The sequence below is a fragment of the Genypterus blacodes genome, unplaced genomic scaffold (assembly GCF_046128005.1).
Source record: "Genypterus blacodes isolate CSIRO-AG114 ecotype Tasmania unplaced genomic scaffold, CSIRO-AGI_Gbla_v1 ptg000222l_1, whole genome shotgun sequence".
NCBI classification, from domain to species: Eukaryota; Metazoa; Chordata; class Actinopteri; order Ophidiiformes; family Ophidiidae; genus Genypterus; species Genypterus blacodes.
This window is the reverse complement of record NW_027467021.1, coordinates 97,871-166,052: the sequence shown is the minus strand read 5'-3', so window position 1 is coordinate 166,052 and position 68,182 is coordinate 97,871. Positions and strand designations below refer to the sequence as shown.

The window sequence follows — 68,182 nt, the reverse complement described above, 5'->3', positions numbered from 1 at the left end:
ATACCTTATCGTAGTGATCGATGTTGACATAACATCCTTAGTTAACTCCCGACATGCTCTGCTGTGTTTGTCTGTTACATGTTTATCTCTGCATCGGGGCCCTCAAGGAGTTAATATGGAGCCTTTAGCGGACAAACTTATAGAAGATGAAGCTGAAAGGGACAGGCTTCTTTCGAAACCCATTTGCTTAATTGTCGTGGGGAGACCGGTAACACACAAACACACACACACACACACACACAGTTTTGAACTTAACGCAATGCTAACTAACACTGCATTTTAAAGCAGGTCTTAACCGGGTTAACCTTGTGGTGGCAGGTTGTGCCTGTATACATTACAAATGTGCAGTGCTGTCAAGAGTATTATTGTTGATAACATTAAGAACTATTAGTATATAGCAGTATATTAATAGCTACAGAATGTAATACAATGACTCAGTCAATCCTTGATGGCAGGGTGTTGGCAAATCCACATTGGCCGCAGATATTGCCAAGGCTTGGAACTGTATCTTGGTTGATGGTGAGTCTCTATTAATGCATTTTACCCCCTTTTTACCCCCAATGCATTGCAGTTCACAACATTCTCATTAGCTTTGATTATGTTTCAGATACGGAGCTGCTTAACTCACACATCAATACTCACACGGATCATAGAATAGAGGTGAGTATGACAGAACCGGCCCAACACAGCCAAATGTTCCTGATACACATTTTGATCTCCTTTACCTGTCTTTGTCTCGTTATTCAAGCTGTTGAAAGTCTTATCTGAAGGACGCACCCTGCCACAAGACATGGTCCTCCAGCTCATTCTTGCAAGGCTTAATTCATCAGATGTAGAGCACTATGGTAACAAACATTCAGTATTATGTTTATAGAGTTAGAGTTGTTAATGATGCCTTTTTCCAGATTGATGTGATTGGACCACACTTTAAGTGCTTGTTGTAAATCCAAACAGCAGTGTGGGAGCTCTGAGTAGGCTTGTACTGTGTTGTGGTCCAGGTTACGTACTGAGCTGCCTGCCATTCATGTCAGAAGACATGCTGACGATACTTGAGCAGATTCATTTGATCAAAAACCTCAAGATGCCACCAGATTTCATCATCAATATCAAGGTTACCCATAGTTACTATTTTTTGTTGCATGAACTTTTATAATATCACAATTCTGAGGGTCCAGTTTGTCAAATTGTTGACTCTGCCAAAGTTTTCTAATTGTTTATTTGGTTTGGTTATGAACATAATGAATCCACCAGTGTGCAGACAATGATCTGATCGAAAGGCTGTCAGGTCTAAAGCAGCACCCAGTGACAGGCCAGCTTTACCTCAGGGAGCAGTGGACGCTTGATGAGGGGGACGACAGGAGGGGCCACAAAGATGGGGATGAAGGAGAGGATGAGGTACGTGTGTGAGAGCTACACAGACTGCTGTCCTTATACCCTGAATTCCATGTACATGCAAGCATAACTAATAATGCTTTTGGTGTTCCAGTATGAGATACCCAAATTTCAAAAGGACATGAGGGAGCAGATGGTGTGGACACCAGAGAACTCCGCCCAGAATGCTGCTCGCAGAATTGACATTTACAAAGATATCGTGCTCAGACCACTGGAGGTAACGTCCTCAGGGCTGCATGAATAAGGAAGGAGTCACACATTAATATAGAAGTGAATGATTATTCTATACTATACAGCCTGGGCTAAATATTTAAAATGATTTCTAAAAACAACAAAGAGTTTGGCCTCTTTATTGACATTTCCAGGACTACATAGCTGACCACGACCCCCTCCACCTGATTGAGCTTGATGGAAACAACACACCTGAGGACCTTGAACGGGTAAGGGGATTTAAATTTCAGACGAGTACACGTATGAACACACACACACAGGCTGACCGGCTATTTGTTTGTCCTTTGGTCTTTCCTCTAGTCTGTAATGTCCCGCCTTGGAGCCATGGCAGTAAGGCGTGTTTCTGTTCCTGTCCCTCTCTTCCATGAAGATGATGAAGAATTGCCAGATGAGATTGCTGTGGTCTGTCCTCAGAGCATGTAGACAGTATTTAGTTTAGTTTAGATGACTATTCTCACTCACTACTGACACCCTACCTACAGTATTTGGACTAGATATAGCTTAATCCCATGTCTGTCTCTCTTTCAGGAAGAGTTGATGAGAATAATGTGTTCCACCAGGACAGCGGTTCCTGGCTTTAGGTGGAGGAGGAGCCGTTGGGGCCGAACTTGTCCCGTGGCTCTGAAAGAGGGCAAGAACATTCCGGGCAAGCCTGAATATAGTGTGGGGTGAGTCAGGCTGTGGTCAAGCCAGCGCTCTGGCCAACATATTCACATGAAAAGGGTGAATCTGACCACCAACCTGTCTATTGCTTTACAGCTTCCAAGACAAACTCTACATCCTTTCATCAGACGCGGCCTGTCAGAAATTTATCGCAAACCCCAGACCGTACTTACTTCCTCCAATGCCCATACTGCCCTGCAGGGTTTCCATCATAGGGCCCCCTCAGTCAGGGAAGAGCACCCTGTGTAAGCTTCTGACCCAGTTCTTCGAAGCGCAGGTGCTCGACATGGAGGAGTTGATGCCGTCAGCCGTAGACAAGCTTCAGCAGGACAAACTTGACAAAATCAAGATAGACACAATCATGATCACCATAGAGAAACTCAAGATGGAGATGGAGGTGGAGGATGCACAGAATCAGAGTAAGTTGTAAGCCAAGGGATTTTAGCTTTGGAAACGTTTTGGATATAATTGTGTGGGATTTTGTTGCCTTTTTTGTATGAAAATCCCTCTGTTGTGCTCAGTAACAGAGGATCATCCCCAGGTGCAAGCTGCAGTGCAAGCTGCGCTGGAAGAAGCCAAATGCATAGCAGTACCTCCAGAAGACCAGCATCCTGTAGCACTGCAGAAATGTATACAAGAGGTAAGACAAACAAATCCCCAAATATGACAGCTGCTTCAAGGTACTCACACATTCCTCCTATTACCTGTAGTATAAAACATGACATGGTATTTAGATGTGTGTATACAGAATAAGTGCTGATGCTAACAAGGTGTGTGTTACAGATTGAGGAGATTCCAACAGCTGATGATGCCAGCACCGGTTGGATCCTCGACAATTTCCCCAAGAACTGTTCGCAGGCGACCATCTTAAAGGAAGCTGAGATCCAGCCAGACATACTTTTCTGTCTCAAGGACACTGATGGAGATCAAGGTAGGAGACCCGGCAACAGAACTCCCCAAAACAAGTCCATGGGATTTTTAAACCTTTCCGTCAGTGCTCACGTCACTGTTGCATTTGTTTGTTGAACAGTGTTGTGGAAAATGTACGAGAAGAATAGGAAGAGCATGGATGAAGCAGCGGAGAAGAGGAAACAGAAAGAAGAGTCGGGTCAGGAGGGAGAGCAGCCGAAGGATCCACAGGCCAAACAAGAGACAGTTCCTGAAGGAAGTGACGGTATTATGTCTTTGTATTGATCTATATCCAACATATCAGAGCAGAATCCTTTTTCATTTACTCCCCTTCCTCTCGCTTACATTTTTAAAGATCCAAATTCAGACAGTTCTATGACGAGAATGAATCACTGCTGTTTTACTGACTTATAATATGTGTGAAAACAGTGACAGTGACAGTTTGAGACTTTTCTCTGCTTGCTTCTGTGTCGCTCAAGCAACGAAGCAATCTGGAAGCTCTGAGCCGGATCATCCAGATTCAGAAATAGATAACAGAAAACAACTGGACGAGTATATGGCAGAATGGGAGCGCATGAAGGCGACTCTAACTATCAAACACTGTGTTCTGGAAATTGCTGGCAAGACTCCCCATGCCCTGCTTCAAGAGATACTCGCTGAAATGAGGAGTGAGTGTAGTTTAAGAGAATACATACATTTACAAAAAGTATGAAAGCCGTTTAAAAAAAAAAATGTATTACTGCTTTGACTTGCATTTCCTTCAGGTCCATTTAAGTTTGTGGCCTGGGAGATGACGGGGGGGGACCAGCAAGAGGAGGATGAGGATCGTGATGCCATAGAGGAAATGGAGAAAGCTGAAGAAGACAGCAATGGCAATGATGCAGCAGAGGAGGAGGAGGAGGAGAAGGAGGAGGAGGAGGAGGAGGAGGAAGTCAGTTTTGCCTTCATGGCTCAGTCATTGATTTTGAATTGTTGCTTTCATCAATTATGACCCTTGTTTATGCAGCCTCTTTCTCCAGCACTAAAACTACTGTTGACCATTTGTTTCCAGGAGAAAGAGGAGCTCACATTACCCCAGAGATTTCTTGGCGATACCCTTAATTTCTGCCCCGTGGCCTTAAGGGATCATGGAGTCATGTTTCCCTGTGCGGACGAAGTTGCAGCTAAGTACCGGGAGAAGGTCTACTACTTCATCAGCACAGAGGCTAGGCACTGCTTCATTCATCACCCGGAAAAGTTTGTCGCAACGACTGAACCTCTGCAGGTACAAAATCAAATAGGGAAGTGGAGAGTTTTAGTAAGATGAAGAAAATGCCTCACACATCCTTTCTCCTCTTCTATCCAAGCCCCCGGCCCTGCGAATCCTTCTGGTTGGGGTCCGTGGGTCAGGCAAGACCTCTTACGGTATGTGGCTCGCCGAGCAGCTTGGCCTCTTCCATATTCAGGCAAGCGAAGTGTTCCAGCACCTCCTCATGCCCAAGACGATGAGCCGCGTGATCCGTGCGGATGAGGTCGAACCCCCAGAGACCCCTATTGAGGGCCTGGCAGCCATGATAAGGGAGGCTAAGGGGGAGGAAGAGACGACAGAAGACACAAACGGCGACACTGCTGATACGGAGGTCAGCCTTGATGATGCTGATGCATCTCTGAAACTAGATTACCAGTCTTTTGTGAAAATGAATTGGGATGGATTTGTATTGAGTTCTTCCCTGTTTGCGCTGGTTCATTGTTTTGCAGGAAGTCACACTGACTAAAGAGGAAGCAGCCATCAAAGCCTTCCTCCAGGAAGGGGTGCCACTGCCTCAGCACATCCTTGATGCAGTTATTGTACCATTCTGGAAAGAGGAGCCATATAAGTATTAATACTCAAACACACACACCTACACACACTGACTCGCCCCTGTTGGTTAAAACCTCTCAAGCTCTCCCTCCTCTCTACTTTGTTTCCATCTCACACTGTACATTTGTAGGAGTACAGGTTTCATCTTGGAAGGCTTCCCGTCTGATGTTGATCAGGTCCAGTACATTACAGAACAGCATCACTACCCAGACATTGTTATAGTCATGGAGTCGGGTGTCAAGGATGTCCAGGAACGCCTCCTGCCACCACGACTTCAGAGCTGGCGAGAGCGACGTGTCCGTCACAAAGCCGAGCTGAAGTTCTTCAATGCCATGCGTCAACAGAAGAGGGTAAGCAGGTCACACTGGGCAGATTCATTTCTTTTCTATTTGAGAAATCAGCGTGAGGCTCCAGGTAAATAACAGGTTTATCCATCTCTGCTGCACAGACAGACAAGATGACGAAGAGAAGAGCTGACATCGTGGAAGGACTCGCCACAGTGACATCCAATCCAGATGATGACGAGGAAGACGACGAGGAAAAGCTGGAGGCCATGATGCTGGATGAGTTCCCTCCTGAGAAAGATGATAGTAACTCAGAGGAGGGGGAGACTGAGGACGCAGCGAGTCAGAGGCTGGAGGCAGAGATAGAAGAGCGCTTTGAGAAAGATGAGAACAACCTCATTAATGTGATGGTACAGAGACACGCAGCAACATGAAGGCAGTTAATACCCAGACAGGAATCCTATTTTCCCGTATTTACATTCAATTTTTACCAGTTGAACAGCTGCCTAACAATTGTTTAGTGTTTGTTATTGTGTTATACTTCCATGAGCTCTTCTTCTCTTACATTAGGAGCTCCTGAGCGAAAATAATGTCCCCAAGGTATCGATCACTGTATCCAAACACTCCCGGGTGGTGCAGTATCTCCTCCTCCAGGCGGTCCAGCCCCTGCTGACCAACAGGGAGTCAATCTTTCAACAATGCCAACCCATCTCATTCAAATTGGCATGGAAGCTCCTGGGCGCCTGTTACAAGTTTCACAGTGCCTTTGGCTGCTACGACCCCGTCCAGGTTAATACCACTCTGGGAGAATTGAATGCTGCCATTACATTGTCACATTGCCCTAATTCTTCTAATACTTCTCCCTTCTGTAGTACAAAGAGGGAGTGCTGACCCAGCCATTGCAAGGACCGACTACGACATTCCCTCTACTCTTACACCAGTATGTCTACTTCTTTGGATCTAAGGAGAGCCGCGACACGTTCAGCCTCCACCCCTTGAAGTTCCTGAGGCAGCCCAAGCCAATCCCGTCTCTCCCAATTAAACTGGCCATCACTGGACCTCCCAAATCTGGGAAAACCACTGGTGAGCCTCAGCTTCGTTTACACAAAGATATAAAGTGAACAGAGGACTTTCTGTGACATTCTCTCTCACTTTGCTCTCCAGTGGCAGAGATTTTTGCTGAGAAGTTTGGCTTGGAGCGTCTGTCCATCGGCAGTGTTATGCGTATGATACTTGAAACTCGGGAAAACACTGATCTGGCTACCCAGATGAGAAAACACCTCTCTGAGGGCCTGGTTGTACCTGATGAACTGGCCATCATGTGTCTGGAAGTGGCGATCCTGAGTTTGGTCTGTAGCACTAGAGGGTAAGACCGTGTGTGTTCCATTAGTCCTTCCTTATCTTTCCTTCTGTCCATTTCCTATCCTGTCACACTTTAAATGCTTCAACCGATTCATGCCTACTTCCTCCTTTATTTTATGACCCAGAAACATTTTAGTGCCTCCATCTTGCCAGTCCTCCCAGTATTGTTGGCACAGTGCCACAGTGCTTAGCATTGTGAATAATTTAACATTTTGCATTAAATAAATGAAGACTCTTTGGTAATGTGCCAGTGACAGTATTTGCTTGGTTCTTCAGGTACGTGTTGGATGGTTTCCCAGTGACACCTAAGCAGGCAGAGCTGATGAGTGCTCGGAGTATCATCCCCATGATTGTAGTTGAGCTGCAACTTGATACAGCAGAGGTGCTGAGGAGAGGCCTGATTGAAAAGATGAAGCCAAAAAAGTCAGAGAGCACACACACACACACACACACACACACACACACACACGTCTGCAATCACATCTGCAAGCTGTTTAATATCTCCTCTCTTCCTCCTCCCATCATAGGCCTCACCTGATGCACGACAGTTCCATGATATTTCACATTCGTAACTCCTGTTACAAGCAGGAGGTGGAGCATGTGAGGGAACACTTCCAGCAGCAATATCAGAACGACATCTTGCTTGATGGACTTAAGAGCAAATGGTGGCTGTGTAAACGCATCACAGATGAGATCCACGTCAGTTTAAAATATATCCAGATCTACATGGACAGGATCAAAAATGGTATGTTCTGCTAGATCTCAGACTCAGCACACCAAGGGCTTAGTGGGAAGAGATGCTGTAAAAAACCACAGATAAGACATACTCACCACTTTAATGCCTCTTATACATTAGTCTCTGACACCTCTTGGTTTTGGCAGGTAAAGCAGCCTGCATCTACAGGCTGTGCATCAGCCCCAAGGTGCTAGACAGTCGGCTCGGGGAGTTTGGCCACTATTGCCCTGTCTGCCTCGCTCTGCATAGCGAGCTGGTGGACTACTCAGCCTCTACATCATTGCTGCATGCAGCTGAGTACAGGGGACTCTATTACAGAATGTGCTGCAGAGAGCATTTGAAGGTCAGTGGCCAGGAACTTCCCTTAAAAAAACACTATGCAAATGTAAATACAGTTATATTGTGCAGAAATTCTTTGTCCATGCAAAATGAGGCAGTTAGGCACTGGTACAAATATACCAACACATCACAATAATAATAAAAAGATGCATATTATAATAATGCCCTCTGGAACCACAGGGCTTTCTGTCCACTCCAGATCAGTTTCTGTCCCCCGACTGCCCACGCGTTCTCCCAGAAGCCCACCTTCTGCCAAGGAAGCTGACTGAGATTCAGCTGAAGAGCAAGTTCCCTCAGCACGCTGAGATGAAGGGCTTCTGTCCCGTCACATACAAGGATGGAAAGCAGAGGTACATTGTTGGCTCTAATGCAGCATACATCTGCACCCAACCATAGTTCAACCATTAAATGGTTAAAAGCTCCCTCATGTCAAACCGGTATTTGAACAAACAAGGATATAATGTGTTTCTTATTGCATTACCATTAAAACAAGATTCTATTATTTCTAGGAAGTCGTTTATGGTAATATCCTCATCATTATTCAATAGTTGTCTGGTCACCGCAGCTTTTCTTTTTCTTAGGTTTGAAGCCCTGGTTCGAGGAAACATGGAATGTGCAGTGGAATATCGTGAAAGGATCTATGTCTTTGAGTCAAAGGAGAAACTGGACAAGTTTATGAGGTGATTATAACACACTGTTTGAAACCTGTGTCTTTCCCTGAAGATGTGTTGTTTGGCCTTGTAAAAAAATATCTGTGTACTTGTATTAATTCCAATATGGTTCTTCAAGACTTCCTGGAACCTACTGGGACCAGAAGCTGCCCACTAAAGTCCCTCCCATCTGTGAGCCTATACCTCTCACCTCCCTCCCAACTCTGGGTTATTTGGAACAGGTCAGACAAACACACACACACACACTCCAAACACATTAAGCATCATGAAACGATCCTGTCTGCAGAGATTTCACACCGTCAACGTTTGATAGCAGCTTTGGAAGTAGCATCTCTGAGGTGTCTGCCCTGCTTTGACTCGTGCATGTTGTTTTATCAGGGTGTGGCACAACCGATTATCAAGGCCATGACAGCCGTTGGGTGTCTCAAACCAAAGTATCCCTTCCTCAGTACACAAAGATCGGCTCTCCTGTATGTGGCATATTATCTAAAAGGTAAACCAAGTGAATTGGAATTTTGAAGATTCAGTTTAGCCACTGTGATGGTTTTTGCTTTGTCTGTCTCTAACATGGATCGCACCAAGTCATACTTTTGATCCTTAAGTTTGTTTTATTGTTAATACTTAACTACATGAACTTTTTGTTCATGAATTTTCTGTAGCTTTCAACCCAAAGACCACAGACTACATCCGTCAGAAGTACAAAAAGAAGCTGGCCTTGTTTGAGGAGAACTGCGCCCTCATTCCCTACCTGAGCTCCAGCATGGCAGGGAATTACAAACCTCCCAGTCAACGGCCCATTGAGTTTCAGTTCAAACTGCACAGATTCCTGACGCTGGCAGACTTGCCCGGAGCAGCTGATGCTCTGCTGTAGCTTTGGACTGTCTGTCTGCCTGTACTTCCAAACCAGCTGTACCTGCTTAACATGATGTTTCTAAGTTCTTTCTTGGTGAAAATATTCTGCTGAGGACTATACTCATTAATTTTGACAAATAAAATCGCATGCAATCGAGACACCTGTCGGTTTTTTAAATGATAGTTTTGCTGCTCTACTTAAGATGCCGTTCAAAACATGCTCATATTTTGCCCCCTTCACGTTTGTGTTTCTAATAAAGAGTTGTAAAATAAAGATATACATTGACCATTTCACTGTCTTGTGATTTGAAAATTAGTATAAGGCCACATGGAAGAAACAGTTAATGTGTGTGTGTGTCAAAATCAAATCAAATTAAAAACATTAAAATACACAGAAGAAGTCGACAAGGGCCGCGTTCCAATTTGTTGACTCGCTGACTCCACACTTCGGCGAACTGAGGGAGCAATTTTACCAGAAGTGTGCGCTTTACTGCACAAGCGCGGAGTGGAGACAGATTTCATCTCAATGAGACGCACCTAGTGGCGGTGAAAGTGGGCGTGTCTGGAGCCGGAATATGGGCCGAAAGATTTATAGTCACGTGCCAAGGAGCTGTCAAAAAAATAAACAGTCCGGCAGTCGTATGAGGTCATAGTTTGTCTCGTATAATCTCGCGAGAATCCGTGTGAATACTGGGCGCCAACTGGATGATGCAGTGTTGTGTGGCGTCAGGTCCACAGGCTTGTTTCAGGTAAACACACACTTCTTGTTACCTCTCTTTGCCTTTTATTAACTCTTTATTAACTCTTTATGACCGATCATCGATTGCAAAGTGGAAGGAATGCTGTTTTAAATCAAAATAACTACGCTAGTTTGCGTCAGTAGGAGCCGGTGGCGTTAGTTGACCTAGCTACATTAATCTAGTTTCATTGCTAATGCGACTAGCCTTACGTCAATGTTGATGTTAAAGCTGTTGTATCGTGTTTGTATTGACATTTTGACTGTAAAACATTAACGCGAAAAAAGATCCATTTACTAAAAAAAGATCGAAGTTATATTGCGTGTTTGTATCATCGAAGCTTTTGCACTTTCGTTTCCTGTCGAAGTTGGCGAAGATGTCGAAGAGGAAAAGCAACTCTGGTAGTGAGAAACCAAACAAACGCGTGAGAGCCGTGGAGGAGGAGGCTGAAGAAGAACAACAACAACAGGAAGAGCAAAACGTCGGGCCTCCAGAGGTGTTTATACTTAAATGATAACGCTACCTGTTTGCAGAATGCGTCGCATGGCGGTTACAATCATTGTGTGTGTCTTGGAGTGAAGTTGTATAACGCAATAATCTGTGCTCAGGCTCAACTCGCCTGCAGGAACGGGACTGATGTCGGGATTGTTCTAAGCATCTCCCTAAAGAACTTCATGTGCCACTCTCTCCTCGGCCCGTTCTCTTTTGGTCCGAATATCAACTTTGTTGTCGGCAACAACGGATGTGAGTATAATAGATGTGTGGCGCTGTTGTGTTGTGTCAGCCCGCCCGTCATTTCTTTAGTTTATTACACGGCGTTAACGTGTCACCATCTCTCTGTGACAGCTGGGAAAAGTGCCATCCTGACGGCTCTGATCGTGGCGTTAGGGGGGACAGCACAAGCCACCAACAGAGGATCGTCCCTCAGAGGCTTCGTGAAGGATGGAGAGAGGTGAAGTCTCTACTTGTACACAGGGTTCAGCTGTACACACTGACCTGTGACCTTTGTTAAAATGTAAAACAAGACGACTTTTGTTCGATTATTCTTCAAATTACCATCGACATTAACGGTAAATTGACAAACAGACATCACTTAACTCTCTGTATTGTGTTGTTAATGTGTTCTTATTTCTTTTCTCAGCTCGGCGGAGGTATCGATCACCCTCTATAACAAAGGAAGGGACGCATATAAGCCTGAGGTCTACGGTCCCACCATCACTATAGACCAGAAGATCTCACGAGAAGGGATTCGAACCTACAAAATGAGGAGCAAGTCAGGTAAAGAGATGGAAGAGCTTTGACTTGTACAAAGCGCACATTGTATCACCCGGTTACCGTGACTACTGTGGTTTCTCTTCTTCTTCTTCTAGGTCATATTGTGTCGACCAAAAAGGAAGAGCTCACTTGCATCCTGGACAATTTTAATATTCAGGTATGAACTTAATAAGCTTTGGATTTGGCACCGTATTTACTAGTTTGTTTAGAAATGGACCGTTGTGAGTTTCTGTGGTCATTTATTTTAAAGGTCAATAACCCTATGACGGTTCTCACACAAGAGATGAGCAAGTACTTCCTCCACACCAAAGGAGAGGAGGACAAGTATAAGGTTTGTTCAGTTTGATTCTACAGTATGTTCCTACGCCTCCTAAGGCTCCTACAGCATGTGTCCTAATGAGTCTCCTTGTCCAGTTCTTTATGAAAGCCACCCAGCTGGATCAGATGAGGGAGGACTTTGTTTACATCAAAACAACCAAGCATCTCACCGAAGCTAAAGTGGAGCAACACGGCGAAGTAAGAATGAGCCTGGTGTTTACTTTGTGTCTTATTACATCACTGCTGAAATCAAATCTAATAAAGTGTGTGTGTGTATGTGTGTCTGTGTGTTTACAGTGTTTGAAGGATTTGAAGAGGACGTTCCAGGAGAAAGATATGTGTTTCAAAAGCCTGGCGTCCATAGATGAAATGCAAACCAAACTGGGGGAGCTGCAGAAGCAGATGGCCTGGGCTCTGGTGAGATCATCGCCCACATGCAGACATCTCTACATCAAAGTGTCTGTTGTTTATGTGTTGCATCAAAACCCATTCTTCTGACCTCTTTGGTGCTGTGTGGCTAAGTGACTGAAAGCAGCTGAATGATGAAGGTGTTAATGAGTGAAGCCCTCCTTGTGTGGACACCATGACAGGTCACTGAGATGGAGAACGAGCTGCTGCCACTACAAGAGAAACTGCAGTCTGACAGATGTTCAACCGATAAATATGACGAGAAGGTGGAAGAATGGAAGGTATGGATCTTCTGTGGAAGCTATTCACCATGAAACACCACCATCATCTTCATCCCCATGAGCCTCTGAGCCCCTGACCTTTCTTCTTGTAATAATGCAGACCAAGGTTGAGGAGGCGGAGAAGAAGTACAAGCACATCCAGGAGCGTCTGGATGGCATCACCCAGCAGGTCCAGGAGCTCCAGCCCAAAAGTGCTCAGCTGAAGTCCGAGGCCCAGAGACGCAACGCCCTGCACAAGTCCAGCGAGGTCTCCTGTGATCCTGCCCTGTTTCTCAGATTCAATGTTTTCTTGGGGTTCAACCTGACCTGACTGTGACTCTGTGTTTATGTGTGCCATCCAGGTCAGTGTCCACAGGTGCAAGGCCAACCTGAGGGACCTGGACAAAGACAAGGCACAACTCTCCACAAGGATCAACGAGCTGAAGCTGAGGTAGCACTGCCGCTCACATGTAGTCTCTTCTTCTACGTATCCACGGTGTTCTCCTCCTCACTCTCAACGTTCGCTTGCATCGTCCCACAGCATTAAGCAGACCACAGGAGCAGAGAGTCAGGCCAGGACGGAGAGAATCGAGCAGATCCAAGCCGAGCTGGAGAATCTGACCCATCAGGTCTCGACTCAGGGCCAGCAGATAGACCAGTTCCAGCACGCCTCCAGCCGGGTCAAGGATGAGCTCAACAGGATGAGGTGGGCAGACTGGGACTGACTGGGGAGCAAAGGTTCTGACCTCCTGTTGACCTCAGCAGGATGTTTAGTGAGTCGCCTCTAAACAGACTGAACTACTTCTTTACTCACAGGGTAGAGCAAGAAAAGCTGCAGCGCTCCATCGAGTCCAAAAGAAGGAACCAGCAGATGATGGAGAGCAGTCGCTCAAACCGGCTGCGACGCTTCGGAGAACACATGCCTGCACTCCTCAACGCCATACAGGAAGCTCACAGGAAGGGCCAGTTCAGACACAGACCCCGGGGACCCCTGGGTAAGAAGGCTCAGTGCAAACACTCAGATTGTGTATTTGACAGAGGACTTCTAACTTGCGTTCCCCTCTCTCCTGCAGGTTTCTGTATCAGTCTGAAGGACCCAGAGCTCGCCCTCGCTATAGAAGTCTGCCTCAAAAACCACCTGCAGGCCTTCACTTGTGATAACTATGAGGACGAGAAGGTTCTGAAGAACCTCATGGCCAGAGTGTTCGCTAAAGGCCGCCGGCCCACCATCATCACCAGCCACTTCCTCCCAAAGATCCACGACACGGGCAGAAGGTGAGGGGAACATGTGTGGTGTAACAGGAACCTGTCATATTGTAATACAGTGTTGCAGTGTAGCAACACAGCCAGTACAGGGAGTGAGTGTGTAGTTGTGACCTTTGATCCCAGCCCTGCCGTGTGTCCTCCGGTCTGTCAGGGCAGTGAACGATCCTGACTACCCTTCAGTGCTGCAGGCCCTAGAGATCGAGGACCCGGTTGTGGCCAACTGCCTGATTGACCAAAGGGGTATTGAGAGCATTCTGCTTATCAAGGTAACCACGACTCTCCAAGTGCTACTGACATCAGATCTGTAGAACGATGAAGATCTGTGCTCCGCTCCATGTTGAGCTCATCTATCGTTTGCTGTCATTTGCCTTTTTAAATCTCTGCTTGCTCAGAACTTTACGGAGGCTCGGCGAGTGATGCAGGGCAAGAACCCTCCCAGGAACTGTGTGCAGGCCTTCTCTAAGGAGGGGGATCAGGTCTTCACTAACAGAAACTACTCCGCCGAACAGCACAGAGCCAACTTCCTCTCTGGAGACCTGGAGGAGGAGATCAGGTAGGTGTGTGTGTGTGTGTGTGTGTGTGTGTGTGTGTGTGTGTGTGTGTGTGTGTAAAGTTGTGGTAGTGCCACATTGAGAGAAGGGGGCGGAGTCTCTCTATGCTGTGCTCCTATTCTCTAACTTTATCTCCTTTCTTTGCTTCCTTCCCCTCCTCTGCTCTCTCCACTGATCAGACATTTGCAGAGGGAGATTGACAACCTAATGGCTCAGCACACTCATTTCCAGCAGCAGATGAAGAAGGTGGATGAAGACAAGAAGCTAAATGACAGCCTGCTGAGCCGAGCCTACACAGAGCAGAAGACTTCCAAAGTAAACTTGAGTCTCACAAACAAACGTTCACCAAACTAAAGCCCCCAAATGACTTTCTGACTGATGAGTGTGTCTTTGTTGAAGGATAAAGCCACCAAGCTCCAGCTGGAGCTCACAGACCTGCAGAACGTGGAGGAGCCTCAGTCTGAAGACCTTCAGCCTCTGGTCGGTACACAAACCCTCAACACAGCTTTGATCTCTGTGGATCCTAGATGGAACAAACATGCATCAAGAATGTGTTTAGTATGTCTGACACAAGCCTGCACAGATCCTTCTTCTGACTCTCTGCTGTTTCCTCTCCCCCACAGGAAGAGGATCTACAGGAGATCGTGTCTAAGATGGGTTCCAAACGTGCCGAGTACGAGGACGCACGGACTCAGATGGCCCAGCTCAAGCTCTCCTACGAGGAGGGAGAGCAGGAGTACAAGCAGCACAAGGAGCAGATCAGCAGCATCGCAGAGGAGGCAGACCTAATTAAGGTACCAAGCTGGTCACTGGATAGAGACTGGATTGATCTCCTCCATGTTGTTCTCATGTCTCACCCCTGCTGCTCGCTCGTTGTTTCCACCCAGGAGGAGCTGAGTAAAACTGAACAAGAGGTGACGAAATGTAAACACCACAGGAAACATTATGATGAGAAACGTAAGGCTCATCTCAGCAACATCCAGAGTCTGGAGTCCAGCCTGGAGACCAAGGAGCAGGACGTTCAGGTGAGAGTGGAGACCGGAGAGAGGATCTGTGTTCACTGGTGTCCTTGTAGGAGTTGCGTGACAATCCTTCTCCTTCTCCGGTCCAGACGTCTACAGCCAAGGCCGAAGAAATCTGTTCGGAGCGCATGGAAGTGCGACGGACGGCTCGGAGTCTGGACAGCGAGATCAGCCGCCTCAAGATCAAGATCTCCACGCAGAGGGACCAACATGTAGACCGGGAAGAAGTCGTGAGGTACGCAGCTTCAACTCCTGTAATACAGCACGGTGTTTAGTATTATAACCATGGAAAGGAAAGGAATGTGATCTCGTCCTGCTCTTCCCCCCTGTCTAGACAATACTACAAGGCCATGGAGAACTACAAGAACATGGCACAGCAAATGAAGAACCTCAACAACTTCATCAAGAGCCTGGACAGCGTTATGAGCCGCAGACTGAAGGCTTACGCTGAGCTCAGGAGGTAAAGAGCTCCCAACAAGCTGAACCACTGTCAAACTCAAATACTCACATTGACACAAACTACTCTACTTATCCCTCTGACCCGTCTTCTCTCTCTCCCTCTCCTTCTCTCTCTCTCTCTCTCTCTCCCTCAGGTTCCTCTCAGCCCGGTGTAAATACTACTTTGACTGCATGCTGGCTCAGAGAGGCTACACTGGCAGTATGAGCTTCGACCACAAGAAGGAGACACTTTCCATCGCTGTAAGAACATTTGATTCATCAGTCACTCACAACTTCACAGCAGAATTATTCAACCGAAAACTTGACGCCGATGCCTCGTCTGCAGGTGATGCCGGGCCAGGGGAAGAAGGGCGAGCTGGGGGACATGCGCTCCCTGTCAGGAGGCGAGCGCTCCTTCTCCACCATCTCCTTCGTCCTCTCGCTCTGGGCCATCACTGAGGCGCCGTTCCGAGCCCTGGACGAGTTTGATGTTTTCATGGTAATAAGGCAACACAACAATCCACTTTGCATGACCTGGGAGTGTGTTGAGACTCGTGTGTGTGAAGACACTGTGGTTGCTTTAGGACATGGTGAACAGGAGGATCTCTATGGACATGATGCTGAAGGTGGCAGCCAGCCAGATCAACAGACAGTTCATCTTCCTCACCCCACAGAGCATGAGGTAATGGTTTATAAAGGGTTAAAACATGAATGTCTCCCACCATCATTGTCCCCGTCTCTAGTCCACTTCATTAACCCTTTTCCCCCCCAGCTCTCTTCCTGAGAGCGACCTCATCAGTATCCTGCGCCTCGATGTTCCACAATCTGCTATAGAGGAAGAGGAGCAAACATCCGTCCAGTGAGGCGATGAAAACAACACAGCTCAGTCTCACAGCCTGGTCCAGAGTCAGAACATCACAGATCACCAAGACCTCTCATGGTGTCCAGTCCTGCAGTGGACCAGAACATGGAGGAGGAGGAGGAGGAGGAGGAGGAGGAGGGCACAGGGCTATTTCCTGTTTTGCTCTGTGGATTCTTAACCCATAAAGTGGCCTTAAGCTGTTCCTCCTGTCAGCGCTCTACATCATCGGTTTACATTCTGAGTTCAGTGTCATTGTCCGCATTCATCTTGACCATGACACTTCACACACACACACACAAACACACACACACACACACACACACACACACACACACACACACACACACACACACACACACACACACACACACACACACACACACACACACACACACACACACACACACACACACACACACCCCATTAGAGTCATTTAAAGGATCGTATACGGGTCTCATAGGGAGGAAGTCAGGGTTTAGTAGTAAGGTTGTTTTGTTTTTTTTAAGAGATTCATTTATATCAACTGTCAAATGTGTTTGGAAAAGTGACAAAATGTTAATTGATGTAATTGATGCTGCTGTCATTAAACAAACAAAGAAAGAAAGAACATGTAATTTCAGTCCAGTCTCCTTGTTTATTGGCGGCTGTGGGTGCTGTGATGCTTTTAAAGAGTCTGCATGAGAAAATAAGTCAAGCTGATGCAACCAAACAAAACGAGTTCAAGCTCAAACATTTACACACACACACACACACACACACACAGCTTAACTGCATACCTGCCTGAGAGGCCAGTACTCAGCCACAGAACAGTTTTTGAAGGTGAATTGGAAGTTTGCATTGCACTTATTACTTGGTGAAGAATTCCACATTCTAATTGAGAAATGACCAAACTTTGACAGTTAAGCCTTCATTATTGGTATTTGAGGAATTTTACTGATTTATAATATGACAACTAACCAAATTACTGGGGTAAGATGATGCAAGTGATGCTCTGGGATTTCATGATGTCAGACACAAACTGCTACTATCACTACTCATGGTAGTTAAAAAGCTTTACCTCATGGGTTCTCTGGCTTTTCCAGTTCTCAGAGGTTGTGGCTTTTTTTTGCTTGTGTTCCCTAACAAACACTATTTACCACGTTCACCCCAACAGTACAAGCAAAACAAAACGAATAAACCCAAAGGAGTAACGCTGTTCACACACTTACCTTCTATACGACTCTCGACCCGACCAAACTACAAACCACGAGGTCAAACAAACTTTTCCAAATGCGCTCACTCGCTTCAGGTGAGCTGAGACGAACAAAGGGAATCCCCTGACGTCACCACAGGGAAACCCCACCAAGAAGCGGACCACAACGACCGCCTCGTTACCCACAAACTAGCGTCCGCAAAGTGACCAATCACTGTTAAACTATATCAATACTAACCACAGAGACACTACAGCGCGTTTAGATAGTCCAACATGTAACTCTGTTTATGCTGCCATCTTGTGGTCGTAAACGAAAATTACATTCTCAGGCCACAGAAAATCAATCTGTCACGGGGTTGTGTTGACTTTAAAATGGCAATAGATACAGAATGAAATAGAATAAAATAAAATCCAGCACTGACAGGTGAAGATGGAAAGTGTTTGTTCATTTTATTAACATCATATTACATTCTACTTTACAAATATTTTTGGAACCATTGATCAAGCTCTCTAAGGTAAACACAGAAAAAACAGCGTATGTACATTTCTCAGTGTTTCTGTCTATCACTGAGTATTTCTGTCGATCGGAAACATATCTATTCACGCTCTCAGCCTTTACCATCTACTCTTTTCACCTGTACTCACTTCCTTGTCACATCTTTCCCCGCCTGTCTCTTTGCTTTTCCCTACCATTTCCCTTCAGGTTCCTCCTGTCCTGCTATAGTCATCACTTTCTCATCACAATTATACAAACACCAGCTGGATTTCTTTAAGAAAGGCACTGCGTCAGGGAAGCAAAGAGGGAGAGGAAAGGAACGTAGCAGAGATAAAAGAGGAAAAGAATGTGGGAGAGAAAGCAGGACTGAAGAAGGGAGGAAGGAAAGGAGGAAAGTAGGACAGAAGCAAAGATATTAGTGGAATACGAGTCTCAGAAATACAGATGGTTACAATTACAAGTACCTCAAGGCTGAACTAAAGCGCTGTACTTGTGTAAATGCTCAAAGTGACTTTCCACCTCCGGTTCTTCAACATTCCAGAACTGTGTATCCTTCTTCAACAGATAGGATACAGTGTAGATTCCATTTTCAAATCAACCCTTTCACATGAAATTTGATCTGTTATCTGAATACATTTGACACAAACATGATTAACATTGTTGCTCAATCTCTGTTCCTGCTCGGGTGAAAGTCAGGGACAAATGTAGCAGCCATTGCGATGGGAGTTGTGTAGCTCATGGAGAAATTGTACAGACCAAGCATCAGATACTTCCAGCTGGAGCGCAGTGCCTTGCCAACATTCTGCAACACAAACAAACCAGATCAGGGTCAGATCAATCATTTATTCTGTTATTATTCTGTTAAGTTAAACATTGACAGGACACAGTGGAATTTTCCACATTCTGATGGTTTCCTCATCTAATAATCAAAATGGAAAGATGTGGGTCAAGGTCAAACTCAGTCAACTGATCAAACTCCACCATTACACCCGTGAACGATCACCTGAGCTTTCTCAGAGACGTGATTTGAGACGGAATGAGGCGATAAGGAGGAAAGACAGAAGGGGACACGGGACAGAAAAGCCGTGTGGAGCTTTAGAACAATGTCTCACTCTGCAGGGGAGAGGCTCACTCTGTTTATAGCCCTGAAATGTTCATATAACAAAGGCAGACAATGGTCTCCTGGCGCTGATCAGGAAAGGGCTGACCAGATGAAGCGGACACAGGAAGTCGGAAGTTTATGGAAAAATAAAGGGAGAAAATCTTGAACAGATACGTTCATAGCTTGACAAATACAAGAATCGACAAGAATCTGTTACAAATGTCAGTAGCAGCAGTGCCACAGATTTGCTTTATTGTTCCTAAGATAAGCTTCTGCACAACAGAGGCGTTTCACACTCAAACATGTATTTATAGGTTTATGAGGGCACAGCAGACTGATACGAAGAAATTCTGCTTTATTCTTCCTGGTTTCTTAAATAAAGTTGATCAAAAGAAATCACCCGTCACCCAGATCACAGAGATTCTGTGTGCAGTCACAAATCTGCACGTTTTCCAGTTAGGAATCATTTGAATGAGGCTGATTGAGGCCATATTGTAAACACTTACCCAGACTCAGACTGCAAGACAAAAAAAGGTTCACAAAGTTCATAAAGTTTCATCATTTAACAAAGTTCTACAGTACATTTGCAGATTTGTATCAATACTGTCTTACATCTCAACAACTAACCTTCTTGACTTTTTTGTACTTCTCCTTCTTCCTTTTCTTCTTCTCCTCCTTTGCACTGACTTCTGCCTCTTCCATCAGCGGCTCATACCTCTCGGGCAGGAAAGCAAAATGAACGTCTCTGTGGCTCTTCCCACTGTGTGCGGCGCTGCCCTCCTCCTGCTGATCCACACTGTCCACATGCTGCTGGAACTTTGATCTCCCGGTCTCGTCTGGCGTCGGTGTGTTTCTGTAAAAAAGCCTGGATGGGAAAGACTTGGGCTTCATGGTTTTGCGGCTGTTGGATTGTTGGATGGATGCAGAAGGGGCCACTCTGCAGAGCTCAGCTGTGTTGTCAACAAGTGTAATGTGCAGGTTGTGCGTTCCAGTGGACTCCTGCTTGGCAGTGGGTTTGGCACAGTTCCCTTAAAGGTGCAACTCCACACAGACATTATTAATATGTTTATGTTTATGGCCCCTAGTGGATCAGATAGGGAATTACGTTTTATTTTTTGCTCCATTACCACATTGGGCCACTTTTTCAAACTTATTAGACAGTTAATATAAGTGAATATCTCTTATCTATCAAGTAAGAACTGACTTCATCCAACAAGCTATGAACAGATATGAACATTAGCTCTGTCCCTCAGATGAAACCTGCTGTGAGATCCTAACAATTACACTGAACTTAGAATGTAAAACACTGATTTATATTGCTGACAGGAGGAACTATCCCACCCTAACCCTGAGTCCTTAGAAGGCCTGCAGAAAGTTCTCCACCTCCCCTCTCTATCTTCTGTTGTTCACTGTTTGATAGCAGGACTTTACACCCGGAGTCGTCTTGGTGAGCTGTGATGTACGGGTCAGTAGTACAGTCTTTTGATAAGGTGTAACTCAGAGTAACACACTTCAAGTGTCATCTAAGTTGATGTGTATTAGCCGGTGTGGCAAGAGCTCTTCGCAGTTTACAGCACAGTTATTTAGTATGCAGTCGTATTTAAGATAGTGAGAGATAAAGAGAAAAAGGCTCAGAAGTATAAGAAACAAAATACGAGAAGGAACATCAGTGATCAGATATTTATTATTTATATATTATAATAATGTAATAATTTTGTTTTATATTTAAGCTTCAATCTTTCTATTAAAATTCGATGTGACTTTATAATAATATGAAACTACTTGTGTTGGCCGTAAATAAACAAGTCTCACGTGAAGTCACGCGTGATTATACGAGAACATCGTTGACGCTGCTGTTCGATTTCCGCATTCTTGTCAAACAGCTAGGCTAACTGTAGCAGCTACTTTAGGTTGTGTTTTTTAAAGATGGCGGATCAGAAAGCACAGAATATCACCTCCATCCCCATCGATGGCTTCAGCAATTTAAGAATTACATCGATATGGACGTTTCTCATGTCTGTAAGTCAAATGTTTACCCGTGTTATTTGACAGCAAGCGAGCTAACTGTAGCTACCAAAGCTCAGCGGGCAGCCAGTCGCTCTCGGGTGGATTTGGATGAAGTTAGATGTGTGTTGTTGTGTCCTCCTCTGTGTGTAGGTGCAGTGGTCAGAGCCGTGGATTGTCGGGCTGCTGTTGTTCCACGCTGTGTGTTTGTGTGTGACTGTGGTGACTTGTAGATACTACAGAGCGCAGATCTGTCACTTCCTCATCATGGGTCAGTGAACGCGTCTTACTGCAGCAGTGACGTATTCTTTACTACTACTAACAAACTATGCGAGTGATCCTGTTGCACTTCCTGTTTGAATGTCCTCACTGATGTTCTGTCTCTCCTCAGTTGGCCTGGTTTACACTGCTGAGTATCTAAACGAGCTGGCAGCCATTAACTGGAGGTAAGACCCTTTAATGGCGTCTTCAGTCAGATGTAAGCAGCTGGAGGAGAAGTTCTACCCCTAACAAATGCCGATGAATCTCTTCCAGGTCCTTCTCTAAGTTCCAGTACTTTGATTCCAAGGGCATGTTCATATCTTTGGTCTACTCCATTCCTCTTCTGATCAACACAATCATCATTGTGGTAAGGGTTAAAAATAGATCTTACCTCGAGTGGAACGATGTGATGGCACCTCGCCTGGTTTACACGTGTGTGTGTGTGTGTCGTCCATTTCCCTAGGTGGTGTGGGTTTACAGGACCTTCTCCACCATGACTGAACTGAAGACGCTGCAGCTGAAGAGAAAGCTCCGCAGAGAGAAAACAACAAAGACAGACTGAGGAGTCTCTCTTTCAAACAGCGACTGTGAGGAACTGGGATGTCTCTTCTGTGTCCAGAGAGAAGATTCCCTCTGATGACTGATGCTTCAATTCAACGTTTCAAAGGATTGTGTGTTGGAGGCGGTGATCAGTCGGTGCTGGATGTCCTGGAGAAGAGATGAAGAGATTTATGAGGACCAAAGAAAGTTCACTGTTTTGTATTTATTGCCATTTTAAAGCTTCACACAGAGAGAGATGACTTCTGTTTGATGAAAGGCATAAGAATGTAATTCCATGTTTCAATCACAGGGGGGCAGCATAGTCCAGGGTTTTTATTATTTATTTTTTTGGCACTGTGAGATGATTTTTTGTAAAGATTTAGATGAGGCAACATAAAGCAGTACAACATCACTGCTCTATCAAACTTGCATCTAATTGGTATTATAAAGAGTTACATATTGGAATCTCTGGTTTTATAAACACTTTAGCAAGGAGACAGACTTTGTTTTGTCTATAGAATAATGAGACAAAGGCCTTAAAGTCTAGAATGGAATCAAAGGGAAGAGAAAAATGATCTGGGGAAAAAAAGTTACATCTTTTCTTTTAGATGTATTTTTGTACATTTCATACATATTCCATAGCATAGCATATAGGTTGAGGACTTTACCGTAATCTTCCTGTGGGCTGTAGTCTGCTCTGAATACTGAACCGTATTAAAAACTACATTTTCCAATATGCTTGCAATCTTTTAATTATCTTTTAATGATCCCACACACAGGTTTATACAGCAGCAGTTTGTGTCAAATTAAGGATGCAGTGCCCTCTGGTGGTTGCTGGGAGCCTTACACAAACCTGCTGGGTCAAACAGCCTCTTCTTCTGTCTTTGCTGATGATCCTCTCGTAAATGAAAGCGCGCCATTGTAATCTCAATGGAATTCAAACTATTTAAGATGTTTAGAATTTCACCATCCTCAATCAGTGAGTTTATTTAGATGGAGGCTTGGAGGTGGGCTGGCTGTGAGCCGGCTGGTAGAAAAGGTCAAGGGTCAAAGGTCTCAAAGCCAAACTCACCGTTCTTCAAATTTTTTGCCTGAGGTGTTTTTGAAAGTTAACCGAAATTTTTGAAGCAATATGAAGCAATGTTTACAAAGTTTACAACCACAGCTTTACTCACACAATGCTTCAGCCACTGATGGAGGCTGTGGGATCCTCGGAATCAGGATCAGGAAATCAGGAATGTGTGACTTTTCCAGGAGGCCTACACCACACATGCACCTGTTGAATAGAAGATCGTCATCATCAGCATGTCCACATATTAACAAGCAGAATATTGGAATGCCAGCTCCCCCCTCAGACATGCAGTCCATCACGGTGACCAGCAGGAGGCGCTCTATGTCAATTTCTCAAACGCCTGCTTTGCTTTGAGAACATGAACCGTGGATGAGGTGTGAGATCCAAAAGTGCACAGAGTCAGACAACATCTCTTCCTATGCTCCCTCCTCTCTTTCATAATTTCCCCTCAATGTCCTACATTTTAATGACAAAGTGGTAAGAAACCTCCTTTGATCTAAAAAGCCTCTTCCTCTCTGTTGTTTTACCAGGATCCAGCCTCTGCAGCCTCTCCATACCTGTATATATTGCTCATAAAAAAAACCCCTCCGACCTTGTCTGCATTCTTATCTTAAAAGGAGCGAGCGATCATATTTTTTCGGTCCGGGGCCTTGGCTCTGTGTAAACGCTGGAGGCTAGGGGCTGTTTGATGTTGTTATGGCTGGCTGTCTGCCGCCTCAGTACTACTGGATCTGCAGGCCCCTCTCATGTCCAAATGTATTGTGTTGGCTGCTCTTTTGATTATATTATCAACAGAGTGAGAGAGAGAGAGAGAAAGAGAGAGAGAGAGAGAGAGAGAGAGAGAGAGAGAGAGAGAGAGAGAGAGAGAGAGAGAGAGAAATTTAAGACTCCCACTGGACACGGGCAAACAAGTAAAAGTTTAGAGGCTCCTTCATCCAAAGAATTTCACTTTGTCAGACCCTCTGAGGAGATTGATGTCCAGCTCCGGCTTTGTTATTGATTGCTTTTTTGATCTGGCTCGCTAAAAACAATAAGGATAATGAAAAATATGAAGCAGTGAAGGGCACTTTAATGTTAGACATAAAATAAGAGATCCTTTTACTTTTAACAGTCGCCGCAAATGAATGCAGACTCGTAAGACCTTCAGCTGCTCGGTCTCACCATCAGGTCAGGCCTGCAGTAGATCAGCCACCAGTAGCTAATGATAAACAACGCCTTTATTTATGCTTCAAATGCCATTAATAGTCGATTGATATGATTGATTGGGTTGCCAGGGTGTTGAGAATCCCCTCTTATGTCCTCACAAACCCCTTATTAAAGATTTATCCACACTAATGTCTGCAGACTTGATGCCTTGTTATAAAGCAGGAACCCCATTATCTCCATTAGCCTTTTGTTAAAGTTCACGGGTGTTTCACTTGAAAGAGCATCGGGTCATAAACCAGTCGCAGGAATTCTTCACGATCTGGCAACCCCAAACGTTGGTCCTATAAATGTTTTATTATAATCATTAGAGCTTTGATAAATGATTTATTAAGCATGAGCGCAGATAGAAGTGATATTCAAACCCTTTGTAAGTCGGCCAAACCAGAGAGTCGTATCAGATAAGTAAAGAACAAATCCCCTACAATCCCCACAGTTTCTTGGAAGCTTTGCTAGCGCTCCATTGATTTAAAGAGTAGAGGATTTGGTTTGGGTCCGGTCCTGTTGGCCCCCTCAGAACAAGGCCTCCCTCTGTGTGGGACCGGACCAGAAATGTGATCAGTCAAACCTGCAAATGATCCATAAGATCCTACATTCCTGTGGCGTTCTCACCGTGTGCCTGAGGTCCAGCCTGCGCGTGGCACTGACGTATCTGTGCCACACACACACACCTGTATGTGTGTGTGTGTGTGTGTGCTGCAGGAACCCTTTGCATGCATGTCGCCCTCATCCCGAACTCAGGGGTGGGGGTGGGGGTGGTGTGTGTGTGGGGGTGGGGGGTGTAACCGGAGTGGGCGAGGGACCACTGCCGGCCGCGTTGTTTGCAGGTTGAGCCGCCACAGAGCACACAGAGGAAATCTCGTGTTCCTGCCAGCCTACAAGAGTAAACAGATCTGTAACCACCGGGCTCTGGCTCTGAGCCGGGGCCACCGAAGGAATGAATCACACACACACACACACACACACACACACACACACACACACACACACATATGAACCTGTACTTAAACACTTAACCCCTGAGGGAAAAGTAGTACTTTTACACTGAGCGCATATTTCCTCTTCTATAGAGCTCATTCTGCCAGTCAGCATTGCATATAATACATCCTTTTTGCAGTAATAAATCCCGGGACATTCACAGACACGATTGTTCAGCACTTAAACTCAAACTAAAGGCCGCTTGTTACTCTGCTGTAGCCTCTGGGTGAGGACAGTATCTATTCCCCTTTGCTATCCCTTCAGAAACTGCCACAGCGCCACTCAGTGGACAGTCTGGGCTATTGCTTGTTTGTTTCTGTTGATATATTGGTGTTTTAAAATGTTTTTCTGTTTATACTCTGTCACTTGTTTATGAACTTAAGAACTTCACTGCATCATATTCGTTCTTTCCCTTGGTGTTTTTGTGGGACGGCCTCTTCCCTTCACACCTGCACCGCCTGACGCAATGATGGCTTCAATCAGGACGGAGCGCTTCAGTCCAACCTGGGAACTCTCCCCTCCCTCTGGATATCTGATAACATCTTTCAACCACAGCCTCAGAGCCTCCCCTCACTTTCATGTTCTCTCTCTCTCTCTCTCTCTCTCCCTCTCTCTCTCTCTCTCTCTCTCTCTCTCTCTCTCCTCTTTCAACACATCTGCGGTTATTTATCTGTTATTCTGCGGCAGCAATGTGGTCAGCATGTGTCTGGCTTCCGTCCACAGCGCTCTCATCTGTAGTCAGCGTATGAACGGCTACAGGACCGTATAGCACACGACTGGCTGGCTGGGGCGCCGGGCCGACGAGCCGATGGGTTTCCTGTGCATCTCTGCGGCTGCGTTCATAACTGGAGCTACTTGTGCCGCACGTCTGACCTAATGTTCTCATGTCCTAATCTTCTCTCGTCTCTTGGGTCAATGGGAGCGGCGTGCACAGCTTGATAGGCACCATGAGTGACAGAGAAGAGCATTTGGATTGCCTAAGCCTCTGGATTTGCATGACTCTGACCTTTGAATCGTTAATCTGACTGTTATTTAATCCGCCGCTAAGCTCATACGCTCACACAGCACGATTGCAGATCAACCAAGAAACCCCAGTGGAGCGGACACAGATGGTTGTTGGTTCACATTAACGGGAGCGTCCATGTCTGTGGACTGTGTGAGTGTGACGGTGCTGCACTTGTTGAATAGAATGATTTGGTCTGATTGTAAATTCCATTAGAAAGTTTACTTTATCTCCTCCAGAACTCCACTTTAAAGGAAATCACAGCCAAACCCTGACACATGGTTTAAAGACGCGGCTGCAGACAGAGATAATGTTAGAAGAGCTGGATTACAAACACACACACAGACGATGAAGCAAAGTAAACTGGGCTCCTTTCATGAACGTGAAGCGTCCAGGCCTCTAATGTGGAGAAGTTCATTTAGGTGAAACATTACAGTCCTGATCTCATTACTCCTCATCAGGACGCTAACACACACAGCCACGGGGCTTTATTCACGGCTTATTAAACAATCAAACACTCCGGCTCCCACCGGCTCTGCAGTGCAGACGGCTCACTCAGGCCTCCCTTTGATGCTCGCTCGCTCGCTCGGCCTGACTTATAGCTTCCATCCTGGATGAAGGAGGCAGCGCTTTACAAGGAAACAAACCTGATGTGAAGGAGCTTCCTGGACGTTTGGGAAATGGAACTTTATTATTTGAGAGGTGCTGAGGGTCCAGGTGGTTCTGGTATCGCTCCTTGGCCCTGATCCATCGCTCCGGTTCGGACTCTGCTGCTGAAATACAAACCAGAAAACAAAGTTAGAGACAAAATGAAGCTGTTGTTGTTGTTACAGCGCCACCATCTGGTCACTGCTGTTCCATCAGATTTGGTTTCTAATGACTGATTGCTGATTCATTGATGAGAAAGAGCCCCATAAGCCACGCCCACTTTACTTTGGCAGCCAATCATGACGCTCATGAGAATAAAAAACTAAAAACAACTAAGATTGAACTGGAAACTGGAACTGTGGAAATGGGCGTGGCCTAAGCGGTTGAATTAGATGCGGAGAGACGTAAGAAGTCCAGGAATGTGGAATGTGGAACAATAAGGACACTCCAGCGATCAATGCAAAGTCTTTATATATATATTTCTTCAGCGTAATTTGCAACAACACATCCACAGAGCAACACGGCAACACAACACGGGATGGAACACGGACACGTGATGCTGCTGTGTGAAGCCACGTGAGGCCAGTGGTTTCCCTTCAGTCACCTTAGGGTGCCTTCATCTCTCAGTCCCATTAGTGCACCGTGTTGAGTTTACTCGTTTTTAAAAAAGAGAGAGAACAGACAAATAAATACTGTACACGCCCATATATGGAACACTAGAGTCAGAAATCACAACACTTGATATATTTGCACTTCCATAGAACCATGCAGCGTTTCTGGCCACTTCCCCTTCACAATAACACTTCTCAGCAACAAATGAGCGGTCATCTGTTGTGTGTATACCTTTAAATAAAGTGCCTTCCTTTAAAACTCTGTGACTCCATGCTGTAAACACCTGTCTGCACCTACACATGAGGGAGGGGAGGAGAGGTCCTGAAGGAGGTCTGGAGGAAACGCCCATGGGGTTTAGAGCGGAGAGACAGGAAAGGGACAGCAGCTCCTTCAGAATAAAAGCTGTGGACGCCTGGAGGAGAGGTTCAGACCACATGGAGCTCTCAGGAATCTCTCTATCTCTATCATCAATCCAATCCAACGCTGCTCCGGATTTAGACCTCCATCTCGTCTCAGAAGCTGGATCTTACCCAGGAGCCAACGGTCTCTGTTTTTAACTCTTTGGCACCCGGGTTGTGTCATTTCAAAGATGTGAGATTAGGATGGATCTATGACAGAGCGTGTTGAGATCTGAGGTTTTGTTCCTGTGCGCTTAACGCCAAGATGATTGAGGAGATTTGAGATCTGATCACTCTGAGTCTTCTGTCGGCCTCTTCTCCCCTCAGCGCCGCTGTCATCTCAAGAATCTGAATGTATTCTTAGCAGCATTGTTGGGATTATTGGTTTATTGGACTCTTCCTGTGTGTGTGTGTGTGTGTGTGTGTGTGTGTGTGTGTGTGTGTCCAACCCCCCATCATGGTACATTCCTGTGAGGAGCATGATTTGGATGTTTGTGGGACGCGGCGATAAAAAGCAAGCAGGCAGGTAGACATGGCGCTTTACACGCCGGGGAATGTGTAGCGTAATAAAAGAGGGGAGAAAGCTTGATGTCATGCCAGATGTGGAACAGGTTGGCGAGCAACTGGAGACTGGAGGCTGCATTCTTTCCATTCATGTCATTCACTTCCCTTCAGTTCACTTCAGTTCAGTTCAGCCTGACATCAGGACGCCGTGCCAAACGTCAGACAGACGCACGCCGTCATCTCTCAACGCAGCGAAAGCTCCCAGTCACAAATGTGCGTTACCTCTGAGTCATTACTGCACCGTCCATGGCTGAGGCATGGTTTAGATATGGTATAGGAGAATGTTACAGGCCCTCAGACTGGGAGCCCAGGCCCTCAGACTCTGAGTGGAGCGCTGGTTCTGGCTGCAGTGCCTCAGTACTCTCTGGCCTCCTCCAGCTCATTCATGAACACGTCTTCATGGGGGTTCTCCGGGCAGCTCAGCCCGTTGTTGGGAGGCCGCACCGCGTGGAAGCGGCTCCAGTCGCCCTTGCAGAGGATCCAGGGCAGCACGTCCACTTTGAAGTGCAGCTCTTGCGACACCTCTGTGCTGATGAGGTTCAGCGTGCCGGCTCCTTTCCCTCTGGTGATCAGACGGCCGTGTTCGTTGTAACAACATTGCTGCGCCGCCAGAGTGGACGAGTCGCCGGACAGCGCCGAGCGGATGCAGGAACGCGCCGACGGCTTGTAGATGTCCAGGCGCTCCTTGGGGCCGCTAGCGTCGCGCCAACGGAACGGGCGGCCGTGCGTCTGGTCGTAGAGACTGACCACGGTGTACGCCGCCTCAGACGGGTACGAGCACGGGCAGCCCGGCAGCTCAGACAGCACCTTCTCCAGGTACCTCTGCAGGAACTCACTCTTACAGTTCAGCCACTTCTCACAGCTGTCCACATCTGATGGAAAGAGCAGAGGAAAGGAGCATTAAGGCACGTGTTACCATAACAACGGCTAGAAACAGGCAGCATCTATCTTCTTCTGTCCCTCAAGAACAAAGTAAAGCCAGACGCCTCTAACTCACCTGTTCCAAACGGCTCGGTGCCGTTCTCCATCTCGAAAGGAAACGGCTCCACCACAGTGTTGACTTCACCTGCAGAGAGGACAGAGGACAGAGGACAGAGGACAGAGGACAGAGGACAGAAGACAGAGGACAGAGGACAGAGGACAGAAGACAGAAGACAGAAGACAGAGGACAGAAGACAGATCAGCTGGAGGTCAACATCTTACACCAGCTCTCTGTACTGGCTCATTGTGTTCAGGGTCACAGGGGCTGGAGCCTAACCCTGTCCCTGCTGGGTTAGGCTCCAGCCCCTGTGACCCTGTGGACAGAGACCCAGCCCCATCACAGAGGCCTCAGCCTTATTCACATCTGCTGTCACTCATAAGGAGAGAACAGAGCGTGTCAGCGCACCAGGACACGGCTCCATGTCACACTTGGAGGCTTCTGTCAGAGTGCAGGAGTAGCCACAGGACTTGGTCCTCTTCCTCTCGCCGTGGCCGCACGTCACTGAGCAGGGAGACCAGGCGGTCCACTCGTCTGTCTCCTTCTCTGTGGGGATGAAAGCAAAAACAACAAGAGATCAGCGACGACAAGAAGAAGAAGAAGACTGAGGAGCATGAGCAGGCCTTCACTCAGCCTCAGCTACACTCAGAGGCTCTGGGTCATGTCTGCTGGCACGGGTCAGTTACAACATGTATTCAAGCAAAGCTAACACGGGAAAGCTGCGGGGTTCATCACGATTATGTACGCTGGGCGGAATTCCTCTGCAAATCCTGAGAAATCTTCTCAACAATTCCAGTGGAACCGTGAGCAGAGCGCCGCGCTGCTGTGGCGCTCTGCTGCCTTCTAATCCACAATAAGCTTTCAAAGTTCAACTCCAGCGATATGAACGGCAATTTTCTCCCCGTCTAACCTTTCTTTCCCATGCAAAGCCCATGTTCTTTTAAAGAAGGCTCCGGCGAAATTAGAGAGAGGCGCTGCTGCTGCGGCTGTCCGCCTCCGCGCCGGGCTCCCTTGTGGTGTTAATAACACTCGAAACAAGTCGTGATCTTGATTAAAGGCGAGGTGGGTTGCAGAAATACCAGCTTGGGTGTAGCGAGCACCCGATTTGACTCTGCGGGCGCTGCCAGCCTCGCCGTGCGGCCACACAGGGACGAGGTCTCAGGGGAGTCTTAATTACAGGAGACGCAGAGACAGACATCCTTGATTTATGCGCACCGAGCCTTTAAACCGGAGCGCTTAACACGCATTGTTGCCTTTTTAGCTGGCGGCTCCACACGCGCACACAACACGCACACACAACACTTACAGTTCCTGCATCAGAACAGGAGGAAGAGGAGGGAGCAGATATTCGGGAATGTCTTTCACTCTCTCCTCTCATTGTCCCCGCGTCTCTTCCGCTGTCCGTGCCGGTGGAGACGCGGAATTTTTTGTTCGGAGCGGAATCATGGAGGAGATATAAGTGTAGATGTTGTGCAGAGAGTTCTGAATGCGCCCCGGAATTCCTCAACCGGCTCAAAAGGCTGAAGCCGCGCAGGGGCACAGAGGGCCGCCGCCAGGGTTCCGGGGGGGCCCACGGGGTCCGGAGCAAGGATGAATGGGCCAGCCGAATGGCCCCTGTCATCCCGTGTTCCCAATCTGCCCTCTAATTGTCCACAACTAGAGGCTGTTTTGTCCCCGGGAACAGTGGCGGCCTCACGCTGCCATTAGCGAGCGCATCGGACCCATCTTCAAACGGACAGTGTCGACTTCAAAGTGCGCGAAATGCCACAATGTCCTGATGGTCGAGTGCTCACGCTGTCTCCTGCTGGCATGTCCTGGCTCACGCCGGCGGCCGGAGGGTTCTATCGTGCAGGTGTCCTAAACCTGTCTGTCTCTGTCTCTGTCTCTGCCTGTCTCTCTCTCTCTCTCTTGTTTGATCTGAGACTTTCAATCAGTTCCCCCTGACATCAATGGGAGCCGATTGATCCATTTCTGATCTTGCACATTTGCACAGCGGCTCTAGATCTGAAGCGTTGGCACACAGAGGCCGCACCACTTGGCAAAACTCACCATAGTAGCTCTGTATTGGATCCAAGCCCTCGTTCCAGTGAGTGTCCCAGTCCCCGCCCACTCCGCTGGGTAAGGGCTCCTCGCTGCCATAATCCACCGAGTAGTCTTCCTCCTCCTCTTCCTCCTCTCCGGCCTCCTCCGCACCTGAGCGGCCGTTGCTGTCCTCGCCGGAGTCGGCGTCGGTGTAGCTCCAGAACAGCGGCCAGAAGAGCTTCTTCCCCCCGATCCAGTCCACCGTGGAAGACGGGGAGGAGGAGGAGGAAGGGAGCCAGTCCTTCTCCTTGGCCAGGTCCATCTCCACCTCCATCTGGGGGTCGTCCACCACCTCGATGGTCACCTAGGTAACCAGAGAGAGACGAAGTGAAATCACTGTCAACAAACCTGAAGGGAACACATGACGGATTGTACATCTGCTGTGTGTGTGTGTGTGTGTGTGTGTATGTGTGTGTGTGTGTGTGTGTGTGTGTGTGTGTGTGTGTGTGTGTGTGTGTGTGTGTGTGTGTGTGTGTGTGCGCTCAGGTCATCGGTCACTGTAGTTACATGATGGAGCTTCATTACTTCCCTCTAACCACATCCTGATTACGCTGAGCAGAGTGGGGGAGCGACGGGAAACAGAGCGACTTTGTTCGGGCCTCAGTCAGAGGGAAACGTGGACATGATGGACGCTACAAGTAACTTAACTACTAACTTAACTCTTTTTCAGTGTAGCTTCGCCGTCCAGCAGCTATTTTCAAAAACAAATGAACTTGTCCTGTAACTTACTTTGTAGCTTGTTGTGTGTGGAGTATCTAACTACATCATTAAGAAAGTAGCTTGGATGTAGCTGAACTACTTTAAATCATGAGAAAGAGTTTGTTGTACACAGTGAGAAACATCGTGACTCCTCCCCGCTCGCTGACCTGTATGTTGGGATTCTGCGAGTTGATGTCGGCGTTAGCCAGATCGGGGAAGTTCTTGAGATCCAGGATGAAGGGTTTGGTCTCCTCCTCGGGCTCGGGCTGTGGGAGAACCCCGACGGAGTGGTGCTGGTTGTGAGGCCACCTCCTCTGGTGGGCGTGGGGCTCCGGCAGCAGACTCTGGACCTGGTTCTGCTGCTCCAGAGCCTCGGGGCTTTCGTACTGAACCGTGCCGCTGTGGAGCGTCTGGCCGTGAGCCTGATTAGAGTTAAAGTCAAAGGTATGAGACAATGTGTTTAGAAATGCCATCTGGACCACAGACAACAAGACACTGGAATGATTTAAAGGACAGAAACTGGTCCAGAGGGAATGTTCTCAATGTCTGCTTCATGTTTGTCCTGCACTACACACTCCTGTCCTTTTCATTTCCATCTGCTTGCTAGCTGGTTGATCAGCGCCTCCAGACAACAATTAGCGCTCTGTTTTCCAGGAAGAAACCTTGAAAACATCTACCGTTTCACAGCTTGGTCAGCAAGTTCTAGAATGCCCCCGAGGCGTCCAAGTGACCGGCCGGACCCTCGTTCATTCTCATTCTCTGTTTTTTTTTTTTTCCCACAACAGCCGTGGCATCCAGGCCCTGGACAAAGAGGGGCCTGTGCCAGAGAGATCCTCTTTTAGCTTTAATGAGAGGGCCTGGGAGGCGTGGGACCCCTGGGCCGGGGCGAGTGTGTCTGAAGCTCCGGACCTCTTTCCAGGTCACTCGCAGGTACGCGGACAGACAGCAAGGACAGAGAAGACGAGCGCTCAGAGAAAGAGTCAACCGTGTCGGAAGAATACAAATCTGTCTAGTCAGCAAAAAGCGATTTGAGGTTGTTCTGATTCCCAGCACATGTGTGTGTCCGTTTCATGTCTGATAGAACATATGGCTACTATGGCTAATGGGGGTCTAACTCCAGACCCCTAAACCACTAATAAGCCCTCCTTTGCCACTCACTCATGTCTGTAACATCCGGGATACAGCAGAACGACCCAGAACTACAGTGGGGGACAGAACCTGGAGTTTGGACCCGGGCCAGGGAGAGGAGGAAGTGTGTATTTATGACCAAACGGGGCGAAGCCTGGAGGACAGGGCGAACTTTACAGAGGGAATACGGTCGGTCAGAAGGAGGAAGAAGAGAAGGCTGAGGAGGAAGAGAAGCAGCTAGTGACATCGCCACTGCTTTGATGATGATGATGATGATGATGATGAGGGTTGATTCACCATTCAATCTCCAATTTAGTACAAGATGATGGGAATGCGATCAGTTTAGAAGTCAATAGATACATATAGGTGGTGATTTCTTAAGATAGGTGGTTTGTGGGTGCTGCTGCTCTCATGCCAACATGTCATACATGTAGTGACAACGTTTACTTACGCTCACATTCTACCACTCACACGCCGAGCTCCAACACCTTTGTTATTATCACGCAGACACACACACAGCTCCAGAGTCAGGGATGGAGAGGGGAGATGAGGGGGGGGGGGGCTGCATACTTTCACACCCTCCTCATCTCATCTTGTTACACATCTGGATCCTGTATTCCTTCGCCCTGTATATCACTCCCCTTTCTGCCTTTCTTCTTCTTCCCCCTGTTTTCTCTAATCCTGCTCTCCTCCTCTCGGTAGTGGGGCTCTTCTGATCAAAGGGCCCGACGGCTGCTGGCATGTGGCGTGTTTAACGGGGGGTGAGGGGGGGGGGGGGGGGGGGGAGAGAGAGAGAGAGAGAGAGAGAGAGAGAGAGAGAGAGAGAGACTATACGTGGACACGGAGCGGGAGCGGGACTTCGCCGCGGCCTGGAAACCGTGCCTCTCCCCTCGCACAGATCCACTTCCCACCCTTGTGACAATGCAAATCCCGCGTGTCCCGCTTTCTCTCATCAATGGAGTGGGGGGGTGGGGGGTGGGATTGAAAACACTAGATCCATTTTGAGCTCCTGTCATTGCCGGCCAGGCGGCGGATGGTGACACACATTCAGGGCAGAGGGAGAGAGAGAGGGAGAGACTGGATGAGGCGAGGGGCGAAAGGGCCCAATGGGGTTCGGGGGGGCAGGCGAGTAAGGCCGGCGGTGTGGCAGCCCTGATTGATGTGCCTGCAGATATCAAAGGCCTCTGCACTTGGCTGTTTCCAAACCATTACAGAAGAACAATAAACTATGAACACTCTTTGATCGCCATCTTTTGTAAACGAGGGGGGGGGGGGATGCGACAAAAATATGCACCGCTTGGTGGAAATGGGGCGAGGTTGGTTGCGGAGGTTGGGGTACACAACAGAGCGGCCCAACAGGTCCCCATGTTTAGGAAAGAGGCCACTCACACTCACACTTCAACACATTCCCCTCCGCCGCCTGAGATGGGGGTAAAACCCAAAACAGGAAATTCCACATTAACACAAAAAAGAGCCAGAGTAAACAATCAGACCAATGACACTTGACCCCAGCTCCAGCGCGAACGATGCAGAGGGGGCTTCGCCTTATTCCGGTTACATAAGCATCTCGTTACTGCGCACCGCTTTACTGTGCTGCCCCACCGGCCCTTCACCCTCCTCCTCCTCCTCACTTCCTCTGCTAATCTCTCCTCTCTCCTCTCCAAGCATCCAGCAGGTTACAGTCACCAACTACAGATGAACAATCACACTAAGGACCAACACTTGATCACACACACACACACACACACACACAGAGTACAATGAGGTTCTGTCCTAGGCACTCGTTCTTGTCTCCTCTTCCCTCCCTTCCTTCCTTTCCTCTCTCTTCGTTTGACATCAGTCAGACACATGATGAGAGAGAGAGAGGGACCCAACAGGGCATCCATGGGAGGCCACACAAGAAGGAAAGTTCAAAGGCAAAAACTGAACCCCGACACACACACGCACACACAAACAGACTTTGATTTCCAAATATGTCCATGTGTAACACAAACATTCCCTCAGACACACACACACACCACACACTACACAGCGTTGGTGTGTGTGTGTGTGTGTCGGGGGTTTGGATTTATTGTAGCGTGTGTGTGCCCGGTGATGGCAAACCTTACTATACATGGAGAGAGGATGGAACAACAGAGAGCAGCCGTCACATCACTGACTGAACCTGGACTCATCTGTTTCATAGTTCACTTCAACATGTGGGTGATTTACACTTAACTGTCTCCATGATCCATGTTTCCAATTAAAGTAAAACTTTCCACAACAACAATAAAGAAAAGTGTGTCTTCAATATAAACTTTAACACAACATGTCAACACTCTATGGGACTCTGAGACTCTATGGTGTCTTGTTTTACGTTTCAGATGCTACCAGCGGCCAATTTCCAACATCTAAGCAGACATTTTGAGATGACTTCCAACACTTAAACATGTATTCTAATGTTAGTATATATTTTTGCATAAGGGAACTCTATTGTGTGTCAGTAAACGCACCTTGTGAGCCATGTTCTTGTGTCTGGTGGGGAAACCGGCCCCCAAACTAACCAGCAGCATCGGCCAGAACACGAGCAGCATCCGGACTCTCCTCATCCCCCCTGGACGCATCTTCTCCGCTGCGACGCTTCGGTCCGGAGGCTTGAAAAGAGAAAAACAACTCGGCTTCTCTCCTCTCTCTTTCTGTCTGTTAATCGACTCGTTTGTTCGCTCAATTTCGATACTTTCCGCCGCGTGAAACTTCGACGACGCGCGCGCCGGTGATGAACGGATGAGATTGGAGGTCTCAGGGCTCGCGCAGAGTGTCGCGCTTGTTTAGGAAGACGCCGCGCGCCAGTGTAACAGAACGTTGTCCCGCGCGCTGTCCATGATGTCTCGCGCTGCCGCAGCTGTGTGTCCGCGCGGCTCTCCGGTCCCCATAAAGGAGCGCTTTAAAGTAGCGGAAAAAAGGAGCGCAAAAGCAAACTAAAAGAACCTTCCGCTCGTCCGCTCGCTTATTCTGCCCCGTCGCAGTGAGTCATGTCGCCGCGGGAGGTTGCGTGTTCGTCCGATGCATTGACATCTGTTGGTTCTGCTGTGCCGCGCGCCTCTGCTGCCTCTCCGATGCGTTAATCCATTCTGCGCACACCGGCTCCAGTGTTCGTGTGGCTGCGTGCGCACCGCCCAGCAGACCGGCTTCAGTCCTTTACGCACACACACACATACATATACACACACACACAGACTCACTCAGAGGGGCTGATGGAGTTGGGGGTAGGATGCTCATTACACACAGCTGTGTCTGTGTGTGTGCATTGAGGTAGTGGGGGTCTTGAAGGTATGAGGAGTTTAGGTCCGCACACACACACACTTTACATTGAGATAAGCCTCATCTTAAACTAAACCTTCCTCTAATACTTCTTTGTGTTTTTAATTTGAGGCAATTTGACCTTTTGTGATCAATGGAAACAAGTCGTCTCTGGAGTCTTACAGGATAACAAACTGCAGGATGTGACTAATCGGCCTAAAAGGCTTTTGAAGGTATTTGTCACAGACATTTCTGTTGTGTATGTGTGTATGTGTGTGTGTTTGCCCGCTGTAAATAAACACAAACCCTTTCCAGAAGTTGATGAAAAGAAAGTGATTTAATCTTTGCATGGTCAACATACATCATGGCTTTAGAAAACCCTTTAAGTGGTTTATCTTCAACCCAAACACAATTGCCAAGGGCAAAGCAACTGATAAGGAAGCTTCCAATGGTCACTGCAGGTCAGTTCACAGAAACGTCACGTTTACACCACAGAGCTGCCATTCTCTGTCATGTTATTGCTTCAATTCCAAACTAAGTGAAGCACGACTCAGAGGGAGAGTTGTGTGTGTGTGTGTGTGTGTGTTGTTGCTGTTTGTAATTACACTGAGCCTCCACACACACACACACACACACAGACTGAACACACTGCTCAGGCTCAGACGGCTTCAGAGGAGGAAACTTCAACCAGAAGTAAATTCTTCACGTCAAAGCAGGACTCTGCACGCTGTAATTCCCCTTTATAATCATCTGTTCCACCACGGGCGACTGCGTTCATTCAATCAAACGCCTCAGTGAGATGTTATTCAAAACTCTTTTATAAAATACAAACAAACAACAATTTTTTCAAACGACTGTTGCACCGCGGCGACAGAGCGTGAAATATGAAATGTGTGTTAAGGGAAGCAACAATTTGTCAAACACATAAATAAAAGCATGACTTTGGTGAAACGTTTACGGGAATGTTGTCTGATCGGCTTCACTGACGCAGCAAAACACATTTCCAAAGACCAAAGTGATGGAAGGTACTCACACACACACACACGCTGTATGAAATGGATGTTGGATAGTGGCACGTGTGTGTGTGTGTGTGTGTGTTGCACTTTGGGCTGATCCTTTCACACAGGAAACAGTTAAACACAACATTACAGAGTGAAAGCAGGTTTGGTTTGGAATGCCATTGGATCAGATGTTCACAGATGATACAGGTTTGATCAGCGACTACGTCATGTGTGCATTCACAATGCCTGTCAGTAGTGTCTGCACTGAAGTAAGACGTGGAGGCGCTCGGCTAAAACACACACGTTCCAATCGGAGCCGCCTTACACACGCGATACGTTCACTTCTCATTAAAAACAAATGCGATACGCGAAAAGACGAGAGAGACGTTACAAATAAATAAAACCATCTGTATGATCAGACGAGCGCGGACGCCACGTCGTCATGCCTACAGATCTGAAGTGGCAGCGTGTCATGGCGTCCAGAGAGGACTGGTGTCTACGCCGATGGGCCAGAGGAGCGCTTGAGCGAGAATGACCACAAAGCAGAATCACACGTGCGGCTCGTTAGCTTGTAGAAATGTTAAAGACGCCGGGCTCAAGTTTATTTTTTTCTGAGTGCAGGTGTAAACAGTAAATAAGGCTGAAAAATATTCCTAGAAAATAAGCGGTAAAAAATATTCCTTACTCTTTGACCCCTGACCCCTCCCCCCTCCCCGTTTAAATGTTCTCTTTTAGAACAGGTGCTTTACATTTGAAGAGAAAAGGTAGAAAATAGATCTATACATATATATCCTTTGGTTAGGGAGCGACCCCCCCCCCCCATACTCTCTATAGGCTCTGTTCAAGTACAAGTGATTAGGAAAGGAGCCGGCAGATAGGAGCACACGGAGGACACGCCCTCCTGTCGCCCCTTTGGAATCGTGTCTCTCTCTCTCTCTCTCTGAGGTGTGGGACGCCACCCTAAGGCCGTACGAAACAACTCCGGGATAAATAATATTTACAAATATCCATTTTTTACTCTCATGTGCTCATAGCAAAAAGTTTGGAACCCATTTATCTTTTTTACAGCCCCGCCCCCTTTAAGTTGCTCACGGTTATTAGAATTAGAAACTCATTATTATTATTATTATTATTATTATTATTATTGCACATATAAGAGACAGGTTCAGTGTGCACACAAGGACGATGCGTCAGGACGCTGGACACGTAGAGATAAAGACGGCGTGGACGAGGCGGTCTCTCCCCGGTGCTCAACACGAGGCGCGGGCCGATAAGGGATGGCGGCGTGCGGCGTGTTTCAAAGCGGGGCGGACCTGTGAGGACTTTGGTTCTGGCGAGTTTGCGGTGGATTTGATGTGGGGATGGAAGAGATATGTGGGAGGAACGCATGGAGCGAGCGAGCGAGCGAGCGAGCGGGCGGGGGTCCAGGAAAGGGAGAACTGGCTGAGGGGGGAAATGAGACGACGGGAAGGTGAAAGAGGGAGAGGAGGAATGAAATGGCGTTGGAGGGGAGCTGATGATGACGAGCCGGCGGCTCAGTCCTGCAGCAGGCTCTCCTCGGACCTCCAGCCCAGCGAGGGCAGCGGCTGCACGCGTCTGGAGTACTTCAGCTGCAGCAGGTCGCCCACCTCGCTGATGGCGCCCAGGGCCTGCGGGAGACACAGAGGGAAGAAGGTCGCTCAGTTCTCAACCCAAACTAAAGAACACCTCCGTCCTCACAGTCACAGATAAGAGCGTGATGACGATAACACAGGAGGTGATGAGCTTTAACCCTGAGCTCACTGAGTGAAGCTGAGCTCAAACTCCTCCTCCTCTTCTTCTTCTTCCCACAGCAGACTATCAGCACTGCAGCACCGCGGGGCACCTGGAAACAATTTACCTTCCCCGCTGACCTTTCTTCTGATTCGGCGGGTTTGAGGAATAAGCGAGGGTCGGCTTTTCCCAAAGACGGGAAAAAAAGAAGAAAAGGCGTCTCCTCCTCCTCCTCCTCGCCGCGGTGCACAACAAAGGGCGGCCCGCTGCCCTTTAACTGGACGATTACAAACGGTGCTGACGTGCTGCTCGCTGAGACCAATGAAGCGTCTGAGGAGAGACAGAGCTGCTCAAATCAAAGCCTCCGTCTGAGCCGCTCTGTAATGCTCAGAGACGGCCCGGCCTTACACCATGAAGGGAAGGTTTACAGCTTAGTGTTATTTAACAAATGCACGCACGTAAACAAAGTACGTCAACCCCGCTACGAAACGATTGTTCTGGAGGAAGAAGCAGGAAGGTGTTTGGACCCACATGAAGCTCTCCTAGCGTGTCAGGGCTAATATGAAGACCTCAACAGTAACGATTGGCTCTGCGACTGTATCCACTTCAATGTGATCCAGCGGTGAAGAGGACGGACTCTGGGCAGCCATGGTTACGTCTCTGTCTCTTTGGTGAAGAGCAAAATGGCCAGTTTGGGAATATTAGAAGGGGCGGCGGCGTTCAATAAATGTGTTTACTTCAGCCTAAAGACTCCCGAGTCATCCGTCCTCACGCTGGGATCAAAGAGGAGGATGTTGCAACGTCTGACAAACAGCAGATTAGGAGAAATGACACAATGTTTCCACTGCCGGTGACATTTAGCATCGTGGCATCGTGTTCCCTGTTCCTCTAACTTCCTGTCTGTTCCATGTGTGAAGGTGTAGAGATACTCACTCTGTCCAGCATCTCTCTGGTGTGTGCGGCTGAGATGCAGAAGCGAGCCCTGGACTCGATGATGGGCGTGGCCGGGAAGCCCACGACCACGGTGCCGATGTTTCTCTTCAACATTTCGCGGCCGAACGCCCTGCAAATCAAAAAAGGCAAAAATTTGACAGAAGAAGAAGGAGAAGAAGAAGGAGAGAGCTCTTCATCGTCACCACTTCTTAGGTTGACGCTTCTCTTTAATGTGTGCAGCTGAAATCATTAACAGACTTTCACACACAAGAGGAGACAAAGATAGAACGCCAAACTAAAAGGATCAGAAGAAGAAGAAGCATGTGTGTCTGAAGGGTTAAACCGTTCTTAGACCCGCGTCTTATTAAGGTTGACTGAACGAGCGCCACCTACCCGATCTTGGCCGGCATGTAGAGCATCATGGGAACCACCGGGGAGTCGTCGTTGCCGTAGATGGTGAAGCCCATGTCGCGGAGTCTTCGGCGAAAGTAGTTGGTGTTCAGTGACAGCTGTCTGAGGCGATCGGCGCCTGGAGACGGGAGAGAGACAGACCGTCAGAGGGGCGGAGCTACAGATCAATATCAAACAGTTAATTAGAATGGACGATTTGGGATTGAATGTGATTTACTGGCTGTGACTTCATGAAAGAGCCGACATGTGAGCTCAGACGCCGAGCTGAAGGCAAACGCACGCCGCTCGCCTTTGAAGAAGACGAACGGGACTCGGAGGTCAAGAGGGCGAAACTAAACACACATCCCTCCTCGCGTATCGGCCCGCTGACCTGCGGTCGCACGGCGCAGACACACTCGCTCGCTCTCCGACCTCAAGCGGAGCCTCCGCAGACGGCATCTTAACCAAATAAATAACCACATGACACACCAGCGCCAAAGGCAACACACATCTGCCAGGCGGCGCTGAGAAACAGAGCAGGAACGCCGCCGCGGCTTCAAAGCGCCCAGAGACACAACAAAGTCTGACATTATATTCATCCAGACGTTTTTACAGCCAAGGAATCCGGAGCTATTCTGAGAACTGAGTGATCGGTTGGCAAAGAAGCAGCAGCATATGACATTCAGAGAGTGTGTGTGTGTGTGTGTGTGAGAGGCTCTGGGTGTCTCTGTGTCGGTTTGCTCCCTCGTGTCTCTGCGACGGGTTTGACTGATGGAGGTTTCAAACAGCAGAACGTCCGCCCTGCGTCCGGAGCCGCCGACGGCCGTACTTAGCGGACTGTCGGCAGGCCCTTCCACCGCCACCCCTGCGTCTTCAAAGGCCTTGGATTTCAAACAGCCACGGGGCTGCAACCAATCAAAGCCTGTCAGGAGTTCCTCTCCGACAGGGGAAACGTCAAGCTGGGATGAGGTGCAAGGTCAGTCGGCTCTGGACTTCCGAGAGCCGACGACACCGCCGAAAAGGGCCGGCTGGGAATGATTGGGAGCAAAACGACAGGAGAGGAGGAGAGGAGGAGACCCGGCGCCTCCATGGGACATAAAGAGTTAAGAGGTACCACCCTACCAGAGAAAACAAGACTGAGTGACCTGTGTGTGTGTGCGTGTGTGTGTGCAGGAGAAGAGTCCAACAGAGTTCGATCTGTGGGCCTCAGCTCCACGCCGCTTTGTACCCAGCGTGAGCGCAGAGAGACACACACAGAGACACACACACACACACACACACACACACAGAGACACACACACGCACACACACACAGAGACACACACACACACACACACACATCTGAAAGCCATAAAAGAGCGAGTGTAGCAGAGTCAACATACTACCACTTCCATCAGCCCGGGCCCGTTCAGAGAGCAGCGGGGGAAGCGACCTTCAGAACGCACAGAGGAGGAGGATAGAGGGAGGGAGGGCGAGAGAGCGGCGGAGGTCTGCAGAGGGACCGTCGGGCTCGGCACTGCCATGTCACAGCGACACAATCAAATTGTAGGTTTGAGCTCATCACTCTCACCGCGCCGGCTTCCAAAATAGCTCCCCGAAAATAAGCTGACAGGAAGGAGAACGGCTCTGTGGACGAGCTGCGTTTGACGTCTGTCGGTGGTGGGATGAAGGGATGAAGGGCATCTTGAGAGCGGGAGCTGATTAGGCGAGGTATCACACACCTTTGTTTACTAGTAAATAATTGGCAGTAAAGCCAGTGATAGGGGCTTTATCACTCGGCTGGGAGCGACACACTTACAAAGGTAAACAAGCACACTGGGCGTTCAGAGCCAAAGTACAAACGGTGGCCAGCAAACTAAATGTCAAGGAAACTCACACCGGTCACCGAGAGAGAAGTCTGACCCTCTGATTCACGCTCACAAGCAAACTAGGCCACAGGCTGGTGCTGCCATCTAGTGGACGTTAGAGGAAAGACACGCGTGGGCAGCAGCAGAGGAGCTGGAGGTTTTATTTTACGCCACACTCACCCAGCGTGCTCCCATCCTCTCCCATGATGATCTTCATGGAGGTGATGATCTGCTGGGCCACCGGGGGGGACATGGAGGCGGCGTACAGGGCGCTGTGGGAGTGTCTGCTCAGATAGTCGATCAGCTCCTGACAGAAGACGATCACACCACAAACACACGAGAACAAAAGTTTAAAACAACTGTCGGACATCAGACGGATGGAGCTGAAGGCAAAGAGGTGAAGCAGAAACCAGAGACGCTCCAATAAAACCAAACCTGTAATACAAGGAGTGGATTGAATTGTATTGTATTGCTGTAGTAAAGTCAATAATGTGGGCCTGTCAGGGCGAGTCGTGTTATTTGTTTCACTGCAGTGTCGGGAGCAAAGGGCGAGCGTCACTTAGAATGTGTTACACTCCTCTTACTGGTAAGAAGAGAGATTTCACATTTCTGGTAAACAGTCTTGACTAATACTGAAACTGAAATGTGATACGGGGCTTAACAGAGTTGGGAAAGAGCCGAGTCCCTGGAGAGGGGGAGGAGCTCTCCCACCACACCAGTCAGTCAGAATGAAACTGGAACAGCAGGGTGAGAAGTCAAGACAGAAGAGTTGAGTTGATTCAATCACACAAAGAGGTGAAGCAGAGTTAAGCCAGTTCACAAACCTTCTTCCCTCCGATGTATCCCCCCGCCGAGCCGAAGCTCTTGGTGAACGTTCCCATCATGATGTCCACGTCTTTGGGGTCCAGGCCAAAGTAGTCCACCACCCCCTTGCCGTGGGGGCCCAGGGCTCCTATGCTGTGGGCCTCGTCCAGGTACAGGTAGGCTTTGTAACGCTTCTTCAAGGCGATGACCTCAGGGAGACGCACGATGGATCCCTCCATGCTGCCAGGGGGGAGAGGCAGGGTTAGAGGGATACTCAGGGTGGTTGATCCAGACACCTAGAAGCTTAACTTCTCTACCTGTAAGTGTGGAGGAACGGAGGGCTTCACCTTTGACCCACCGGTGTGTGTGTGTGTGCTTTAAAAGAGTGTGAAGGAATTCTGGGAAAGCCAATTCACACTCCAACCCTGACATCACATAAGCTACTGTCTGACCTTCCTTTAGGTGTGTGTGTGTGTGTGTGTGTGTGTCTTATTTAGCGGCTGATGTATTTGCTTTGGAACTCCCTGTAGTGATTGAACTCCATTAAGGATGCATTAACAGTGTGTATTGATTACGTCAGGCCAGTTGTACTTGGGAGATATTGATCCAGATGATTGATTGTTTTTCTATAGTAAGCACACCTCCAAGAACCAGACAGAGGTTTATAACAGAAGGGACAACTCTGCAAACATTTGAACTAAATAAGCATGACATCATCTTTATGTATTAGAGCTGTGATGCGTCAGCCTTCGACCCCGTCCTGTCCGTCAGAGCGTACCTGTAGATGCCCTCCACCACGATGAGGATCTTCTTCCAGGGCCGGTGCGTCCTGGGCTGCCCGTGCACGATGGCGTCTCTCAGCAGCTTCTCCAGGCTCTGCATGTCTGCGGCACAGGAAGGGGATCGGGGTGAGCCGCCTTAATAAGGAAACCCGTCAACAAAGGCCAAAGCTTTTGTTGTGAAGGTTTAATTTTGTTCCTCTGAGGAAATATGAGAGCCTTTTTTAAACTAATGAACCCATGTTAATAATTTATGATCAGAAGGCTTTGGAGTTGTTGCTCTGTCACTCTGCTGCTGCTTCCTGTGTGTGTGTGTGTGTGTGTGTGTGTGTGTGTGTGTGTGTGTGTGTGTCTCTGTGTTCACATCCACTGCTGTGTGACTCAACATAATAAACACACCTCAGATGTCCCACTAAGATAGCAGCCCTACGCACCCTGGTTAAAGTATTTACTTTCCTGTTGAGTGAATGAGCTCCGGCCCTGTGTGACAGAGCGACAGAGTCACTGTGACCTTCTGTGCTCTGCCTCACTGGACCCTCTGGCTGTGTCGCTCTTAAGTAAACCTGCTTGTTACTGAGGTCCACTCACTGTTGTGTTTGAAGACCCGGATTGTGGATCCGGACAGGCGGGCGCCCAGGACCAAGGAGGCGTGATTCAGTTCGTCACTCAGGATGAGACAACCCTGAAGAGAGAGGGAACACGAAGGCACGTTCAGAGAGACGGACAGGAGGAGGAAGCTGCAGCTTTTATTGTCTCCTTTACAAGTCCAGTAAAGCTGCTCCTGTCAGCGCTGCATAGACACAAAGCTTCCTGGAACACTGCTGAGCCTGAGTTTCTATGAGTCACCTGGTCAGCCGCCTCGCCCAGAGAGGCTCTGATGCTCTACAGGTGAAAGCTGCCAGTGTGAACCTTTGGTCTGGGTTTCTAAATGACATGTTTAATATTGCTGGAGATTCAGTTCAGCCAAACAAACAAACACATCCACAGCTCTCACCTCCTCTGGTCAATGGATACATGAGCTGGTTACACACACACACACACACACACACACACACACACACACACACACACACAGACGCACACACAGGCACACACACAGATGTGAGCTGGCAGGAAGGTGACAGGCGTGGTTAAGAGTCCACCGAGCCCTGTGACTACAATCTCAGACCTTTCACTGAATCTCTGTTCCTTGTGTGTGTCAGGAGTTTACACACTCGCACAATGTTCACACGCCTGTCAGCTCACATTTCTACATCCTGTTAGAACACTATACTTGAGAGGTGAAAGCAGTAAGTCTACGCCGGTGTGTGTGTGTGTGACTGACTGAGGTCTGAGGTTAAAGCAACAGTAGCCTGGCCCCCCACCCCACACACACACACACACACACACTCAGGGTGTTTTGGAAGAATAAGCCGGAAGCGAGCGTGTTGTGGAACGGTGTGAACTGTTGGAGCTCTGACGCACACAAACATACACATTCACACACATGAACGCAGCTCGTTCCCAACTCAAAGAGGAAACAGTTTGGCCCCACCTGCCCGTCAGGACTGAGCTGTATTCTTTTGCTTTAGAGCGAAAACAAAAAAGGAGGAAGTGAATCAAATTCTCTACCTTGCCAGCGAGTGCAGGAATGTTCATGGAGTTGGTGGCGAAGCCCATGCCAAAGGCCATGGCCGACTCCACGCCCAGAAACCTGGCCACCATCTGCTCCAGCTCCAGGTGGATGTCCAGGTTCCCTAAAGACCACAGCCAATCAACAAGAGCCGCTGAGTCTCGAAAAGCAGCAGTGAACATTGAGGTCGGCGTGCCTCGCCTCACCCACAGACATTCAAAGGTTAAATGCTGAACTAAACAAAGGCGACCAGGTCAACAGTAGATGGAACAATAACTAGAACAGGACTTCAAAGCACGGTGCAGTGTCGTTCACATAAACTCTGCCATCTTTCATGTTTGAGAGCCGCTGGAGTCTGTGGCTTCTGATGATTCTCTGCTCGAGCGCCGCAAACAAAAGCCGGCCGCAGCCTTTCAACTACCTGCAGATGCTTCTCCATCATTTCCTCGTACGATCCGCAGCTCAATTTTCGATAAAAGCACTCAGAGAGGAAGACGAATCAGCCGGGCCTCTTCAAAGGGCCAAGCTCATCCGTGTGTGTGTGTGTGCGTGTGAGAGCGTTGTGTCGGTGCGTACCCGTCTCACAGCGTGTGCTGCTCACTCCCACGCCGTACTTCTCCGTGACCGCCAGGGCGGCGTCCGCACAGGTGCCGGTGTTCTCGGCGAAGCCCAGGTAGTTGTACGAGCCCAGGTTCATGACGTCCTTCACAACTTTGCCTGTGTGACTGAGAGAGAGAGAGAGAGAGAGAGAGAGAGAGAGAGAGAGAGAGAGAGAGAGAGAGAGAGAGAGAGAGAGAGAGAGAGAGAGAGAGAGAGAGAGAGAGAGAGAGAGAGAGAGAGAGAGAGAGAGAGAGAGAGAGAGAGAGAGAGAGAGAGAGAGAGAGAGAGAAAAATGATTCTAGCTTCATTTGAATAATTACCTCCAGCATGTGTGACTGATGCCCTGGTTACTTGGCAACCGTTTCCTGCTCTATGTTGTGGGTATTTATGGTGGTATGGTGCTCTGTGATAATGAACCACACTGTACATGGTTTACACGAAGCCCATGCAGACAGACAGACAGACAGACAGACATGTGCAGATGAAACACTTTCTGGAACAACACTGAGGCAACACTCTCTCGCCACGGCAAGAATTAAAGCTAATTCAGGTTATCAGAGGATTTGACAGTGTGTGTGATTGTCGGAGGAGTGTGATTCTTCCCCCTGACATCATCCTCTGAGGCAGAGCTGAGGCAGAGCGTCCTCCCACGCCGCTCTGCATCGCCCACATCAACGCTTCACACCAGCTCCGTTTCCACAGTATTGCGATTTTTCCACAAAAAGAAACATGTAGCGTCTCTCTGAGAGGCCACGGTAACATTCAGCCACGTCCAGCCTCAATCACAACGACCAAACCTCCTCCAATAACTCTGCTGGAGACACTCAGCGTGCTCGGTAGTGATAAGAGGGGAAAAAATGCTGTGACAAAGCAATAAGTGAGGACGGGAGCAGAGAGACTTTGTGCTGCCTGGATTTGGATTGAAAGGAGATTGTGAGGTTTGAGAGATTAACAGAGGGTCGTCATGCTGCTGCTGCTGCTGCTGCTCTGGGTGGAGCGCTCTGTCACTGAAAGGGTTAATGCTCTTCCAGTACGGTAACATGTGACCGGCTCTGCTGATCAGTCGTCTGAGTCATACTGGTCAGAGGCAATAAGTTTTATATAAGTGAACTTTATCTCTCCGTCACATTCACAACACAACCGTCACACCTTCTGCTTTAACCACACACACACACCCACACACCGACACACCCACACACACACACTTACTGGAAGGTCCAGTTGTAGTCGTGGGAGACCCTCTCCACCAGGTCCATCTTGGCTCCGGGGACGCTGCAGATGGGCCGGTTCCAGTTGTCTCTGATCCTCATGTACAAGTTCCTGGTGTAGAAGTTCTCAAAGTCCTGATAGAGGGGGACGAAGTCCTACAGGGCGGAGAAAGAGAGAGAGAGAGAGAGAGACTAGTGCTCGTTCCTATTTAACTCCAGATACGTGGGAAGCTTCAGAGTGATGAGGCTCTGATGGGCCCGGTTTACCCTCTGCTCCTCTCTCTCCCGCGCCACGTTGCACTTCTCGATGCCCCAGTGGCGGAGGAAGTCGCGGAGGTAGCCGAAGACGGTGAGGATGCCGTAGCCCATGTAGGTGAGCACGGCCACCAGCAGGGGCGTCTCCTCGTAGGACTCGGCGAAGGGCTTCTTGTACGGCCTGGAGTTGTGGGCGACATTCTGGAGAAACACAAAGTAGAGGAGGGATTACAAACAAACATGGAGGTGAAGAGAACAACACTACTGCTGCTGCTGTCAGACTGTTTAGTTTAGTGTGAGGGGTTTGGCAATCTGACCAATATTAGGATCAACATGTAGGTACTCCAGTGAATGTGAGGCGTTTACATACATTTACATTTACATTCCCTCTGTCCTCACTGGGAGTAGAGACAAACTGACACCGATCACAATCACATCCTCTTTGTCTAGAGTTCTAAAGTGTGTGTGTGTGTGTGTGTTCAGTTTGTGGCCTGTGTCTGTGTCTGAAAGTGAAAGTGAGACAGGAACAATAAGGCGGCGGTGTGAACATGTTTCACTATGAGAGGGATTACAGGTTTGGGGGTTTTTGCTTGGAAAGAAAAGCAGAAAAGCAATAGGAGCGCTCACAATAAGGAGCTTTATGCAGGGGGGGAGGCTGAAGGAGGAGCGTGACTCCGCAGAGCAGCAGGCAGTAAACCAGGCAGTAAACCAGCCATCAAACCAGGCCTCTCACTCAGGCAGAGCTTTATGAATGGGATTATTGATCCTGGATTATGGGCCCGTATAAACCCGGGGAACACATCGGAGGAGCTATTATCTGAAAGTCAACACCAGCTACCAGGGGGGGGGAGAATACCTCCATCATTGCAACCTGTGAGCCCCGGTTGTGTACGAAACCAAACAAATGAGCGCCGCCGTTCATTTCATTACCACGCAGCTTAGCAACCACCACATGTGACCGCTCATGCTTCTCCAAGAAATACCTCTGCGCAGAAGAGCGGCAACACACTGCTCTGTGTGTGTGTGTGTGTGTGTGTGTGTGTGAACCTTCCTTTATAGATCCTATTTCAACCATTAAAGTCCAGCTGAACCCAAAGCCACATTCATAAATACGCTCAAAGACGTCAAACACAGCAGCTAAGTAAAGTTACAAACCGCCACATTTGCTGGATTTTTAATAGCTGTAAACAAACGGAGGGAGACAAAGCAGAACTGTGAGGTACACACAACTCTTGTTCCCGTTTGTGCTCGCAGGTGAACAGGAAACGGTCGTATGACATTGAAACCACGACGCTCAGAGAGGCGTTCATGTGGTCACCTGGTGTGGAGACCAGAGCGAGCCAGAGAACAGCTCCACACACACACACACAGCTCCACACACAAACACAGCTCATCTTAACGGCGTCATTATTGACACTGAGAGGCGTTAGTGGCATTGTTTATTTCTGCCCGCTCATAAAACCTCTGCTTCCAGCCGTTTTATCCTCTACAGGAATTACGGCTAACTCGATAAAAGAAGATGAAGGACGCAGACTGAGGTGTCAACGTGTTATTAGCTTCAGGCGACACACACAAAGTGTTTATCTCAGTGTTACTGGCTGCTGCTCATGTGATGACTCAACACAAAGGCAAGTGCCTGCTATTGATCCCTGACATACAGATTCTATAGATGACAGACACGCAACAGGCCTAAGTGTGTGTGTGTGTAACAGCCTCGTCTAGAACCAACGGAGCTCAGATCACCGTGGTAACGAAGGCGTGACGCTTTATTTTTTATTTATAATATAGTCTATCTCTCTCTCACACACACACACACACACACACACACACACACACACACACACACACACACACAGTATGAAACTGCTAATGGGTTCAAATGTTGGTCTTGTGACACTTTCATGCTGAAGTGAGGCTGAGGGAGACTCGCCCTGATTATCAGCTCAGAGCTCCACCAATATCTGCATTAACTGGGGCCAAACCAATACAGGTGCAGATAAGAATATCTACCATAAGGAAGAATCAGATCAGAACCTCACAGGAAATTAAAATGAATACTATAAGAAACTATAAGTAAGATCATAAATAGTAAAAAAGCAGCTGATCCTCTGAGCTTGAGCTCCATTGTCTTCACTGACAGTAAACATTGCCGTGACCTACAGTTGCCTTCACTTCTGACAGCCTGCGTACAGAACACAGCCGTACGGATAGAGATTGCCTGACAGGCGTGACACCTGGACCTGATTGTCTGGAACCCACAGCTCGGTGGGATCAGCACAAGTGCAGCCCAACACACTCGTCTGGAATGTGCCATCCTGGAATACAGGAGAGGGAGAGAGAGAGAGAGAGAGAGACGGTGCATTTCATTCCCTGTGTGATATTAATGAGACTCCTCTGTTTGGCTGTGCAGCTTGGGAGGACGACCCAACCAAAACATATAAGTGAAACTCCCAGATACACTCATACGCTCATACACACACACACACAAACACAAACACACACGCTGAGCCTTTAGTTCCAGCCTTGCAGGACCACACCCTTCACAGCCTGAAGACATTCCTCTCCCCCTGAACTGTCATGTGGAAGTAGGACTCCTCTCCAGACACACACACACACACACACACACACACACAAACACACACACACACACACAAGCTCCTCTTATAATAACACAACAGGACCCTGGTTTTCTTCAAACTAAAGTGTAAACAGAGACCGGTATCCCTCTTTCTCTCTCTCCCCCCCTCTCTCTCTCCCTCACACACACACATTGAGTAACAACAAAGTGTAGGGTTACCTAAGGGGATCGGGTGGCATGATGCACCACCTGTGTGTCTGAATAGTGTTTAAGTGCGGCTTACATCACACACACACCACTAGTTTTTCCTACGCAAAACAAAGCACTTTGAAGGCCACCTGACACACCAGCTACAAACTATACCTGTTACAAACATCTAGCCACCATTACGTCACGTAGGTCATGTTTTAAACCATTGTCCATAAAACTTTAAGCGGTTATTTAAGTTGCAGTTATCAGTGGAACAAGAGAGGTCAGGGAGCCGCAACTCCCACTTCTTTCCCCGGCTGTAACTACAAATCAAACACTCGTAAATTCATTCGCAGGCCAGGCGGAACACGGGACAATAAGCACGTTTATCCGGACCCAAACTGACTCGTCCCGGCGGCGGTGTTTGTTTGTAGCCCTTCTGCGTCGAGCCGTCTGACCGTCGGGCCTTACCTTCTCCCGGGGGTGGCGATACTTCTGTGGCTGTTCGAACAGGCAGTGGTTCTTCACGAAGCAATTTTTGCTAGCTTTCACGCCGTTTGAGGTCCGGTGACAGGCCTCCCCGTTCGGCAGCTTGTTCGCCGAGCTTTCCGTCATATTTGAGTCCGCCAAGCGCGCCCGTAGAATTCCCGTTATCGAGTGGCCCAACTTGTGTTACGTTGGCGGTGAAGTCATGTATTGGAGCTGCGGGGAAGAAGACGGTTGATGACGCCCACTCTCCGCCGCTGTGACCGCACAGGCAAAGCCGGAAGTCCCCGCCCCGCGCGCTGCCTTCACTGGCCAATGACGCACCGTCGCTACAAAGATCATCTACGAGAGAAGATGCATCACTCTGAGTGCGCTCCTCTGTCGCTCACACGGCGGTTCTCAAACTGTGGTACTAGCGCCACTGGTGGTCTCTCAAGCGTCCCCTGGTGGTTCAAAACACTTCCGTTTACTGCGGTAGATTATTCACAATTAAAATCGATTTCTTCGGTAAATTACAGAAGAGCAGAGGTGAGGTCCAGTGTAAATAAAAGTTAAGCGTGGTCACGACTTACACCGTGAATTTCTGTGACACAGGGCCACACAATAGTAATGCAGTGTGGACACAGACTCCTCTAGAACTCTACAAAGGTATTAAGTGTGTGTCAATTAATTCAAACAAACCCTGTTGTGTCAAACAAGGACTCCCTGGATCTAATCCAGGACTCAACACATCACCAGAATAATAGTGGATTAGAGTGTTGAACAAACAATGGCTGATTATTGGGGAAGTGTCAAAACTTCCACTCCAGGTGACTTTCGTTCATGCATCAGCTGAATACTCTCTTCCTTCACTCACCTGTCTCTCCCCTGTGCAGACCTGCAGGGGCAACCAAGGGTCTAGGACGCCTCCAAGGTGATTCCCATGAAAACAAATGTTTAAAGAGGAAACAGTCACTACACTGAATGGGTCATTTTGAGTGCAATGAGAAAACCCGCTTATTTCACCAGTAGTGAAAATGTTGAAAAAGGGGAAGAATAAGTAATACGCCTTACTTCTTTGTCTTTCTGGAAGGTTGTGATCAGGAGAATTGTTGTGATAGGAAAGGAAATAATGTTTTTAATTCACTCTGGACTACATATCTTTTTAAATGATGGTTTAGGATAATGTCTCTCAAGCCTGCATCCATAGACATGACTGATGAACAAAAAGACATAACATAACATCAGACTGTAACCTACACTACCTCACATCGGTCCACATACAAGGACACACAACACACAATGTTGAATTATTTAAAAACATGAAAATGAGGCAAGTGTCAAACTGAAAGTAACAAATCAATCCTCGCTCCTTATTTGTCCCCTTTTCCTTTTTCCTCAGAGGGATTTGTGTGTCACATTGGAGCCAACCATCTTAAATATTCCAGTAATGTGTAAAGGGATAAGACCTGTGGTGAGAGAGAACGCAACAATAGAAGTATTTCCTGAAGTCAAGGCTAGAGTCCTGTGTGGTAGCGCTCCAGGTTGTACTTCCTTCTCCCTTCCTGTTGGGTAAATATGACCTGACAGAATGTGCCTGTCAGCACCAAGCCCTGGTCTGGTTAGTTTGTGTGTGTGTGTGTGTGTGTGTGTGTAAGATAAGGTTGTATGAATGGCACTTCACCTGTTTGACAGCAGTAACTTCACTTTCCTCCACTATTTGCAAGTGTTTGTTTTAGGTTTGGGGGAATCTGTGTGTGTGCGTGTGTGTGCGTGCGTGCGTGTGCGTGTGTGCTTGTGTGTGTGTGTGTGTGTGTGTGTGTGTCTGTGTGTGCGTGTGTGTATGTGCGTGTGTGCGTGTGTGAAATAATGGAAATTCTGACTACTATTTCCAACCTCCTAGATGGCACTGTTGAGCCATGTAAGGAGAAAACAACAAACCCTCTGTTCTCAGCCTAGAAGCAGAGGTTAGGTGGGTGCTGTGGGTGCTGTTGGTGCTGTTGGTGCTGCGGGTGCTGCGGGTGCTGCGGGTCTTGGTTCTCTATGCGTCGTAATGCAGTCCGGCGTTTTTAGGGGGGCGACTTCCATGATTAAGACATTGACGATAACATCTGATGACTTGATTCCCTAATCAATTTTAAGACCTTCCTTTTTGTTTCGTCTCAAGGTTGTAACCTTGGGTGTGTAATAATGAAAGATCACACCGGCTTGCCAATGTGCACAGAGGCAGTTAAGCTCCCATCCATTCTGAACCTGATAAGGACGATAAGGATCCTGCTTTAATAGGATCAGAGGGAGGGTTAAAAGGGAAGAGGATCTGCTCTTGCTGATACAGATGCTGCAAGATTTAATAATGACTCGGAATTCATTCTGATAAGGAAGACAACGAAAATCGCATTGAGTAACATGGAATTAGAGAGCAACTTTAGAGTTTCTATCCTGGACCTGATGCTCCAAATCTGCAGCAACAATAATGACTGGAAACAAGTTGCTGTGTCATCTTGAGTTGTGAAGAAGCGCCGAGGGTTTCGATGAAGCCAGCTTTATGTCTCAGGACCAAGCCGGGATCACAAACGATCCCAAGCTCGGCCTCGACCGACCCCCCGGGGCCGCAAACGTCTTAAGAACAACGCCCGATTAAATCACATCATCATCTGAAATGCTCCTAGTTTGAAGAATGGTGCTCCACAAGTATCCAGGGCCGCATCAGCATCGGTCCCGATACTTTGTAGGACTCGGCTGAGGTGTGAAAACGACCTCCGGCTACACCAGCGTTTTCAGAGCGTGTTAGAGGGGACGAGTGGCGATGCCGGCCGGCTGTTTCCACACTCTGCTGCTCTCCGGCTTCATTAAACTCCAGGACACGTTTTGTTTCCTGCCTGTGCTCCGGTGGTCCCATAATGGCCGTGTGACAGCGGGGGAGTGTATTTTTAGATAGTAAACAGTGTGGCACATTATGCTGAAGTCTAGTTGGCAATGGGATGCACCTGTGTCTAATTGCCATGGCTGCAGCTGACTTATGAATTAGACAGTGACCTATTTATTCTGCTCCTCTCAGAGAGACGGCAGTGCAGTGTTCCTCCTGCTGGATGCGTGCAGACAGGGCAGGAAGCCGGGTGGGGCGAGAATTTAGCTTGGAGGGCTGAGAAAGCTGTATTTAAGTGAGGAAAGCTGGAAAGTTGTTCCTGTCTAATCACTGAGGGAGGAGAAATAAGAATCTGGCGTGCATTCCTGGTGTGTATCCCTGCACTGCAGCCATGTCTGTCTGCATGTCTGTGACTCTGAACCTGTGACATGGGGAAACAGGACAGTGGACATAGGTTAACTGGAAACTTGAAAATTGCCTGAATGTGTGAGTGTGTGTGTGTTTGTGTGTGATCGCCTAGTTAATGATCAAACAAACAGTCAGCTCCGGCGCTCCACAGACACAGTTGACACAATGTAGGCGACCTTTTTTGAAGAACATAATTCGTCCTTATGTAACGTGGTATTGTAAAAGCTCCGTCTTCCTCATCCGCACTGAAACGATATGCCAGCATGTTAATGAGGCACTGTGGGGGGGCCTCATAATTGATTTTTGCCCCGAGGCCCCTTAGCTGCTTAATCCAGCCTCTGCACAAGACCTGGATGACTAAAAGCCTGCAGTCACTGATAGTTATTGTTGGCTCTAATGACCATAACTACTCACAGTAATGCTCCTTTCTCCTGAGAGTTACATAAGAACACATAGATGAGGCAGCGGCTTAATACACCTGTTGACATCTCTTAATTACACTCCGTCCGTCTCCTCTGACAAGTTTCCGTGTCCTCGCCAGTGTTTCTAGGATATCATTCAAATGACATGTGATTTCCTGTTATCTGGAGATGTATTCCCGCTCTCTGTTGTAATTTCCCTGCTTTGATGTCATCTAATGGAATCAGCAGGAGAATCAATCTCTCCTCCTATTCCCCTGACAACCTATTAAGACCCAACGCTGCCTGAGAGGAAGTCTCGGCAAGCAGCCATTTTTCATACTCCGATGGCGTCTAATGCGCTAGATAAGAAATGATGAAATCACAACGGTACACAAGTAACGATACAAATGAGTATAAATGAGCGTGGCGTTTACTTTAGCAAAGAATTAGACTCCTGAACAAACCAACGCAAGTGCAAATCACATTCTCTGTTTGAAACGCAACTCCAGGGCCAACATCTGAATTCTGGCAGGAAAAGATTAGAGGTGTAAATTAAAAGACAGAGAGAGAGAGAGAGAGAGAGAGAGAGAGAGGGAGAGAGAAAGAGGGGGGGGGGGGGGAGAGAGAGAGAGAGAGAGAGAGAGATTTACCACCGGACACCACACTGTGTGCATGACTTACATGTTTAACTAGAGCTTACTCTGGCAGTCAGCATTGCATATAATACTTTTCTTTGTTTATTTCAGGAGAACTGCCGTAATATCTCTGGAACATTCGCTGGTAATTTTATTTAGTACATCTTGATTTAGCAACTGAGACTGAAAACAAAACTGAGACTAATCATAACTTCATAATCCTCACGTTGATGCTTTCACCTTTAGTTGCTAGCAGCCTCAGACTGCAGCAGACCTCCAGCTCCGTCTACTGCTCTAATGTTCTCGTCCATGTGGGCGGTGAAGGATCCGGCTGAGGCTTAAAGTGTTTGAGAGAGAAACAAGAGGAGATGTGTTGCTTTTCATCTCTTGCTAATAATACTTTGCTGCATCGTCATCCTCATTATCTTCCTCATCATCATCCTCATCATCAGCATTAGTATCCCTCTCCATCCCTTGCTTTCCCTCAGATAAAGACATTGGCAAAAGCATCAATCAGTCCCCGGAGCTGTCGGCGTGCACTCCCATCACGCCTGGGCGGGCCTCGCCACCGCCGCCGCCGCGTAGCAGGTCGGCCGTATTCTGACTGACACTCCCATTAGAGATTGTTACGCCTGTCTTAATCGGCCCACCATAATGGATTATCCACAGAGGGAGCCAGCAAGAGGAGGACCAAGCGTGGTCGACCGGGATTCAGGTGGAGACTCCACTACACACCGTAACCCAGGGAGACAGAATGACAGGTAGAGCGTTTTCCAGTAGGCAGTGGGCTCCGTCCAACTGTGGACCGCTGGCATAATGAGGAGTGAAATAGAGTCTAAATATGCGCACATGAGGAACTAATGATAAGGAGGCCAGTGAGTGACAGCAGGAGGACAGGTTGCTCAGGTGCAGGCAGGAAGTGTCAGATTGACAGATTCAATTTAAGAATCCATGGTTTCCTTCACTGTATGTTCACATTCTGAAGTAGACTGACAATGCACATACATCACATTCTAACCTGCAGGGGATGTGGAAGCTGGATGTTTACTGCAGGATGTTGTTATGAACATACAGTAGAACATATGGGGCTGTGATTCACCTCGTGCTGATAGATTGTCTGGTGTTGAAGGAGGAGTGGAGATGTTTGGACCTTCAATCGTACTCTGAAGGAAATGGGAGCTCTAGTTTGCCCCCTGGACCTGGACCTGGACCCAGTAGGCTCGTTCTGCACTCCTCCTTCTGGTGATTTACTGACAGTTTATCTTAAAAGATGGATACGGACTTCTGGAATTGATCTGCGCCCGACCACGTGGATGAAGAACAGTGATGATTTCAGAGAGCTACGGCCGCTGTCTTCCAGGGGAGGAGTGCTCCTTTAGCAGAAATCCAGTTCCAGCCGCAGCAGAGTCACAGAACAGAGATAAAGATCTCTCCAGCCACTATTTTGGACCGGTCAACAGTAGCAGTGGGTGCATTCATCACCAAACTTATTGCTTTAGTGCTGCTGAGGGGAGGAAGGAAGGAGAACTATCGCAAAAAGACATCACAAAACAAAGTCGGGCCGCTCTACCTCCCATATAAAGAGGGGAAAGTGCGCTGCAACACCTCGGCTATTGTTTATTTCAAGGTTTGTTTCCTTTTGAAGCAAAGATAAGAAGCTATCCATCATGGCCTCTTGTCTGTAGCCAGAGGATTTCATTACGGTCCACACAATATGTTCACCGTTTACATCCAGTCCCGCACAAAAGCAAAGCCAAGGAACCAATTTCCTCTTTACCTTCATGAATAAGAATCTCATTCATCTTCCTCCGCCGTTTCTCAGCGCGTTCATAAAAGCGAACGAGCTGAGTGGAGAGCCATTATCAAGCTCTTCCACACTGTTCGTCCACGAGGCCGGCGCCAGCAAAAAAGAGAACGCGCTCCGCTCCGCTCTGTTGTTTCCATATTTGAGGCGAGAACCCAGCTGGATTGGAATGCTTAAAGTGATTGGCTCATCCAGAGTCTCCACTGCCGCGCTGCCGACGCCGCTGTGAAGACTTTGTTCACACGGAATCAGGCACAAACACGACACGTGCCGCCACAACCGCACACAACAATCAAACCCCCGATGATTCAGTTACAGTACACGGGAGATCGATTCCCCGCATTGTGATATCAGCACAGGCCTTCATAACAGAGCCCTGCTGGTAAGAGAGTGAGGTAGAACACGCAGGCCTGTTGTGTGTGTTCTGCAACAGTTACAGGGAATGTTGACGATTCATTTTTGGCTGAACGTGTTACCGATACCCGTTTCTCTCATTACACCTGAATCTGCCAGGGTTATAATGATTCATTCCCCGAGAGCTGCTAGATTGCGGCGAGCCTGCTCCATGTTTACTTCTGATCTTAATCTCTCGGAATGAGAAAAGTACGGCTTATTTGCTAACATTTAATGGAAACACACTTTAGTTTAACTTTGTGGACTTTTTAAAAGGTTTGCACTGCAGAAAACTTAGCAAAGGAAACACGACTGGAGACGATATGGGTTGGAACGTACACACTAGAGTAATATAGAGGTGAAAGCTCAGGGTCAGGAAGGAAAACCCGGCTCTTCATGCCATAAAGGTCAAAGGTTAAATCACAGCAGGGGTTCTGATCACGGAAAGTGTCTGATTGTAATTTACTTCACTGGTTCTTCACTCCAAGACAGGAGGCTGGAGAGGACAGCGTTGCACCTCTGACCCAGTGGACTGTAAACAGGCGGTGAGAGCTGTCAAACAGAGAATAAAGCATTTGTTGTGGATGTGAATAGCAGCTGTGAGCGGAGGAAACGGACATGTCTCTACTTATCGGAGCAGTAAAACTCCACACAAGCGCATTATGAGGGTTTGACGTCGCCGCACAATTGCCAAGACAGGTCATTGTTCCAGAGCAGTGAAAGCCTAAATGTGGGTGTTTTTTTACTTCAGCCTATTATGATTGAAAATGCTTTAGTTGGAACAAAAGGCCCTGGAGACATTTTTGTCACATGTATAAAAAAAAAGGCACAAATACCACAGTGTCACCTTGAAATGTTCCAGTTGGATTGAACGTGCTGCAGATCAGGCTCAGCTCCTCATTATGATCCATTATGCTCTCTGACAGCTCGCTCACAACCATTTCTTATGTTATTGAAAGAGACATAAAGCAGGCAGCGAGTTCAGGGCGCCGAGCCAACACAAGAAGGCCGTTTCTAAAAATATTACCAATTGAATAAAGCATAAATCAGCTGCCCGCCTCATTCAGAGTCAGAGAGAGACGGCGTCACGCAGAGATTGGCGAGTCTGCCGGCCTGTGTAATGCCTTGTTGATTATTTTCCCAAGCCCCAAGAAAATAAAACTGTCAGAGTGCATAAATCATAATTAATTATAATTAATGGAACCAATTTTGTTCTCATCATCACATAAATCGCAGAGCTCATTTTGGGTAAAAATGTCACTGCTCACACTTTGGAATTGATGGCTCCTCTGAATACACTCTGGGTATTTAATCTTCTATGTAAATGGGATGCGTTACTCGGGAAGCCATTAAAATAGAGGAAAAGTACTACAAGCAACAATACAACAATTACAGCACTAATGGAGTTCACGTTATGCTGCTAAGAGTTTGAGCTAAGCGGCGCTAAACTGGAGAGAAAGAAGGATGGAGGGAAACATTATCAAGTCAGCGATGTTCACTGGGATGTAAACACCGGAGAAGCTCGTTCACCCGGGGACAACACACACACACACACACACACACAAGCATGTAAACTGCACACTATATCAAATTTATTCCATTGGTTGTAATGTACAAGAATTATAAAGCTTGTTTGCTTTATATCTTACAGAGAAGTTGGAACCTTTTAATAAGCCATAAGTAGAAAAAAAAAGACAACAGAATTAAATTGATTTACAGGCTTTCTGTACATATCTGGCATCAGCTGTGCTCTCAAACGGCTCACAGTCACACTGGGGACTTAAATAAAGCACAGCCAACGAGCCGCTGTGGACACGCAGGAGGAAAACAGAATATGGATGATCCAGAGTGTGTGGAGGGAGAAGTGGGTGTATATATTTAAAATAAAAGAAAGAAAGTCAAATCTAAGTATTTCCCGGTCTCACAGCCCATCAGACATAATTACACTCAGGACATTTACGCTCCACTTCACTCACGTCAACAATCCACAACTTCTCAATGCAGCAGAGTAACTATAAACAAAAACAGGGGGGGGGGGGGGGGGGGGGGGCGCGCGCAATCAATCTCTCTTTCACAACAAAAGTAAAGAGAAAAACCGACGATCCCTGATAGGGAACTGCAACACTTTAAAAACTCCCGTCAATCACAGCGCCGATGACCTCGCCGTCCTTTAAGCTGACAGCAGCAGCAAAATCCTAACCGGGCTCTGCAGGGGGGAGGGGCTTCTCACTCCTTCCTGCGCTTCTTGTCGTGGTAGTCGTCCTTGGACCGGCCGCTGGTGGACGGCCTCTTGGAGCCGCCGTGCTGCTTGGCCTCCTCCAAGAACTTGTCCAGACCGAAGGGATCCTCCTCAAACTGGACAGGGCCTTCTCGCCGCTGGCCGTGGTCGGCGCCTGAGAACTCCTTGTCTGGAACAAATCTGATGAGGGAGCAGGGGAGGAGAGGGAAGACAGAGAATCAGATTGTGTCGTGAACTCCTGCAACCTCTCTGTGGTTTGAAGTTCAGCTCACTGCAGGCAGAATACACAACTGCTGAGCTCTGTCAGGGGGGAGAACACTGACACAGACACAGTTCATGATTTGTCCTTCGGGTGTCTCTCAAAGAAGGACAGGGGGACAAAGGGTTAACAAGTGAACTGCTGGAGAACGAAATACAAACTAGTGTCAGATCCAAATCATCAGGGTGTCCCTCTGGTGGACATTTGTTTAGAGAGTTTTGCTTCCATCTAACATTTCTATTTCCAAGTGATTTGCCAAACGGTGTCGCACCAAACATAAGGGACCGGCCCCAATGATGAACACTCCTGCTGAGACAGATGTCAGACTCCAGCTGGGCCCATCAGCAGAGCGTTTAGAGTCTTTATGTTTGTGAAGAGTGAGATGTGAGGACTGACTCTGGTTGGGTCGTACCTGTTGCTGTTCATGAGCGTGTCAAAGTCGTCCGTGTAGGCGTCCTTGTCTATGTTCTTGCTGGGCCTGTAGATGTTCTGGGCCATGTCTCTGCCGCTGCGGAACGGCTGGTCGTACACGTTGTAGGTCTCGTCCTCACCGCCGGCAAAACCGCTATCCATACCCTGGAGAGAGAAGGAGGAAGAGGGGATGATGGTTGGGTTAACAAACACACCTCACAGCTGGCCCGTCTGCGGTTTGGACCCCAGCAGATGAGATCTCATCTCTCATCTGGCTCCTGGATGATTTCTGCCGGTGTGTGTCCTCATTCTCCAACACAAATCACCTCAGACTTCTCCACTTAAGCCAGACATCAGATGTGAAATGAAAGTGTTTTTGTGAAGACGGGAACAGATGTTTGAAGGACCTTTACAGCGACACGGTAACTGCCATCATTTTGTCTAGGAAAGGTTTCCTCCCTCTGCAGAGCTGGGAAATCAGCCGTGTGTGTGTTTGTGTGTGTGTGTGTGTGTGTGTCTCGAGTCCCCGGCTCACTGAGCACGACGGCGGCATGTTCTCACCTTGCTCTGATTGAAGAGTCGCTGGTCGTACTGGGCGTCGCTGGAGGTGCGGGGGTTGGGCACGCCCAGAGCGATGAGCTCGCTGATGTCCCTGTCCTGGTCCCTCTGCAGCTTGGACCTGTGGCAGAGAGTCACGTCTGACGGTCAGCGGAGAGTCACAGCACTTGAAGGACGCGTACTTCCATTAAGAACGATGTTTCAACACGATGTGAGCCTTCGACTGTTTATTCCTCTAAATGTCATTTCATTCTAAGGTATTGATTAGATAAAGATCAGTTAAGCCTCATTTCATTTAAAAGGTGAAACTTATGTCCCATTTCCTCCTTGACTTTAGAAGGATTGTCCTTCAGCTCACAGTCCAAACATGAGCCAGGTGATTCAACATAATGAGCTTTCTGCCGTCTGACAGCTGGAATCATCATTCTAATGAGTTCTCATATGAATTTCACTTCCTGTTACCTTAGGGATCCTCAATTACATCAACTGATGAAACACACACACACACACACACACACACACACACACACACACACACACACACACACACACACACACACACACACACACACACACACACACACACACACACACACACACACACACACACACACACACACACACACACACACACACCTAATGCCTGTGTACACTGATGGCTCTTGCTGCATTTGTTCAGCATTACTGCAGGTCCATGAATGATTCAGCAGTAAGCTGTACATCTGTGTGAGTGTGTGTATGTGGAGAGGAGGGCTGGCTGAGTTGGTGTGAGTGTGTGTGTGTGTGTGTGTGGCGTGTTTGGAGTGCGTGTCCGGCACCTCTTATCAGGAGCAGCTCTGGAAATGTTCCTGTCATGCTGTCTCTCCTTCCTTCTGTCGTGGCGGATCTCGTCACGCTCCCTGGCCTCCCCGTCCTCACCACCTGCTGTGTGAGAGGAGGAGGAGGAGGCGGAGGAGGAGGAGGAGGGGGGGAGAGAGAGAGGAGGAAGGAAAGGCAAGAAGCAGAAAATGAAATTTGCAAAAGAAAACAAGCGGAAGGATGAGAGCGGGGGACAAAGTAAATGATGTGGAGTGAAGGAATGGACAGAAAGATGGAGGAGGAAGAGAGAAGTGACAGAAAGAGAGAAGGTGTGAGGGAGAGGAGACGTGTCATTGGAAAAAGGATGAGAGGAGGGAGAAAAGAAAAATAGATGTTTAAGGCAGAGAAAATGCAGTTTTGGAACATACTCCATCAGAATAAGAACTATTAAAAATAAACAAACTATCTTTCAAAATTCCTGGACTTTTTATCTTCCGTGGTTTCCCAGGACTCCGCCTCCTTCATGAGGTGCATTCATGTTCATTCAGAGTCTTTATAACGTATGGACACCAACACGATACACAGCATTGATTTCTTCTCCTGGAAAATGCATAAACATGAGCAGCAGGGAGGAAGGAGCAGCGTTTCACAGCTTGCTGGTCCTGTCAGCACAGTTATCACCTGTGCGTCTCACGTTCCCACAACTCGCCTGAGTCGCTGAGAAAACCACGCAGGCGTGCGGCGACTCACCTTTGTCCCCGTGGCTTTTGATCCCGGCCCTGCGGTCTCGAGCCATTTGGGCCAGCTCCCTCAGCTTCTCCTCCTTCTTCTCCTTCTCCTTCTGGGCCATCTTCTTCTCCACCTGAGCGCGCATCTCCACCGCCTCTCTGGCCTGAGGACACAGCCCACGCACAATCAGAGGCCACATTCTACACCGGACACATGCTGCTTTCATTTCATTGAAGGTGTTTGGCTATTTGCTTGTGATCCAGAGCGGTTCACAGTGGACGTATTTCTACAAGCTCATCCAGCGAGGCAAATACAGAAATACAAATTCATACAAGCCAGACAACAGAAGGGGAAACGCTCCTGTAAGGCTTCATTTAAATGTCAACAAGGCAAAGCTCTCATGCAGCAGCACATATTCAGTGGGGTCGGCGGTGCGTTACCTTTCTGTCAGCGATGTAGAGCGCCTCGGCCAGCTTGGCGAAGTTTTCATTGATGTGGACGGTTTGCAGTCCCCGGCCGTCAGCAGCCAGACGCTTGTCGAGGGGGATGGTGTAACCCTGAGCGACACCGAGCACATCAAGAGAGACGACGTGAGGAAAGAGCAGAGGGTGAAGAAGGCAGTAGGGCAAAGAAAAATCTGATTTAATGCAGAAATATCTCAAACCAAACGCCTGAGGAGAATCTGACCTGTGAGCTCACAACATGAACACGTTCGCCCTTAAGCTATAAAACGTAAACACCCTGCTCACGGTCAAAGGCTGCTTTGCTTTACCTTTGCGTTCTTCCAGTTGGAGATGCAAGGAGGAATCTTCCACTCCTGTTGCTCCTTCACAGTCATCTGAAGAAGAGGAGGAGGGAAAACAAACATTAACATCTGCCGGTCGATGCGATCAATGATGTTGATTTTACAGCGTTGACATGGGGCTGAAACGCTGAGAAGCCAATATTGTATCGCAAAAGTCAACGTTACCTTTCTGCTGGGCGAATGCATGACAGGTGCCGGGGGGGACGGAGGCCCTCTGGGGATCTTCTTGTTGATCCTTAACCACACAAACATTACATTACAGTGACTGCCTGTTAGAATAAAGCTACCCCCCTACAGGTCCAGGTTTAAGTTGCGGTTCCTTCCACTCACTTGAAGCGCGGAGGCTCCATGGGGTCTTTCTGCATCTCCACCATGCGGATCACCCTCTGCTTGGCCCCAGAGTTGAACGCCACCCCCTGCTGGGACGGGGTGTACCTGAGCGAGAGAGGGGGAGTTATGTGAACATTGTGTTAAAACAGTACCAGCAGATTTCAACTAACCAGACCCACATCCATCTCTGACTTCCTGTGCTACTTCCACACACACCTGATGTACTGTGCAGGCGCCTGTTTGTCTGCGGCTCTCACTGGCATGGCTGCGGCGATCTTCTGAGACACCTGCTTGTCCAGAGCTGCACGGGTTTTCTCCGTCAGCTACAAAGGAGGCACAAGAGGCCACAGACTGTTAGGTATGCATTAGGGTTATAAGATGTTTATTAGGTTAAAACACAACATAACGGGTAAGAGAAACTTTGTGATTGAAACCCCGTTGCTCCAGTGAAACACGCCTCACCTCTTTCACAGCCTCCTCGTCGGGCTTTTGGAGTTCCGGGGCTTCGTTGTTCAGGACTTCTTTGGGAAGCAGGTCTGTGTATTTGCTGAAGATCACCTGCACACAGAAATGATGAAGAGTAGAATAAAGATGTATGAAATGAAGTGGAACTCAGTAGGTGATGACATGTCTCTCGTGGAGTTGTTTACATATACAAACCACAAAGCTAAGTCATGGTTCTGAAGTAGTCTTATAGTTTTAGGCAGGTATGTTCTGTGTTCAGAGCTCTGTTGCCGTCTCCTTACCTTGTCCTTGCCCTGTCCTTGTCTGGCGATGGCGTCATACTTGATCTTTCCCTCCGCGTCCACCTGCACTGCCAGGGCGTTGTTGGTCTTCCTCTTCCTGCCCATCTCCAGAGGGAACTGGGCCACATGGATCTCTGGGAAAGCTCCTCCATCTCCAAAATCCTACAAAAATACAATGATTGAGAGCACATGGCAGAAGATGGAAGCAGTTTAGAGTCACGTCAATAACAGTGACTGTCTTCCATAACAATAACATGAGCTATAAAAGGATCAGAGTCATTCTTTCTGGGTGAACCTGAGCTCTTTACCTCCAAGGAGCGGGGCACCCAGCCTTTTCTGTGGCCGTATGGCGGGGGCTCTCTACGGGATGAAACCAGGGCAGTGGAGTGGGACTTCTGGGCCCGGACCTTCTCCTCTGCCTCCAGCTGGTCCTGGGACAGCTGAGTGGGCGCCGGTAAGAAACTGGACACAGCGAAAATCGCGTTAATCTCAGAGAAATGGCGGATTTGAGCATGTTGAAGTTACGTTTTCGCTAACGACACGTAGCATCTGTAGCTTCAGTTGCGCCCGACAAATACTTCAAAGACGAGACACGAGAAGCAAATAAAGTACGGAATACCTTCATTATAGCGACATTTAAAGAAATATATAATATTAAATTGACTCGTGTAACTTTTGAACACACTTTATTAAAACACACTGCTGATTCCGGGAGGCTTAGCATGCTAGCGTGGTGCCGAGTTAGCTAGCTGGCTCGCGCTGTTAGCGTTGATCCAAGAAAGCAAATGATCCCGCGCAGATCAAACACATCGCGACCGAATGTTTACGTGAAGTATACGAACGAAACGCGTAACAATTATTTTATCATAAAATGCGACATTGAAGCCCGTTCTGTCCCCATCTACAGACAAACAGGACTCGGGCCTGGAGGAAGGACTCACCTCGCCAGAGACATCTTTGCTTCTTCTCTGAACAATGGTCTGCGCATGCGCACAACGGAGCAGCCCAGCATGAAGCATGAAGGTAGAAGCAGCAAACATCTTAAACTTCACCATTATGACTCTGAATGCATGATATCGCTGAGATTTTTACCATTTGATTTTATTCGATAGGCCTAAAAATAGTGTATTTAACAAATGTGCAAGAAAACAAAATGCTTCCCCCCTGTTTTGTGTATTTGTTTTGGGTCCTCACCACATTGGTAGCTTGTATATAAGTATGTGAAGAAGAAGAAGGAGAAGAAGAAGAAGACCCTTTAATTTACCCCAACATTTTGAGCGATTCAGATTCAGACCCATGCAGTTACATTTCATGCAGTTTAACATACTGTAGGTACATGCTTTTACACACACAATGCAAAATACACACATGCAGTGGAGGTGGGCACCGTTTTATATGTACTCATGGGGGAAAAAAGGGTTTCAATGCAAGCTGAATTCTCCCCAAATTGATTAAATTTGTATGAAAGGTGGCGTAGACTGTGCCAGAGCAAACAGAGTAACAACAACAAAGTAACAAAAGCTGCACTGTTTTACTCCTACTATCTGCAATTGTTGCCATGTGACTGTTGGACACTCTGTGAGGCTTCTGGCTACATCAATAAGTGTAAGATAAGAATCCATAAATTGAGTGCTCTGTGAAAAATGCATCTCTGTAAGTGCCTCCTAATGTGATTTGGGAAAACCATCTGAGCCCCAAACAATACCAACATTTCCTCAATTATCAATCATCTCTCGTGTTCCTGTGCGGGAGTGAATGTGTTACTTCCTTCAGATTTCACTTTAAAGGAGGACATCTCGTCTTCTAGTCTCTAGGTCTCTGACAAATGACAAATCCTTCTTACTGCACGGGGTTTTTCCTCCTGCGGTGCGAGCAGTTTTCAGCTTCATCTAGTCTTCATTCCGTCTTAGTGCTAACTGATTGGCTGGTTGCGGTGAGAGGACGCCACAATGTGCCCCTGCCGACAGAGCAAAGGAGCCCTGCGAGCAAAGAGAACAGCAGCCATTATCTTCTGTTAAATAGCCAAAAGGAAATCCTCAAGCTGTTCCAGTCTCATTTTCCACTTAAGGCACTCAGCCAATTGGAGACCATAAAGCTTGCAAAATTGGTTTTGCTGTTGGAATAGGAGAATTATGGAATGTCACTTTAATAGACCCTGCTGTTATGAGTGATGAACAGCTTGACCCAGGCTATTCGGCCGTAATGACCAGTAATAAAAGTGACAAAACTCGCTGTGAATGAGTGCTACTGGTTGATCTCCTTTCTTTGCCCTTTGCTGTTCCCACATCTTGCTTTCGTCTTTGGCGTCTGCATCTTTTCCACCTTTCCATTCCCCTCCAATCTCTCTTCCTCTCCCTCGCTTCCGCCTGCAGAAGGAGGCACTCTGTCACTCTTTCAGCGGTGACATCGCTTATTAATGTGGCACGGGATAAAAGGACACGTCAGAGGAGATCAATCACAGGTTGTGGCACAGGACAAGAGAGTTTTTAATAAAGCCAATCATCTGGCTGCTTGTCTTTGTGCTGCTGTTCTGGCTTCTCTTTCCTTTGATTTGCTGGAACAGCATCTTTCCACCACTTAAACTAAAATTACCCCCCTGGGAGTTTGTAAGAGGCGCTTGTGATTTTCAGTATTTTCTGAGAGATGTTGGGAGATATTTCATATATTTACAGCAGCGTGCACAATAAGGAAATAGTTCTCTTTGTCTCCAGGCCACAGCTGACAAAGGGAGGGCGGTGCAGGTGCTGCCAGCAGGCCTTGATGCAAGCTGACATGGAGCCGGCACCGGTAAGGCAAACTCATTATTCACTCCTTTTAAAGCGGTGGTTACACATTAAAGTCGTGCCTCAGCTCCCACTAATAGACTGTGTAAGCTTGAGCATTTACTGGAAATGTATATGTATAGTCGCAGCCATACAATAGGACCATACAGATGCTAAGACAGCAGCACCATTCCTCATTCAGTGGCTATAAAGGAGTTAACGCTTCTACACACTGGCTCAGAACTAACAAACTAACAAATATCCATCCAAACTGTGATTTTTTCGGTTGTTAAGGCCAAATCCACCCATCCACTTTAATCCGTGTTGTGTTTCCAACCGCCAAATCCTGCGATGTTTTCAGCTCACGCCACCATCATGACAAGCGGCAACTCAATGTCAAGCAGTGCCAGTTTGAAGGCAAATCTGGGCCAGATCTCCTTCTCTCCTGTTCAGGCTTTTGCATATGTCACCGAACAAGGAGGACAAATCCTGACGCACATTTCTGAACTGTCAGAGATATTCATGGAGGGAAAAAAAAGGAAGCAATTACCAAGTCAGATTTCTGCAAGAATGCTCGTTCACCTGGAAATGAAAGTTACAATTACCGTGCAGACATTTAAATGAGAACTTGGCAAGTGATTTTGTATTGTTTTGCACCTGGGTGAATGTTGTGATCTTTAGTTTTCCACACCGCTCAGCCCTATACTTGCTTATATATTGTGGTTGGTTGAGGATTTGCATGGAAATTGCAGTAAGCAGATAAGCAAAGATAAGTGGTAAATCCCACTCAGCCGTTATAGAGAGAGAACCTATAAAGCAGAGCTCATTTAGCTGTCAGGCGGCTCTGTGGCGGCGCCATTTTCATCTAAGGTTAACTGAATAACTCCAGATAGAGGTAAATATAATGTATCCCTCTTTTATCTGCCTTAAAGAGGATGGTATGTTTCCTCTCCGACTCAAACACGGGCA

The 68,182-nt window shown here is 47.8% G+C and overlaps 7 protein-coding genes across 8 annotated transcripts; 3 read left to right on the top strand and 4 right to left on the bottom strand.

Annotated features, from left to right (window-relative positions):
• The first annotated feature begins 115 nt into the window (after positions 1–115).
• Positions 116–9,387, top strand: ak9 (adenylate kinase 9). Its single transcript, XM_076170529.1, has 32 exons — positions 116–208; positions 456–519; positions 608–660; positions 749–845; positions 999–1,111; positions 1,252–1,395; positions 1,487–1,609; positions 1,758–1,832; positions 1,924–2,025; positions 2,152–2,291; positions 2,383–2,705; positions 2,808–2,926; positions 3,070–3,217; positions 3,317–3,460; positions 3,675–3,863; positions 3,960–4,100; positions 4,260–4,459; positions 4,542–4,814; positions 4,933–5,051; positions 5,166–5,385; positions 5,484–5,729; positions 5,890–6,108; positions 6,192–6,402; positions 6,484–6,685; positions 6,958–7,104; positions 7,209–7,426; positions 7,564–7,760; positions 7,937–8,106; positions 8,338–8,436; positions 8,546–8,648; positions 8,806–8,920; positions 9,087–9,387. Exons 1-32 carry the CDS (start codon positions 116–118, stop codon positions 9,296–9,298), a joined length of 5,019 nt encoding a protein of 1,672 aa, XP_076026644.1. The 3' UTR covers positions 9,299–9,387.
• A 543-nt stretch (positions 9,388–9,930) lies between these two features.
• LOC143016279 (structural maintenance of chromosomes protein 6) lies at positions 9,931–16,950 on the top strand. Its single transcript, XM_076170534.1, has 27 exons — positions 9,931–10,028; positions 10,384–10,512; positions 10,625–10,760; positions 10,863–10,968; positions 11,158–11,294; positions 11,387–11,448; positions 11,542–11,622; positions 11,706–11,807; positions 11,907–12,026; positions 12,200–12,298; positions 12,399–12,545; positions 12,640–12,728; positions 12,819–12,983; positions 13,094–13,272; positions 13,351–13,552; positions 13,695–13,809; positions 13,936–14,096; positions 14,274–14,409; positions 14,494–14,574; positions 14,718–14,888; positions 14,982–15,119; positions 15,206–15,351; positions 15,451–15,576; positions 15,710–15,815; positions 15,901–16,053; positions 16,139–16,236; positions 16,327–16,950. The coding sequence occupies exons 2-27, from the start codon at positions 10,393–10,395 to the stop codon at positions 16,415–16,417; spliced, it is 3,267 nt and encodes a 1,088-aa protein (XP_076026649.1). The 5' UTR covers positions 9,931–10,028; positions 10,384–10,392; the 3' UTR covers positions 16,418–16,950.
• Positions 16,951–18,037: 1,087 nt separating this feature from the next.
• On the bottom strand, positions 18,038–20,199 carry LOC143016275 (required for drug-induced death protein 1-like). The gene is made up of 2 exons (XM_076170528.1): positions 19,834–20,199; positions 18,038–18,906 (listed from the first exon to the last, which is right to left on the bottom strand). The coding sequence occupies exons 1-2, from the start codon at positions 20,095–20,097 to the stop codon at positions 18,769–18,771; spliced, it is 402 nt and encodes a 133-aa protein (XP_076026643.1). The 5' UTR covers positions 20,098–20,199; the 3' UTR covers positions 18,038–18,768.
• An 848-nt stretch (positions 20,200–21,047) lies between these two features.
• tmem18 (transmembrane protein 18) lies at positions 21,048–22,745 on the top strand. Its single transcript, XM_076170527.1, has 5 exons — positions 21,048–21,225; positions 21,364–21,481; positions 21,602–21,656; positions 21,745–21,838; positions 21,935–22,745. Exons 1-5 carry the CDS (start codon positions 21,133–21,135, stop codon positions 22,031–22,033), a joined length of 459 nt encoding a protein of 152 aa, XP_076026642.1. The 5' UTR covers positions 21,048–21,132; the 3' UTR covers positions 22,034–22,745.
• Positions 22,746–27,591: 4,846 nt separating this feature from the next.
• ism2b (isthmin 2b) lies at positions 27,592–36,886 on the bottom strand. Its single transcript, XM_076170521.1, has 6 exons — positions 35,870–36,886; positions 32,417–32,671; positions 31,518–31,854; positions 29,877–30,014; positions 29,487–29,555; positions 27,592–29,361 (listed from the first exon to the last, which is right to left on the bottom strand). Exons 1-6 carry the CDS (start codon positions 35,978–35,980, stop codon positions 28,844–28,846), a joined length of 1,428 nt encoding a protein of 475 aa, XP_076026636.1. The 5' UTR covers positions 35,981–36,886; the 3' UTR covers positions 27,592–28,843.
• An 88-nt stretch (positions 36,887–36,974) lies between these two features.
• sptlc2b (serine palmitoyltransferase, long chain base subunit 2b) lies at positions 36,975–51,355 on the bottom strand. Its single transcript, XM_076170519.1, has 12 exons — positions 51,076–51,355; positions 47,850–48,038; positions 47,584–47,738; positions 46,351–46,499; positions 45,774–45,898; positions 44,751–44,844; positions 44,162–44,267; positions 43,404–43,623; positions 42,760–42,886; positions 40,736–40,871; positions 40,343–40,472; positions 36,975–39,306 (listed from the first exon to the last, which is right to left on the bottom strand). Exons 1-12 carry the CDS (start codon positions 51,217–51,219, stop codon positions 39,193–39,195), a joined length of 1,689 nt encoding a protein of 562 aa, XP_076026634.1. The 5' UTR covers positions 51,220–51,355; the 3' UTR covers positions 36,975–39,192.
• Positions 51,356–59,146: 7,791 nt separating this feature from the next.
• Positions 59,147–65,423, bottom strand: snw1 (SNW domain containing 1). Of its 2 annotated transcripts, none has more exons than XM_076170532.1 (14): positions 65,393–65,423; positions 64,760–64,913; positions 64,452–64,613; positions 64,168–64,263; positions 63,922–64,028; positions 63,706–63,810; positions 63,541–63,610; positions 63,343–63,408; positions 63,011–63,127; positions 62,592–62,733; positions 61,862–61,967; positions 61,047–61,164; positions 60,487–60,650; positions 59,147–59,995 (listed from the first exon to the last, which is right to left on the bottom strand). In XM_076170532.1, exons 1-14 carry the CDS (start codon positions 65,404–65,406, stop codon positions 59,803–59,805), a joined length of 1,614 nt encoding a protein of 537 aa, XP_076026647.1. In that variant the 5' UTR covers positions 65,407–65,423; the 3' UTR covers positions 59,147–59,802. The 2 variants fall into 2 exon arrangements, with proteins under 2 accessions (XP_076026647.1, XP_076026648.1); XM_076170533.1 differs by having other exon boundaries at positions 61,862–61,964.
• Positions 65,424–68,182: the final 2,759 nt, after the last annotated feature.

Bases quoted from the DNA above. Each gene is read 5' to 3' on its own strand.
- tmem18 (XM_076170527.1), top strand. From the start codon at position 21,133: ATGGCGGATCAGAAAGCACAGAATATCACCTCCATCCCCATCGATGGC. The intron at 21,657-21,744 runs GTAAGACCCTTT...AATCTCTTCCAG, and splicing joins CTGGCAGCCATTAACTGGAG to GTCCTTCTCTAAGTTCCAGT. The intron at 21,839-21,934 runs GTAAGGGTTAAA...CCATTTCCCTAG, and splicing joins TCAACACAATCATCATTGTG to GTGGTGTGGGTTTACAGGAC.
- snw1 (XM_076170532.1), bottom strand. The intron at 64,264-64,451 runs GTAAGGAGACGG...TTCTGTGTGCAG, and splicing joins AAGGACAGGGCAAGGACAAG to GTGATCTTCAGCAAATACAC. The intron at 59,996-60,486 runs GTACGACCCAAC...CTCCCTCATCAG, and splicing joins ACGCTCATGAACAGCAACAG to ATTTGTTCCAGACAAGGAGT.
- LOC143016279 (XM_076170534.1), top strand. From the start codon at position 10,393: ATGTCGAAGAGGAAAAGCAACTCTGGTAGTGAGAAACCAAACAAACGC. The intron at 13,273-13,350 runs GTAAGAAGGCTC...TCTCTCCTGCAG, and splicing joins CAGACCCCGGGGACCCCTGG to GTTTCTGTATCAGTCTGAAG. The intron at 13,553-13,694 runs GTGAGGGGAACA...CCGGTCTGTCAG, and splicing joins ATCCACGACACGGGCAGAAG to GGCAGTGAACGATCCTGACT.
- LOC143016275 (XM_076170528.1), bottom strand. From the start codon at position 20,097: ATGAAGCCCAAGTCTTTCCCATCCAGGCTTTTTTACAGAAACACACCG. The intron at 18,907-19,833 runs GTTAGTTGTTGA...TTTGTGTTGCAG, and splicing joins AGTACAAAAAAGTCAAGAAG to AATGTTGGCAAGGCACTGCG.
- sptlc2b (XM_076170519.1), bottom strand. From the start codon at position 51,219: ATGACGGAAAGCTCGGCGAACAAGCTGCCGAACGGGGAGGCCTGTCAC. The intron at 45,899-46,350 runs GTACGCACCGAC...TGTGGTCTTTAG, and splicing joins CAGCACACGCTGTGAGACGG to GGAACCTGGACATCCACCTG. The intron at 43,624-44,161 runs GTACGCTCTGAC...CCCCCCTGGCAG, and splicing joins GTGGTGGAGGGCATCTACAG to CATGGAGGGATCCATCGTGC.
- ak9 (XM_076170529.1), top strand. From the start codon at position 116: ATGGAGCCTTTAGCGGACAAACTTATAGAAGATGAAGCTGAAAGGGAC. The intron at 209-455 runs GTAACACACAAA...CCTTGATGGCAG, and splicing joins TAATTGTCGTGGGGAGACCG to GGTGTTGGCAAATCCACATT. The intron at 2,292-2,382 runs GTGAGTCAGGCT...ATTGCTTTACAG, and splicing joins AAGCCTGAATATAGTGTGGG to CTTCCAAGACAAACTCTACA.
- ism2b (XM_076170521.1), bottom strand. From the start codon at position 35,980: ATGCGTCCAGGGGGGATGAGGAGAGTCCGGATGCTGCTCGTGTTCTGG. The intron at 32,672-35,869 runs GTGCGTTTACTG...AACTCTAATCAG, and splicing joins ACAAGAACATGGCTCACAAG to GCTCACGGCCAGACGCTCCA. The intron at 31,855-32,416 runs GTCAGCGAGCGG...CTGGTTACCTAG, and splicing joins CGCAGAATCCCAACATACAG to GTGACCATCGAGGTGGTGGA.